At 48.1% G+C, this 71,020-nt stretch overlaps 1 protein-coding gene across 2 annotated transcripts; it reads left to right on the top strand.

Moving 5' to 3' along the window:
• The first annotated feature begins 19,585 nt into the window (after nt 1-19,585).
• Nucleotides 19,586-68,394, top strand: CDCP1 (CUB domain containing protein 1). 2 transcript variants are annotated; one of them, XM_045530454.1, is made up of 9 exons: nt 19,586-19,812; nt 43,625-43,834; nt 46,985-47,347; nt 48,225-48,593; nt 59,566-59,787; nt 60,780-61,160; nt 62,569-62,934; nt 64,633-64,720; nt 67,393-68,394. In XM_045530454.1, exons 1-9 carry the CDS (start codon nt 19,731-19,733, stop codon nt 67,820-67,822), a joined length of 2,511 nt encoding a protein of 836 aa, XP_045386410.1. In that variant the 5' UTR covers nt 19,586-19,730; the 3' UTR covers nt 67,823-68,394. The 2 variants fall into 2 exon arrangements, with proteins under 2 accessions (XP_045386410.1, XP_045386411.1); XM_045530455.1 differs by lacking the exons at nt 19,586-19,812; nt 43,625-43,834 and adding an exon at nt 44,278-44,372.
• Nucleotides 68,395-71,020: the final 2,626 nt, after the last annotated feature.

The raw sequence follows: 71,020 nt of genomic DNA, 5'->3' as shown, positions 1-71,020 counted from the left end.
AAATTCAAGGGCGCTCAGATCTCTTCCAACCCTTGTAACAGCTCCGTGCATCCTTGCCCTGCTTCTGTGAGCTCCGTTCCTCAGGGCTGACCCCTGCCACGCTCAGACGGCTGGAGATTGCCCCCACCCCCAGGCACTGCAGCCACCTGCCCTTATGCAAAGCCTGGGAGTTTTACAGCCTCTGCCCACCCCCAGCAGGCTGTGGCCAATAACTCACTGATGATATCCGGACAAAGCCAGCTCCTTTGCTTCAGGTGAGACAAACCCAGAGGTCCCCAGGGATCAGGCTGCGGCTGTCCCTGCACCTGAAATCCCCCCCTTGCTGGGCTTCTTCTCCTCACCCAGCCTGCTTTGCCCCCTCCCTTACTGGGCTCTCCTGGGAACGCTCCCTTCATAAATTGCTGGCACCCAAACCCTTGGCCCCGGTTCTGGGAGAATCTGACCTGAGACTGGGGGAACACACTGGCTAGCACTGCCAGGGTGTCACGCCAAGACTACCATCATTGGACACACGATCATGAGTAGCGCTGTGCCCTCTGTCCTTAGAGCCAACTGTCTGCAGTATTTTTTGTATCAAGTCACAGCTGGAGAAATTGAGTATTCAACAGGAAGTTAACAGACCAGCCCAAGCCCACAACAAGGTGGTGGAGCTGGGATTCTGTCTCAGATCTGTCACCTTACAGCCACATTCCTGGTGGCATAGTGCACCTCACTGCTTCCCAGCTCCAGGCTAGCTGGGAGCTGTTTCTACTTGTTTGGTTTTTTAAGCCTAGAAACACAACACACTTAGCCGGTTACACTGCAATCACACACACTCCAAAGGAGAGGCAGCCCTGCAACCAGAGCACGCGGGCAGAGGGCCGGAGGCCGTGCCTCTGCCTGCTCCCTTGGCAGCACAGCCTGGCGGCGGGATGTGGCTGCTGGTGCTGCTGGTGGTGGAGACCTGAACGCTGTGCCCCAAAGGCCCTGGCAGGGCCAAGAGGCGCACTTTCAAATAAAGGCGCAAGTTCCAGCCTGCGCACCCCCCGCAAAGATGTTCTCACTACAGGTGGTACCTCCGCTCTCACCCCTGTGACCTCTCTCACGCTTCGTGCTCCAGGACCCGGAACACGCAGAGCAGCTTCACCCCTCTGGTCCTTCCCTCAGCTGTTCCCCGTGCCTGCAACGTCCTCTCCATGCTCCAATCTGCAAACACTTCCTGGACCCTGTTTCATGTGGATGGCAGTGTGCTACAGTGCTTAAGGGCTTGGGGTCAGGCTCTGAAGTCCCGTGTCCAGGGCTCTGCTATACGTGTGAACACGGGCAACTTAACTTTTCCTTGGTGTTCTTGTCTGTGAAATGGTGCCAGAGACACCTCAGAAGGCTGTTATGAGGATTAAATAAGATAAAGTGTATGTCAAGCACTCAGCAGAGGGCCTGGGACAAAAAGAATGATGATATCTGTCTATATGTCTACCTGTCTGTCTATCGGCTCTCATAAAATTGTAGGGGCCAGGCACTGTCCTGGGGTCTGCAGAGACTGGGGTTGATATGATGTAGACAGGGAACTTGAGACACGGAGGAGGATCTTAATGTTTATTTTTCACTGATGAGGATTAACTCGCTTGTACCACATCTAGAGTGGTAGAACGTGGTTTGCAAGACAACATAGTAAGTAGTGTCTGGAGTTAAGAACTCAGTCTGCCTCTAGCTGAGAACGTCAGAGGGAATGTTGGGTTCAAATTCCAGCTCCTCCCTTTCCAGCTAAATGACTTGGGGGCAAATCTCCAATTTACTCTCCAAGGTTATTGGAAAGACCAAAAGGTAACTTGGACAGTATTATGCAAGTGCCATACAAACGGGAAATGTTTGTGACAAACAATGCCGTACAAACAGGAGACGTTAGTAACAGATAGGGGGTTCCTGGAGATGAAAAAGACGCAGACAACTGGCTTTCCAATGGTGGGATTTCAAGCACATGCAGGCCAGAGGACGAGGTGCATTTCGAGGTAAGGGGCCTTCCCAGTGAGCTGGAAAATCATGTCCTGGAGGACCCAACTTTGACAGTCTCCCATAGAGCTGACTCTGGGCTTGGCCAAAGCCCCATCAGTCCTAAAGCCAAGGGACCCTACAGAGGAACAGAGCGAAGAGTTCTTGATAGAGTAAGTTGTGTCTGGAACTATGCCAGGCACTTAGATATTTTATAGCAGCTCATTTACAATTACAACAGCTCTACAAAGCAAGGGTCATTATATCTGTCTCATAGATGAAGAGACTGGAGCTCAGAGGCACGGTGACCTGCCCAAGGATACACACAGTCCCGCCAGGATTCCCCCAACCCAGAGGAGTTGGTTCCAAGTCTGGGACCTCCCCCTAGAGTGCACTCCCGCCCCCTGGCAGAGCTTCCAGGTAGTTTTTGGGCAACAGTCATTTTTCTCCACCACAGTCTAGAGCAGCAGGAATCATCACAGGCCTCAGGCTTCTCATGTGCCAGGTTTTCCTTGCAAGCTTGTCGCAATTGTGCAGTGTTTACTGTCTGTTAAGCATCAATGCAGAGCTGCTCATCCCAGCTCATGGGCATAACGTTTTCACCTATAGGACTCATGGAAATTTGTGTGAACACCTCAACATCCGGCACAGTACCCAGCAGAGAGTGGTGCTTAATCAATGGCTGTCGAATGAATAAGTGAAAAATAACAACTGTCACTTACTGTGTGTTACAAATCTTCCTCTCCTGTATCATCTTATTTGACCTTAACCACAGCCTCTGAGTTAGATGGATCCCTGGCCCATGTAACAGAGAGTCCTCACGGCCTGTCCTTGGAGAGGTTGGGTGGTCATTTCTCTAATGCCCAAATGGGTAAAGCTAATGGGTGCATTTGGGAGCAAAATCCCAAGTTGGTTCCTTGGCCTTCAGGGAGTAGCTACCATAGTAGAAGGGGCCAAATGGAAGCCCCTGAAGCTGCCCCTCCCCCACCCATGTCACATCCCTGGGCACAGATCAGTGCCACCCTTAAACATCCCAACGGACACAAGGATAGTGGTCACTTACAAAAAGCCAGATCCTGGAGGATGGCAGTGAACTACTGCAAACTTAACCAAGTAGTAACCTCAGTTGCTGACACCAAATGTGGTATGTTTGCTAGAACAGATCAGCAAGGCCTCGTGTACATGGCATGTAGCCATAGTCTGGCACATGCATTTTCCTTTTTGTCCATCCTTATCAAAAAAGGGGATCAGAAACAATTCACTTTCCCTTGGGATAGTGTGCATTGTTGACCCTGCCCAAGGGCTATGTTAACTCTCTGGCCCTCTGTCATAATATGGGAACCTATCTCACCTGAACAGCCCTTGGAACACCCTTGGTCCACAACATTGAGGAGATCGTGTCGTTGGAACAGAAGATCAAGAAGTGACAAGCCTGTTAGAGATGCCAATAAGACGCGTGCATTCCAGGGGGTGGGAGACAACCACTGTGAGGACTCAGGCATCCACCAGATCGGGCAAGTGTTGGGAGCCCAGTGGGCTGAGTCATGCCAGAATATCCCCTTCCAAGTAACAGACACATTATGGCTTCTTGTACCTCCCACCAAGAAAGACATGCGATGCCTTGTAGGCCTCTTCAGGCCTGGAGATGGCATATTTCAACCTGGGAACACTGCTTGGAACCACGTACTGAGAGGCGTGTACACGGCCAGGTTGAGTCCGGCCCTGAGCAGCAGAGGGCCCTGCAGCAGGTCCAGGCTGCAGCGCAAGGGGCCCAGCCACTCGGGCGTTACGGACCTGCAGACCCTGTGGTATTGGAGGTCTCTGTGCTAGGAAAAGATGTTGTCTCGACAGGAGAATCACCATGTAGATGCCCAGGGTTCTGGAGAAAGCCCACGCTGTCTCCAGGGGAGAATTATGTACTTTCTGAAAAACAAGTCCTGGCAAGTTCCTGGGCCCCGATGAAGACGGAGTACCTGGCCCTGGGACTTAAAGTGACCACGCAGCGAAAGGCGGTCAGAATGTGCCACCCCAAAATATGACACTCTGGCATGTGAACTATTTTGATTATAAAGGCACTTGGAAAACAGCAGGTGCAAAAAGATCACTTCAACTTTCATATTGTTTCTTTCTTTCTTTTTTTTTCTTTTGTTTTTTTCTTAAGAGACAGGGTCTCACTGTCATCCAGGCTGGACTACCAGCTCACTGCAGCCTCGAACTCCTGGGCTCAAGTGATCCTCCTGCCTTAGCCTCCTGGGTAGCTGGGACTACAGGCGCGACTCACCGCGCCCAGCTCATACTGATTCTTAAAAGCAGGAGATACCGCTTCTCGGCCTTTGGGCTAAGATCAGGTGTAAAAGCAGGAGACAAAGTTCTCATATGAGGGAGGCCCTCCCTGTACTAGAAGGAAAGTAACATCCTTATCATCCAGGATGGGAAGTTGAGACCAAGAGAATTCCGTCCAGACCTGGTTAAAATAATTCTTATCTTCTTTTAGCCTCCCCACATAACTCAGTTACTTTTTCATAACTTACTATGTTCAATTCAATATGTAAGTATGCTACACTAGCTGCGTCTTTGGGTCTTTGCTCCTTTTCGAAGGCTTCCATGCCATGTAAAACTTGTATTAAACAAATATGTGTGCTTTTCTCCCTTTGATGCATCTCATATCAATTTAATTCTCAGGCCCAGGGAAAACACCCTGAAGGTGGAGGTGAATTCCCCTCCCCTACACGTGAGCTGCCGTCACGCGCTGGGCTCTGTCACACCCAGCAAGGGTAAGGTCAGGCCCAGCAGCAGCTGCCATGAGACGGAAGCTGCACCTCCAAGACCAGGTCCAGGCAGGGCCAAAAGGCACGAGTCACCTGCACAAGCAGATGGCCCAGACCTCATGTCATCTGCCCACTCCGGCCACACAAACGGCCACAATGGCAGGGGAAAGTCTGCATTTGGTTCTCAGATGGCTCAGCCCAGCTTGTGTCTGAGAGCCAAAAATTGACCACAGCTTGGTTTAGGGGTGGCCCCGAAAGGCAGCAGCACAATAAACCTTCCCTGTGGAAAGAGCAGTGGTCCTAAATTAGGCATTATTTCTCTTTCTCTCTTTCTCCCTCCCTCCCTCCCTCTGCCCTTCTCCACTCTTCTTTGGAACCCATCATGCTGTGAGAAGCCCAGGCCATAGAGCGAGGAGCACTCGTGGGTGTTTCCAGCCAACAGTCTCAGCCAAAGTCCCAGCTGACCGCCAGCATCCACCCCCAGCTGTGTCAGTGAGCAAACTTTAGAAGATTCCTGCCCCAGCCTCTGGCTGCCGCAGCTGATGCCACAGCGGTGAGCAAAATAAAGGTGGTGTTTGCTTCAAGCTCCTCCACTGTGGAATGTCTGTTATGCAGCAGTGGGTAACTGGAGCACAAACACACAGACCCAGTCTCAGAGGACAGACTCTAACCCAGCTGTGCACAGCCTGTACCCAGCACAGTATCTGGGACATCTTCCTTACCTGTCAGATGCTTGTTCTGTTGCTTTTGGGTGGAACAAAATCAGTTTGGAACGGTGGCCCTGAGCTCCAGACGCAGAGATCAATGGAAGTGCCATCCAGGCAGGGGAAATGAAGGAAGGCCTCACATGATGGCATTCTGACCACACCCTGGAGGGTGAGGAAGAGAATTTCAAGAGCAAAGGGCAGCACAAGTCACAGAGACTGTGGGCTGGATACGGTGCCCTCAGGGCCCTCTGGCCAATGCCAGCATCCTCAGCTAAGGATTGGCAGTACTGACCCCAGAACTCAGGCCTCCCGGGCGCTACTCTGGGGTCCATCCCATTTTCATGCTGTCTGGAGGCCGCCCTGTGCTCTCCTGTCCCTGACCTTGCTGCTGGGAGGGGTCTGACGCTGCCATTCGTCCCGGAGCTGTTCTGTTCATTGCGAGTGATCGCCACTGAACTGAGTGCTTTGCGTTCCTTCTCGCTCCATCCCCACCTTGAGCCCTGTAAGGCCCAGGATTTTCTTGTCACCCACTCAGTGCTTAATCAGCGCTGGAGTTAGTCAGACCTCTTGTTCTACTGCCAATGTCAGGGCTTCACGGTTGGACTATGGTTTAGGGACAGGTGGCTTGGAAACAACTTTCCAGCTGAACAATTAGCTATTATGCTTTACAATTATAAATACAAGATAAGTACATTAGTGAACATGTTAGACAACCAAGAAAAAAATTACCCACAATTCCACCATGCCCTGCCCTGCCAGCGACACCCATTCATCTCATCTTCTTTGGGTATTTTTTCCAGAAACTGTACATTTTTTAAAACCCGTTATAGTCACACTTTACATTTAATTGTGAATGCTGAGGTTTCCATTTGATGTTCCAGTGCCTGCTTTTTGCCATAGTTTCTTTCTTAATGCATACACAGTGACATTGAATAGCTGAACCATATTTTATTTCACCGTTATTTCACTGTTGGGCCTTTAGGTTGTTTCCAGTTTCTCCCTGCAGTAAACATCTTCCTGTCTAGGGCTTTTTCTACAAATGGAATTATTTCTTTAGGACAGATCCCTACGAGAACCCCCTGGGCCAGAGTTGTGGGTGTGTTAGTGGCTCTGGATATGCACCAGCGTGCAAATTGTCACAGTGACTTCTTTTGGCTTTGAACTGTGATTGTTGTAGTTGACGATGATGTTGTTGTTGTGGAAGTTTTTAATATTAGATGGCCAGTGTAGAAAATCTGGAGACATTGAAAGAAGTGAACAAAAATTTCCCACATTTCACACACCTAAAGGCAATCATTATCAGTAATACGGTGTATTCCTTTCCAGTCTTCATCTTTATGGAAGTTTTAGGGCTTTTTCTTTGTCTCAGCACATGTGTGAATTCACATAATTATGATGATACTCTAAATGCATTAGAGATCAGCATTTTCCTTGAACATAAAAGCTATGCATTTTCCACTTTATTGCAAACTCTTCAGAAATATTGAGTTTCAGAAAAGCATAATTTCCCACTGAGCAGACGGATTCTCATTTATTCGCCCATTATCCTATTTGGGGACACTTACGCTGATTCCAAATGTTTGGTTTTGAAAACATTTGCCGTGAATAAATGTGCAACTTATGACTTAAAAAGCAATTCATAAGTTGGGTAAATAGAAAAATTATGAAAACTCGTAACAGCAGAGTTGAGTAATTGGCCTTGATTGTGGAAAAGACTGATGTATAAACTCTTCCCTAGATTCACGAGTGGAATTTAAATAACCAAGTGTGTTTTTGTTTTGTTTCATTTTTTGACCATCAAAGCAAGCCCAGTGAAGATGACTGGTTGGGAGCCCCGGTCCCTGGTTCCCAGGTGGCTCTGCTTCTCTGGAGACGTGCCCTCGGCCACGTGGCCTACCAGAGACTAGTGAAATGAGCAGTCAGACTAGGCGGTGCTGGGCTGGTGCTGCTGGGTCCCCGGCTGCTTCCTTTCACGGCCCACACGGCGGTCAACAGTGCCTGCACTAAGCAGTCCTCAGTCACCACAGTGGAGTTGCCATCTGCTTCCTGCCCGCCCTGACTCACTCGGCAGCCCGGGGCGCAAGTTCTCCAGTCTGCAGGCCCGGGCCGGCTGGCTGCGTGCAATGGAGCAGAGACGTGTTTTGATGCACAAGCCATTAAAAGCGAGTGATGTCGCTTCCTTTGTGCAGACATGGAAAGATAAGTAAGAAGCTTATTATGCTGGAAAACAAAACAACAACAAAAAACAAACCTAGGAGCAACACAAGATGACAGTATGCTATCATTTGTATAAAAATAAAATAGAGAGGCAGACAAGCATGTAACCAAAAAAATAAAATAAAATGAAGAGCTCAGAAGAGCTCAGGACTCAGGACAGCGAAGGGCTACATAGTCACCACTGGCAACCACAGAGAGGAGACTTACTGTCGCCCAGAAAGTTACCTTATTTCACACATGGGTGAGAATTTCACTCACTGCAGAGGTCTGCTGGTAAATGACACAGGCTTGGGTGGAAGAGGTGAAGCCAGTGTCCCCAAATGCTTCCTCTGTCCCCAAACTGACCTATGGTGGAGACGTCCCCTCCCACCCATGCCCAGTGGCACTGACAGGCTGGCAGACACCCTGAGAAACCCGACTAAAGTGAGAGAAGGAAGGACAGGGAGAGAGGGAGAGGCAAGGGATATGGATAGAGAGGGGATGGAGTGAGAAAAAAGAAACTCTGGCTGTCTTTTGAACAAACAGAAAGATCTTGGGGAGTTTTGACAATGCTTCATTTAGGATGAGCTTTTAATGGTTATATTCTCCAAGGGCATCTGCCTCTCCAGATGCCTCTACCCATAGCAGCTCAGAAGGGCCAGAGCTATGGCAGCCTGGCAGCCACTGTGGGTGACTGGTCCTCCCTGGGATGGGTCCTGAGACCCCAGGTTGGACTGGCCTCCGCTCCTGGCACTGTCCTTCCAGTGCAGAAACAAGTGACCTTGGCCCATGACCAAGGCTGGCCACTGTCCAGCCTCAGGGAGGGCCTCAGCAAAGGAGCCCCCATTAGCTCGCCACTGACATGGGCCTCTCCAGTTCCTCGAGGGGCTGTTGGAGCGGAGCCACCGAACATCCTGAGGCCCTAAGAGAGAAGATAAGAAGTAGCAGAGTCGACATTTTCCAGATGTCTCTTTCTTCGCTATTGGGATTAATCTGTGATGACAGACCCATCAGCCTGGGCAGAACACGTGGAGAAAATGAACACAAAGCAGACGTTCCGAACAATGAGGAAAGCAGGTAGAACTGCGGGGAGAGCGTGGAGCGCACAGAAAGCCCCGCCCGAGGGCAACACACGGACAGGAGGCAGTGAGGACCCTGTGGGACAGCCAGTCTCCTGGGACCTCGGCTCCACTGCTTTGGCACCTCCCGACTCACGAGGCAGAGGTGGCTACAGGGGAGTCCCTTTCTTGCTTCCTCTTTCCCATCTTGCAGCTGGGGTCAGTAAAACTAAGTGGCAAGCCAAGGCCAGCACAACCGTGGGCCCTGATTTGCTGTAGAAAATTTCTCTCCTGACCACCTAGCTACTGCCTCTTGCCACCATGAGGGGCTGAGCTAGTCAGTGTCTGCACATCTTTTTTATTCCTGAAAAATGACTCAGGACACAGGAAACAGAGATACAAATGTCATCTTTATGAAAGTGGCTGCTGTTTTCAAGTGCTCACTGACTACCAGGCAGTATGCTCTGGGCTTTGACCCTCATAACAGCCCCATCAGGTAGATGCAATTATTTATCCCCAGTTTGTAGATGAGGAAACTGAGGCACAGAGAGGGTCCCAGGCAGTCTTGGAGTGTGTACCCTCACTTAGGACAACAACACATCTCATTACTAATAAAGCTGATTGGAGACTCAGCTCAGATCTGTGGCCAGTGGGGCTTGTTAGTGCATCACTCTAGAATGAAACTGGCTTAGCCACTCGCTCATGGCCAGGCCAGAAGCCGGTGCGGAACGGAGCCCTGGACCACATGTCACAGAGGAGCAGAGGACACCTGCACCCCAAAGAGAGGTCACACACCTCTTAGCAGAGCACGCTGCGGCACCCAAGTGAGTGGGGGTCCAAGATGTGACCCTGTGGGGGTCTCACGCTTGTGCCTGCATGTGGAAATCACCAGAGGAAGTTTTTAAATACTTCCAAGGCCCAGCCTCCCCAACAGTCCTCCCCTCCCTCAGTGAAATCAGAGTCTCTGGGAATGGGACCAAGCATCCATGTTTTTGAAACTTGACAGGTGATTCCAGTGGGTGGCCAAGATTGAGAACCACTTCTGGGCAGGAATTTTCTTGTGGGACAGTAAGTCCAAAGGAATGGCTGTTCCTCTTTTATATTCATTTCAGGGTGTGGGAGTGGAGCAAATAACAGCTGTATGGCCCTGTCAGTCCCTCACACTTCAGTGTGAATTAGTTTTGGTCTCTATTTCCCCTGTGATGGCTGAGACCCAGGAAGCAAAGGAATGGGAGTGTTTATGGCAGAGAAGGGGACTTCGAGGGCTAGCTCATGGACAAGGGCCAGCTCTGGTGAGTGATCCTGTGGGCCAAGGGAAGGGAGGCCCCAGATAGAGAACCCGGAGTTGAACAAACATCATGCACTTTCCAGCTTGCTCAGAGTTGGCCCCACCTGGGTGTGTTATTACTGAGTTTCTGCAGCCCAGAGTGAGACAGTATCTTAGGATGTGTCTGGTATAGCCTCAGGTGACAGTTGCCCAGTGTCTGTGGCAGACTTTTCACAGCCTCAGGGGATGGCCCTCCCATCTGATTCTCTCTCTGACGAACAGCTGGTTCTTCTAAGCCAAAAGTCCTCTTCTCGTAACATCCAAACCGTGCCCAGAGCTCTGCTCTTTAGAGATGCAAACCAGAATTCTAGTCCTGCCTCATGAGAACAACACTCCAGACACTGATACTAATCCCCGCTTCCTCTAGAAGCTGCTCTTACTTGGGCTGAAGCCATTGGTTTCCCTAGTCCTGCCCAAAACTCCTGTTCCAGCTTTGGATCTCCCTTCCTGGGTTCCTCCATGGATGGTCATTATGCCGCCACGTACCAGCGACGCTGTGTGTCTACAGGCCCCGAATTCCGTCTGCACCCTCCAGTTATCCTCTGAATCCTCAGTACAGTGCTGCAAAACAGACACTGTGATCAGCATTTTATGATAAGGAAGCTGGTGCTCCAAGATGCAAAGCAACCTGGGCAAAGTCACATAGCCGCTGGTCGGCAGAACTGGGATTCAGAACCAGAGCTGCCCGGTGCCGGGACTCACACTCATCTCACTACACCTCCCCTGTCAGTCCCTCCTGGGGACTTCTCAGAGCAGCATGCCACAGCAAATGCTCCGAGCGTCACAGGAGCAGCACGGGGGCAGCGAAAGCTCCCCTGGCCTGGAGACCCTCCTTGTCTTCCAGGTGAATGTGCGATTGATTTGATCATTTCTATAAAGGCCTACCCCATCAGATGCCAGGAGTCCCAGTCAGACAAACACTCCCAGAAGAAACTAACCAGCCACTGAGCAAGGTCAGCACATCTCCCTCTTTCCACTTGGGGGTTGCTGATGATGGTGAGTTTTCCTCGCAAACACTTTCTTGTTTATGCTACTTCTATTTCTCTACAGTTTTCTTAGAACTATATTACATGAAAAATTCGAACAACAGCTCTAAAAAGAAAAACTAAAGCAGCCCAGAAAGCGCTGAAAATATTCTGGAATTAGATTGAGCACAATTTTGTGAAAATACTAAAAACCACTGAGTTGTACACTTTAGAAAAGTAAACTTTATGGTATGTGAATTCTATCTCAAAAAAGACATACCAGCCAACTGCAATATATGAATCTTATTTGGATCCTGATTAAAGCAACTAAACAATTTTTTAAACGACATTGATGAGACAATTAGCAATTTAACACTGATGATATTTATGCTATTAAGTAGTTATCATTCATTTATTTGTAGGTGTGATGACGGCATTGTAGAAATGCTTTTAAAAAAAGAGTATCTATGGGGTTTTCTAAAAAATTAAACCTGGAATTTTTATATGATTTAGCAATTCCACTGTGGGTATACACACAAAAGAATTGAAAACAGGATCTCAAAAAGCTATCTGTGCACCATGTTCACAGAGGCAGCGTCCACAATAGGCAAAAGGTGGAAACAATCCAACTCTCCATTGACAGATTAATGGATAGACAAACTGTGGTTTTACATGTGTACACAGTAAAATATCATTCAGCTTTTGGAATGAAGGGAATTCTGATGTGTGCTAGAACACGGGTGAAGCTGTAGCTAAGCGAAATAAGCCAGTCACAAAAGGACAAATATTATATGAGTCCACCAATCTGTGTTACCTAGAATGGGCAGATTCACAGAGACAGAAAGTAGATGGGTGGTCGCCAGGGGCTGAGGGGCAGCAGGGGTTTCGTGGGGGCAGAGTTTCAGTTTGGGAAGGTGAAAAAGTTCTGGAGACGGACGGTGGTAATGGCCACACAACAATGTGAGTGTACTCAACGCCACTGAACTGTGCGCTTAAAATGGTTGAAATGCTAGATATTATGTTATGTTAGTATAATAGATATAATTTATCCCAATAAAAGAAAGAGTGCTAATCTCTTAGCGATACGTACTGAAATGCGGTAGAGATGAAAGCCCTGAGATTTGTTTCAGAAAACCCAGGAAGTGGGAGAAGTGGACAGGGGTCAGCACAGGCCAGGATGGGCCATAAGGAGATAACTGTTGAAGCTGAATGATGGGGACATGCACGGGGTTTGGAATCCTGTTTTCTCTATTTTTGTGTATGTTTAAGGTTTTATGTTAGAAAAAAATCACAGCAACAAAGGAGATGAGGCCAGTCTCAGTTTCCCCACTGTCCTTGACTCAAGCAGCTCACGCATTGGCTGGGCTGGCCGGAGAAACATGCCCAGCACCTGCTGAGAGCACACAAAAGGTCAAGGAGGGACAGAGCCCAGGAGTGCATGGGACAGAGCAGGGTGATCGTCCCAGAGCAGTGCATTTGGGCTGCCTGAGGATGTGGGCTGGACTCTTTGCCAGTTAAGTGAATGCGGGGTGGGAGGTGACTCCAGGGACCAGTGGCTTCAGCACTGCCTGGTTAACCCTGTGGCTGCCCATTCCAGCTGCCCCCAATGCCATCTGATGGGCTGCAGGAAGTCTCACAGCTTCAGCCCCCAGTCTTTCCCCACTCCCATTCTGAAGCCACCGTCCTGTCACCAGCCTCTACACCTGGTGTGGCCAAGCAGAGGCTCTGGGTATTCCGGGAGAAAAGTGTCCACAGAGTGTGGGGGTGGAAGCCATGCTGCCCAGCGCTGAGTGTCAGGGGCAGGTGGCAGCAAGGGCACGAGGATGCTGGCCAGCCCCACGCACTGGCAGAGTCGGGACCAGGATCTTCAGGAAGGAGAGCTCAAGGACTACGGGATGGACACCTGGCTTCTGCTCTGAAGGTCACCAGCTATGTGACCCAACTGTGTCACTTAGCCTTTCCAGGCCTGTGTCCATCACGAAGGTGACAACTAGATGAGCTCTAAGGCCTCTGGCTCAACAGTTATATGACTCGATTCCCTCTCTAGGGGGAAGAAAATCCCTGAAAGCACTTCAAAAGCTATTTTCCTCCTCAAATCCAAGGAAAAACAGAAAGGAAAGAAGTGAGGCTGGCAGGCAGGGGCCTGATGTGGGTATGGATCATATCCGAGGGTGGTGCTGTCTCCAGGGATGGGCAGGGTTCGGCTCTTTCTACCCTGCGGGCAAGTGACTTGCAGAAAGCGAGTTGCACAAGCTTAAGAAAGGAGTGGAGACAGCTCTGTCTCTAGCTCTTTTCCTCTCTTTGCCCCCTGGCATTTTACCTTGACCTCTCGGATGGTGCAACTTGGGTAGATGACAGAGCATGGATCCTGGACTTTGGGTCACTTTGGGGTGACCTCAGATGGTGCTAAGCTGCCTGCTCCTGAATTCCTGAGTCAGGCAGAACTCAGTTCACTCAGCCCCAGGTCCATGGCAGCATGACTAGCTGCTCCGTGAGGGTTTTCCTTGTGTCTTACTCACCCTAAGACTGAAATTGTACCATGTGTTTACCCCTCAGGCAAATTACTCAGCTGGCCCAGTTAGCAGGGCAACCCACACTAGTGCTTGGCAAAGTAAGTCCTTCCCAAGGAACATCTATCTCATCCTGAGACCATGGCAGACTCCTCTGTTTTGAGGCTTCCAAGGGGGCATCTGCCCCAACTGTGACTGGTTGGTTTTCTTCCTCAAACAGTAGTTGACATTTGCAGTGACACCAAGAGCTATTTGTGCACTGAAAGAATCTCAGCTTTGTTAACTTGCTTAATCACCTGGAAAGCAAAGCTGCAGAGAGCTGCCTGATTCAGACAGATGTTCCTTCCACCCTTTGTTCAAATTGGATAAAATTCTGGCCCGCCAGACTCTGGCCAATCCCACAAGCCCAGGGTCACTGCTGGACACCCAGCGTGGGCCACAGTGGCCTCGTTCTGGAAGCCAGGGGCCCTACCCCTTTTTAAAATGAACTGTGTGTTCATCCTTTCAGGGTCACAGTTTCAAAGAGCTCCCCAAGCTCAGCAGGCCCAGTGAGCAGGGCCATCCATGCTGGCCCTGGCTAATGAGTTCGTTCATTCCCCACTATTTCTTGGGCATTGACTATGTCCCAAGTCCTGCTTTTAGCTCCAGGAATATCAAGATGAGGAAAACAGAGACAACTTCCTACCTTGGAGAGCTGACACTTTCAGATTTGAATAAGTTTATGAAAAAGTTTGTCTCCAGACTTCTCTTTCCAGAACTCTCCCTCCACTTCCACGGCTTTCATCCCCACCATGTTGGTACCCACTCCTTTCATCCTCTGCCCATGGCAAAGGCAGTCTCAGCTAATTTACTGTGCATTTACTCCGTGCCAAGCACTATGCTAAATGTGTTACATGTATTATCTCATTAATCTTTACAACACCCTACAAAGGCCACCCTCTCATAGTCCCAGTTCATGGGTGAGGAAACTGAGGCATCTATAGGTGAAAGGAGTTGCGTAAGTAAGTTGCAGAGCCTGTAGTTGGATCTGGGACATCTGACTGCTGATGTCATTCATAGTCACCGAGCCATTCCACCTCACCCATTTAGGTCAAGTGCTTTTTTTGCAGTGAATCACTTGGGTCTGCTCTCCCTGATATTTTCCATGGCACCAGAAACATTTCCTATGCTTGCCTTAGGGTGAGGTTCAGTTACAAGTGACTGGAGGCTTTAAATATCAGTTTATGCCTCTTGCATGTAAACATCAAGGGAGGTATGCAGGGATGGTGCAGGCTCCTTCTCTGCAGTTGCCCAGCTGTATGTGGCTCAGTGGAAAGCACAGCTATGCTGCAGTGTGTGGGGGCTGCATTTCTCCAGCAAACACCATTATTATTTGAGAATCTCATCACTAAAACCAATGAATCCATTTGATTTTACTCCACCCATCTGTTCGCTTGGGAGGGAGGAGTGGCTATAGAATTCAGGGGCCCCAGCGTGGTTGGCCATATGTTTTACCCCTTGACTCAGTCTGGATGCTGAGCTAAGTCTGGTGCACATCACCCTGGGAGTTCCTTGCCTCTCCCTTGGGCAGTATCTGTACTTCCTACATCCAGAGGGAGGTGCATCATGAAGCTAAGAAAGCTCACATGTGCTCCCCTGGTCATAGGTCTTTGGGAAATTTGCAAAGACAAGTATTTTAACTGCAAAAGACTTCTCCCTCTGCCTCCTCTACGTCACACTCCCCCTTGTACAATGTAGCACTGAGTGGCTGTGGGCATTTTGGGATCTGGCTAAGGGGATGTTGAATCAGAGGTACATTTAATTGGAGTTTGGTGGGACATATTCATTAATACTTAATTCACAGGCGCATTCATGTATAGTTAAGTTGCTGCTTGTCCTTACATTGTAGTAATGGCTTCCAGGAATATTCCTCCCACCCAGTGGGCTGACTCAACAGATGAGTTGACCAGAGGAGCAAGGCCAGAGGTGGTATTACATTATGAACCTGTCCTACAGTGTCCAACACCAGAAGTATGTGCTTAGTGGAACAGGAGGACGAAAAGGAGGAAGAGAAGGAGGAGAAACAAAGTTTGAAATGTACAGGTCCAGAAGAAGCTAGTCTGTGGAAAATTCTTCCAGTTATCAAAACTGCAACATTTTGAGCACGATATTCATTTCTCATCATGCCTTATCAAAAAACAAAGGTTTACTCTGTCAGAAATGAATTGGAAATGCATTATATATAATTATGAATGTCATACTATTTTGATCTTCATATTTAACAGAAAATCATGGAAATAGAATTTGTAAGAATTTCTGTATTTGTAGGGTACAAAATTGTAATGGTTCTATGGACAGTAAGTATTTCTGTGTGTGAATTCACATGCTTTGTGCACTTCAACAATTCAATTGTATCTTAACTTATCTGATGTATTTTGAAAAATGACCTGAAGAAATGAATGATTTAGAGCTCCAGCAGGCAATTAACAGTAAAAATATTATGTTGTTTTTCCGGATTTTGTGACATTTGTGATATTTTTCCATTTTCTCAAGTTTGTAACTGGTGATTTCGTCATTCTAAATACAGTAATCACTTTTCACACCTGATTTTCTATTTGTAACTTTGTATTCTTTTTCTTAAGGTGATTGTGTTTAGCCCCCCATTAACCTGTATCTACTTTTCCCTGTGCTGCATGCATTTTTTTAATGGAACATATCTTCCTGTATTTTCTTGAGAAAAGGTCTGTAAGAGTTTTAGAAGTTTCTTGAGATCTTGACTGTCTAAAATTGTCACTTTCCTACTTTAATCACTTCAGTGGTAGTTTGGCTGGGTATAGAATTCTAAGTTGGAAGTTATTTTCCTTCATACTTTTGAAGGTATTGTTTTATAATTTTCCAGATTCCAGTGATGCTCTTGAAAAATCCAAAACCATTTGATTTTTTTTCTTTTGTGTGAGACCCATTTCTTGCTCTGGAAGCTATAGAATCTTCTCTTTGTTCACAGGTTTCTGAAATTTCACCACAATATGCCTTGATGTGAACATATATTATCCATTGTATGGGACACTCCATGAGTCTTTAAATCTGGAAACTCATGTCTTTCAGGCCTTGGGAATTTCTGAATTATATCATTGATAATGTCTTCTCCTCTGTTTCATCTGCTGTCTCTAGGAAACCCATTATTCAGATATTAGATTTCTGAACTGGACCTGCAATTTTCTTAACTTTTCTCTTCTACTTTTTATCTTTCTTTGTCTTTTTGCTTTACTTTCTGAGAGTTCTTCCAACCCTTCTATTTATTTTTTTTATATCTATGATCTTTTTTTTAATTTCCAAGCATTCTTTTGTGGTTCCCTGAATATTTTTTTATAACATCCTGCTCCTGCTTCATAGATAGAATGTTGTCTGCTATCTTTCTTAGAAAGTTAGTAATTGTTTTATTTTGCTTTGTTTGTTTGTTTTCTTCTCCTTGTATAGTCTTTCTTTCAGATTGCTTTTTTCAGTTTGGTTAGTTGATTGGCTTTGACTCTACCACACTAGAAGCTTTCCTCAGATGTCTTGAAATCCTGATTGGTCATAGGCAAAAGTGAGAGATTAAAAAGCTGAGAGTTGGTGGGGCTTATCAACTGGCAGTCTCGTGGTAGGGAGCTGGTTAGCCTGACAGTGGGGATCAATGTCCCTATCTTTAGGTTTTTCCTCTTGGGCTGGTCAGATTCCCCAGAAGAAGACTCTTTCCATCTGCAGTGTAAATACTAAAGCCCCTTTGCTGCATTCTGGGAGGTAACTTGGGGCCAGGCAGCTAGAAAGCTCAGCATTCAGAATGCATATCTTCCCTTTATCTACCTATTTTCACAACATTTCCTAGGCCTTCAGCTATGCCTAGCATCCCTCAGCCAAGATCCTTAGGTTTTAACCTCTCCAGAAAATAGCACTTCAGACTCCTGCTGGGATGAAGGAGGGGCAGCTGCCCAGCCAGGGGAAAAGGAAGATGGGTTTCAGGATCTAACTACAGTACTTCTCAAGCAGCTTTCTCCCAGTCTTCCTTGTTTTAATCGCTCCTTCATCCTCTAGTCCAGAAAATCCTGTGCTGCCATTTCCCAACGGCTGTTTTTGTTTTTGTTTTTAGGATTTCACAGTGTAAATTGTGTTATTTCTCAGTTTTCCCCACTAGTGTCTTAGGGTTCTGCCGTCTACAGTCTTCTAAGGCAGTCCCTACTTGTCCCTCTGCTTTCTGGCTTCCAAGCTTGTAGCTTTCACTGTTTTCTTCTCTCTGTTCTCCCCACCTTTGTGGGCTTATGTATTTTTTTAAAAAAATCCCCGTATTGTACCCTTTGTAGGGTTTCAGAAGAGGTCAAAATTAGACGGGACAGTCTATCTTAAAACTCACCTTTCGATCTGCCATTTTTCTCTGGCAATGGATTATAGTTGCCTCCATTTCTTTCCAGTTCCAAAATAACCCTTCAGCCATGTTTGTAAAGACAAAACACGTCCATACCTTGGCTATGCTTTGCTCACAGTACGCTCTGAAAATCAGGACAGCAACTCATGGCATCTTTATTTCAACCATATAACTGAGTTGTCATGCAAAGGATGCTGAAATGCTTCTCTGCTTTTCTCTTTGCCAGGACCATCACTGATCCTTCACATCCAGGAATTAGTGACAATCATTCCATTTTCAGAAAGTTGGGGTGTCAACTATCCCAGTGAAGCCAGTTAAGCAAACTTTGGGGTGTGGATCATGCCTCCGGGATCTGTCTCCCTTGATGCTGTGTGGGCTCCCAGGAGCAGAGTTTGCTTTGTTCTCGTCATTGAGGATACAGAGAAGGAAGGGGTGAGAGATGATTTCTCTCCCCTGCTCACAAAAAGAGCTGGGGCAGCCTGGAGAGGCTCGGTTCCCGCAAGGATTAAGCCCAAGTGGAGGCTGGACTGAACACTGACGCTGTGGCAGCGCTTTGGCTCCTGTCCCAAGCCTCCCAGGTTGTTCTGGGTGACCCTGGCCCATGGGCACAGGTAGCCCCAGGGAGATATTTTGCTAGAATCTCGGTCTGCCAGTGAAGAGCTCCTGAACATTCCACCACCTCTCCCTGTGGTCCTGGGATCCCAGACTTGGTGTGTGGCCTGCAGGGTGGAAGGAGAACCCACAGGACCTCTGAAGCCAGAGACAGGTGACATACCTGCAGCTGGGAGGGGGCAATGGAGCCCAGCAGCATTGATTTCACAGCCTTGCATTTGACTTGAATGCCTCACACCCACGTTGCACATACTACTTCACTCCCAGCTCACCAAGGGGCACACACTACTCCAATTGCAACTCACAAAGGAGCACATACTACTGCAATTACAACTCACAAAGGGGCACATACTACTCCATTTAAAACTCACAAAGGGGCACACACTAGTCCAATTACAACTCACAAAGGAGCACACACTACTCCATTTAAAACTCACAAAGGGGCACACACTACTCCATTTAAAACTCACAAAGGGGCACATACTACTTCATTCACAGCTCAGCGAAAGGGAACATACTACTCCATTCCCAGCTCAACACAGGGGCACATCCTGCTTCTAATTTACTAACTGGCCCGGGACGTCGGGCAGCTTGCGCAACTCAGCAGGTCTGTTTGGTCTGTACCTTGTAAGGGTTGCTGTGAGCATTGTAAATACTGCGGGGGATGAGCGGGAGTAGGGGGCAGGCTCACAGTCCCGCAAAGATTAGCCGTAGCTCCGGCTTTAAAGCCCAGGGAGCCTCAGGCCCAAATCAGGTAAGAGAGCAAGCCAGGGCTTCAGTGACCCACAAATATGATTCCCCTCCAAAACGGGGCGCACAATGGCCTTCTTACTCTCCTGCACAGCGAAGGGAAAGCAGAGTGGCCTCCCTGAGGGCGACCTTCACGGACAAAGAGACCCGATCATTCTGAGCCTTAGGGACTCAGGCCGGGAAGGTGGGGACAAGTCCTCCCCAACGCCGCAGTGGGCTGTGGAGGGGGACCCAGCAACCTGGTCCCGGGAGCCCCGCACCCTGCGCTAGAGGCGGTCGCTGAGGCAGGAAGGGGAGGAGGAGCGAGAGGAGGGACCGGCCGGGTCCTCGGTGCCCCGGCTGCGCAGGGCGGAGCCCGGCCCGTCCGCCCGCGCAGGTGAGCTGGCCCGGGCGGAGCGCAGCGCAGCCGCCGCCAGGCTTGGGCGCCCGCGGCCCCTGCTCGGAGCCACGGGCCACAGTCGCGCTCCCCAAGGCCGAGGCGTCCCGGAGCCATGGCCGGCCTGAACTGCGGGGTCACAGTCGCCCTGCTAGGGGTCCTGCTGCTGGGTGTGGAGCGCCTGCCGCGCGGGGCAGGTGAGTGTGGTGCTAGGGGCGCGGGTGGCGCCGAGTCGTGGAGGTGGCCCGCCAGCCGGCGCCAGGCGGAGAGGGGACGGAGGGACGCAGGGTATGGAGAGTGCAGAGTGCGGGGTGGCGCGGTCGTGATGCACGGGTGGCTCGGGGTCTCCGGGACTGCCCGGCTCCGGGGCGCGCGGCGTCGGGTGCGGTGGCCTTGCCCCCCTGGATTCGAGGCCGCGGCACGTGGGAGTCCCCGAGCGGGGAGCCTCACGGTCTGGGAGGATGAGCCTGGTGCTGGCCAGCAGGGAGGAGGGAAAAGGAGCGCGCCGAAGCCGAGCCCAGGAGACGTGCCCAAGAGGGCTTTGCTGGGGTTCTTGGGGACACCCAGGCAGAGCGTGGGAAGGCGCTCTCCTCTCTAGGGTCTCCCTCTACCTCCTCGTCCGGGCCAGGGAGAAAGTGCAAGAAAACTGACTTGATGTCGCGCTTTCCCACTAGATCACTGCTTCCCCCGTCTGCACGCTCCGTGTCCCCTCTCCTGAAGTTCAGGAACGTGAATTCAAAACTGAAATCGCCGAGTAGGAGAAAGCCTCGGGCATCCGCGCCGCGGGGCTGGACACTCCCCGGCCCCTCGCACCTCTTAGTGGCGGACTTGGGCGGCGGGAGGGGGTTGTTCCGGGGATGCGTGTGAGTTTCGGGTTGTTCCGCTTGGGGGAGGGACCGCCGTGTCCCGGCGACCGGTGCCAGCAAGGAGGGGCCCTCTGGGCCATGGAGGTTTTGGAACATAGTAAATAACCTGATTTCTTCATGGAAGACCTTGATACGAGGCGTTTCCTGAGACTAGCACAGGTTTTTTGTTTTTTAAGTAGAGCTACACAGGCACCGATTTGGGTCTTCGATTCCCTTTGCTCCTAAAGGGACGCTTGTGTTTGGCAGGTAGGTAAATTAGGGTAAATTAAATTAGGGAATAGAACTAAACGGGTGAGGTTGAACTTGGGCGTCCCAGTGACTGCCATCATTACAAACACAAGCTGGGAAAGTTTCCTGGTTCCTTTCTCCAACATCAGGTGACCTGTCGCTGCCTAGCAGATAGAAGTTTTAAGACCTCGTTTAAAACACTGTATACGTATTTGTTAGGATTGAATTTTCAAGATTCTCTTTGAAGAAAAAAAAATTGGCTTAAGAATAAAAAGTGATTTAGGGAGTGAAAATGTGTACCCACCAATCTTGGAGCCGTATTGAAAGTTGGAATTGTTTGAGATGTTTTCAGCTTTCTGTGATGACAGCTGCAGAAGCTCCTCCAGTAAGATGTGGTGTAAATAAAGCCATCACTAGTGACAGGAATGACAGCCTGCCCTGAACGGGCTTCTGTTACTTGTCTCATTTCTCCCTGTGACCTGGGAGGTGGCCATTTTGGTCTTGAGTAGCTTCATGGAGTCCCTTCCTTCCAGGAAGCTCCTGACTGGCTGAGTCCTGTCTCATGGTTCAGGGTATAAACACCAGGAAACCTAGGTCTCCTTCCACTTTCTTAAGCTCCTCCCTTTAGTCTCGGGAGCTGGCCCTGGGAGGCGCATTGTTGGGCTGAACTGAAGGCTTTTGTGGTGGGAGCAGTTGCTGAGTGCACCTGCTTTGCTGGAGTCTTGAGATCTCTCTGGGGAAGGCCTTCGAGAAGTTACTGGAGTCTGTCTTAAAAGGCTGGAGAAGGCCAGAGCCCTGGCACGGTGGATTTGTTCTATGAATCCCTGAGGTCTCTTAGCACAGACTTAGCAGAGTGAGAATGAACTTGGTCTCACTGTAGAGCTGAAGAGGAAAGGAAAGTCTGTGTCCTGGTGTGTTGTGTTTGTGTGACTTTGGTATTCCCCCCCTCTGCCCCATTTCCAGGAGTGAAGCACTGGTTAAGTTGGAATTATAGCCTTGGTAAAACCTCAACTTGGTTGCTTTCCAAGAACTCAGATACCAGAGTCTGGGTCAGTGACCCCATTCTTGCCACCATTGTTTCTTGCCAGAAATGTGAACAGACAGATCAAATGATGTGCTTGCTCACCCTTAATGAGTGCGTGTGTTCATCATCCTTTAGATGCAAATGAGCTGCTGGCTGTTGTCTGGAATATGTAACTGGCAGAACCGATGAGTCCCTTCCACCCCTCCCCCGTCCCCCACAGATTTGCATGACTTGGAGTCAGAAGAGACTGCTGCTCTGCCAGTCTTAGAGGTGCACCCAGCACCTACCTGTCAGCCTCAGGGCTTTCCTCAGATGCTGCTATTTTGTTTGATGGTTGTACCCCACCTACACACGTGCTCTTCTGGGGCATTCTTCCTGGCTGTTAGTGTGATGGAAAGAAGTTAAAAATAATAGTCAAGATATTTTAACTAGCATATAGTTACTATAGAAAAATTGGCAATAAATGTAACCAAAATGGAAAAAAATCATCTATGAACAAAGCACCTTGTTCATTTTGGTGCAAACCATCATCTCATCATGTTTGCGTGTGCATGCGTGCATACCCAGACTGAAAATGGGATCATCCCATTGTATGGCTTTAAGCTGTCTCCTGTTGTTGGACATTTAGGTTGCTTTGAATTTTTCGTATTAAAAATAGAACAGACCAGGCATGGTGGCTCATGCCTGTAATCCCAGAACTTTGAGATGCTGAGGCAGGGGAGGATCACTTGAGGCCAGGAGTTGAAAACCAGCCTGGGACTCCATCTCCACAAAAAATAAAAATAATTAGCTGATCACAGTGGCATGTGCCTGCAGTCCCAGCTACTCGGGAGAGAGGCTGAGGCGGGAGGATCGTTTGAGCTCAGAAGTTCAAGCCCATAGTGATGAGCTATGATCGTACCACTGCACTTCAGCCTGGGCAAAGAGCAAGACTTTGTCTTAAAAAAAAAAAAAAAAAACAGAACATGTCCCACACTAGTGGGCTGCTTACATCAATTTTGATAGGTCTATTCAGTGAAAAGGCACTAAAAATTTTGTAGCACAGATTATGTAATGACATAAAAGGATGTTATCATCATGTTGCTCAGGTTATAAAATAGTATAAGCTGGATTATCCCATTTTGATATTTCTGAGAATGTGTTCTTGTGGCTATGTTGTTCTGTGCATTCTTGACTATTTTGTCCAGCTACGATTCTGGGATGAAGAGTAGAGAGAATCTTAGGGCTTTGGATGCATGTTTCATGTTGCCTGTGGAGAGCTGGCCTGGTGTCCTGGTGTGCATTCCGGCCATCAGTGTGTGAGTGCCTGTTCCTCACACTGCCCCAGGCTCTCCTCATTGTGGTCTCACCATAATCTATGGAAGAATCATTTTCCTCCCTCTAGTTCAGCAAACAGGCTCTGAACAGTGTTAGCAGATACTCAAGAGTCCTAGAAGCATGATGCTAGCTGGATGGTGTTAATGGCACAATAGTGCTTTTCTGGCCAAAATAAAGTTGAACTGAGTTCCTCAGCTTATAACACAAGCCTCACCTGTGTTTTTGCCCAGCAGTGTTTACTTGGGTTTGGACAGTGTGGGGTGGAATGGCGTTTGCTGGAATGGAGTTTGCTGGACCTCTGATTGAGGTCAGAGTGGGCGGGGCAGTGGTGGAAGACAGGACCGCTGATATGGGGACCTGTGGCTAAGGCTCTTTGCCATGATGATTAAGAAAAGTTCCCACCCCTTAATTATCATTCTAAATTATAAAAATTATCCCACAATCAAATTATTTCACACCATTTCCCACAACCTTGTAATTAGCCCATCACCTTCTCCTGGGCAGCTGGGAACAATTCTAGACAACCAGGCAAGGAGAGCCAAGTTCCCTCCCTCACCTCTTTGTAGCCTTGGGTTTGTATCTGGTCTGTCAGTTTGTAAAATCACTAGCTCTAATACTACTGCTGCTAGCACACATTGAGCATTTGCTGTGCCAGCCATTCTTCTGAGTATTTTACACGTAATCATCTCCCACTTAACATCAGTAATCCATTCCCGACAACCAGACATTCTACATGAAAACACAACGCCCTACGTCTCATTATTTTGTGTGGGAAAAATTATTATTAATACAACCCATTGCACAGCAATGCAAAACCTCCAACAGTTACAGAAAGCATGATGAAACATAGGGAGGTACCTGTATATAATTAACAACCAATCCTGTGGAATGGAAGCCATCACTGGAGGACTGCTGCCATGTCCATGGTTGTCCACAAACAGTTGTTTGGCGCATCGTAACTTGCTGCACCTCCCTCCTCGACGCCTTGGGTATCTCCACTTGATCTTGCCATTCTTGATCCTATTGTATTTGGAACATCAGTCAAGACTTTCTGCACATCATTTTGTTTAAAATGTTGTATTGAATTTAGAGATGTAAACAGACATGTTTCTGAAATTGACTTTGGCAAAAAATAACTTTGATAGATGAAACATAAGTTCTACAGTGTTCTATGATAAAAATGAAACTGTTCCTCCTGGGGGAATGTAAGTGGAGGAGGTGAGGCCTGCGTGTCATTGAGCTCTCCATCCTCAAGCAGGTGCTCCTACTAATCTGCCCTTAGTAGGCACCAAGAGGTGACGTGACTTGCCCAGGGCTACCCAGCTGGTATGTAGTGATGCTGAGACTGCAGAACCCAGCTCCCGGCACCAGCGTGCTGTGCCCCTGTGCACTGTGAGACTCCAAAAAGCATTTGCTCGTCACCCTAGAGACAGTATCTGCACTCCAAAAATTGTTTCCTTTCATTTAAAAAGAATCAACCACACTTACTGAGTGCTGTGTACATATTAATATTAGTATTTGTTCTAGGAATGTGTATGTATTTTTAATATTCAATTTAAAAACTGTGTTTAGAAAAAGAATTAAATGTAAATGATAACAGAAGTTTATGAATAGTACAAAATGGTATGTGGGGGAAAAGCATGTCCACTTCTACCTCTAACCCCAGGCCTCCTCCCAGAGGCCTCCGTGGTTTCTCGTGCATTGCTCCAGAGCTATTTTTATGCATGTACAAGTTTATAAGTATATGTACTTCCCTTTTGTCCACAAATGAGGACGTACTATAGTAAGTAGTATAGGATGTGTCCCTTATGCATCTTGGTTTTTTTACTGAGCAATTCATCTTGGTGTTCTTTCCATGTCAGAACATATGGAACTGCCGTGTGCTTTTTGGCAGCCGGCATAACGTTCCTTGATGTGGGAACACCATGTTGTATTTTAACCAGCCCCTTATTAACAGGTTATGTCCAATCTTTTGCTACTATAAATAGAGCCTCAGTGACCATCTTTGCAGTTAACTTTGTTGAGTATATGGACAAGTTCACCTGCAGGTGAAATTCCTGGAGGAAGAATTCCTGGGTCAAAGGGTTTGTACAGAAAGTCTCAAGGAACAAATGGAGGAAAATGAGTAACAAAGAGGTGAAGCAACTTGGCCAACGTCACGGCTAACAAGTGGTTGTGCTGTCTGTGAATTCCAGAGTACAGGCTCTTCACTGTCCCTCTCTACAGTTCATTACTTCCTTTATTCTTTCCAGTTGAAGCCAATCACAGGCCTGAAGTAAGGGAAATGTTTTGAATTTCCTTTGAAATACAGACTTTTGGTTAAGTGATAAGGATGCCACGAACACTGTGTGTCGAGAAGACTGGAGACAGGCCTGGACTCTGGTGGCTCTTCACGTTTACATCGATGATTGATTAGTTCTTACCAACTTTTTACATTGAGTCTAGTAGTTAAGGTGTAATATGTCTTGTCTTTTCCTCATCCCAGGGTCCAAAGGCAAGTTGAAGTGTGACACACCTCACACAGCTACAGTGCGTAAACTCAGATGTGTGCAATGGCTCACACACAATACATGTCTATTTCTCGCTCGTATAAGATTCAAAATGCGATCTCCTCCAAGCAGTGATCTGGGGACCCAGGCTCCTTCCACTTTCTGGCTCTCCCATATTCGACACGTGACTTCTGTGTTCATTTGTAAAAAACCAGTAGAAGAAAAAGGAGCATGAGGAATTTAACATGGGAGGTTTTTATGGGCCAGGAGTGGAAGTTGGTCCCGTCACCTCGGCTGCCATTCCGTCTGCTAGAACTCAGTGGCACGGCCCCACCCAGCTGGAACGGCAGCTGGCATGTGTAGTCTAGTTGGGAGCCCAGGAAGACGCTGGCAATGTCTGATTCTCAAAAAGCAGGCAGAGTGTCACAGCACCTGACCTAAGAGTCAGGACACTGGGTTCTAACCTGACCTCTTGTTAACAGTTTTATGACTTGGGCAAAGTTGCTTCTCTGGGCCTCACTTTTCCAATCTTTAATTTAGGGGCTTGAACCACACAGAGTAAACTGCAGCCCTAATGTTTTATGAGCTGATTTAAATCAAAGCCAATTTGTGGCAGTGCATCATGCCTGTAATCCCAGCACTTTGGGAAGATCACTTGAGGTCAGGAATTCAAGGCCAGCTTGGGCAACATAGCAAGACCCTGTCTCTATGAAAAATAAAATAAAGTAAATTAGCTGGACGTGGTGACAGACACCTGTAGTCCCAGCTACTCAGGAGACTGAGATAGGAGGATCACTTGAGCCCAGGAGTTTGAGGTTGCAGTGAGCTATAGCTGTGCCATGCTCTTGAGCCTAGATGACAAAGTGAGATCCTGTCTCCAAAAGTAAAAAAAAAAAAAAAAAAAGCCAATTTGTGGACCTCCCAGGATCTCTGATCTGGTGGACTCTCTCTGGCAGTTTCATATCCAACTACCATGACTTAAGTGGCTAGAACTATGCCTGGCACATAGCAGCACTTAAATAACCATGAAATAAACAAATGGATAACCCAGGTCTACCGTCATACCAAGTCTTTCTAGGAGAAGGAGTGAGTTCCTCCTACTTGCCCTTTCTAGCTACTGTTAGAAGGTGGCAACGGCAGGACGTTCTAAAGCCCAGGTCTCTGGCCCCAAATCTGTTGCATAGCAGACAGCAGAGGCAAGGAGGGACAACAGTCCCAGTGGCTGCATGTGCGGACTCAAATACTAGGAAAACTGCAAAGTAGAAAAGAGAAAATGTGGCTTGTCAGATGGGACCACAGCTCACTGCATCCTTGCAGACAGGGAGAGAGACCACCTGGTGGTCCCTATTCTCTGCTTCACACCAGGCTTGGCACCTTCACTGTGTAGAACACGCCCATGATCTCCGCTGATCCCTTTAAATGTGTGTCCAGGCAGGAGGGGATGGGGGTAGGGGTGGATTTGCAGGAATATGATGTCACTGCTGGAAACCTTCAAGGGGAATAACCCAAGGGAATGGAGAACTGCTTATGGTATGGTGACGGGACCAGGGTATAGCAGAGTGTGTGTGTACAGTGTGGCTCTAGCTATGTTATTTTGCTGTCTTTCTGCCTATATCTCACTTGAGCTTGGGATAAAAGACTGGGAGGAAGTAGCCGAACCAAAAGTTTCTGGCCTCACAATGTGGCTCAGAGTCTCCTTGTGTGTGAAGGACAGTTTATGGGTAGCAGTGACAACAACAGCAAGAGTTTTGTGTCACCCTGCATGTTCTCCCCATGTTAACTGCATTGCTCCACAACATCCCAGCTGGGATGGTTTGCTTTTCTCTATATAGCAATGCTGAATCGGTGGTAGGATACAGTAGAAAATCAGACTTTGCTTTTAGACATTCACTTCTCAAACCTTTATGAAATTAAAAGTTCTTTCTGTAATTATTGTACTTAAAAAATAGTCTGAACTTCTCAATTCTCTCCAGAGTGGAGCCCGAGCCAAGGGAACCACTGAAAGCCTTGTTTGACTGCGCAGGAGACGGGCTGTCCTCTTGCTAACAGCCACCCTTTCTGCCCGATGGAAACATAGCTTGGTAATATCAGCTATAAGCAAGGCCAATAAACACCTCCCCTCAGGGTATAGTTATCCTTAAATAATAAATCTGGGAATGTCTTGGAAAAGAAAATTAAAACTGTCCATGAACACAGATGGTGTAACTTTCTTTAAGTTTTAAATGAAGTGCAAATACTCCTATTCCCCGATGACAGAAGATCAAAGAGTTCTGGGTGAAATGTGCCATTTCTGCAAAAATGTACAAGGTGACTATCTGCTGCCTTTGCCTGCGACGATAAATACAGTCTCTAGAAATAAGAGTTCCATCAACTTTCTGAGTTTAAAGATTACATGGAGTTGAAGCTGGGCTTTTGTCTTTGTTTTGGGGTCTGCCCACTTGATTGGCCATCTGCCATGTCGCAAAATCCTTGCAGCCATCAAAAGGATTCTGCAATTCTTGCCAATGTGTGGTCCAGCTGAGAGCTGAGCAAGGATGCTGTATGTCCAGGCACATGCCGTATTCATCCAAACAGATGCCTTATCTTCTGTTACTGACCTGGAGGCAGGAACATTAGGCCATTTCAAACAAGGGTGTTTGGCTAAAACAACATTTAACCTGACAACTTGTAAACATTCGGTGAGCAGGGACCAGTACATCACAGAAGGTGCAAAGGTGGTGAGATGAAGCCCCCGAGTTTGACGGGCTCAGGGCATCTCCCGGACTCGGGCAGACACTTGGCTCCTATGCAGAGTGGCCATCGGCTACAGTGGAAAATTGGACACCAAGAGCTGAGCAACACGGAGGGAGAAGTTCTTACACGCTGCTGCGTGCTGGAGGCCCGTGCTCTGCTGGAGTCCCAGAGCAGCGGGGACACTGTCGGGAGGGTTCAGCCTGTGGCTTCTACACAACCAAATTCTTGCAGGAAGCAACTTTAAGTTTTTTGAAGACAGAGTCTTTTCTTGAGAAATTTGTTTTAAGGCAACAAAACTATTGAGGGCTATACTCATATGTGCCTTTGAATTATTTTTAATTTATAAATATTTAAAAGGCAAAACTATGGTGGTAGAAGGCAAATAAGTAGTTGCCAGGGGCTAAGGGGCAGGGATTGACTGCAAACGGGTCTGGCAGAACTTTGCAGGGTGACGGCAATGTTATATCATGCACTTGACAAGATGCATCAAGTGGTACAACTGATATTGGTGAGTTTTATGGTATGTACATTACACCTCAATAGAGCTGAAAAATATTTTTTATATTCAGATAAATAATACGGGAAGCACAAAATAAAATTCAATAAAAGACTTGAACAGCAAAAAGTCTTTCTCTTACCCTTGAATTTGGTTCTCATGGGCAACAATTATAACCAGTTTTTTGTGTGTTCTTCCAGAGGGAATCTATGAATACTTAAGTGTATATCTATATACCACCCCTACTTTATTTCATTTTATTTTGCCAAAAGGTTGCATGCCACACCTACTGTTCTGAACCTTGTGTTTTTCTCTCCATAATATATCCTGGGGTTATTCTATATCAGTTTACAAAGAGCTACCTCATTCTTTTAAAAGCTTGCCTAGTATTCCATTGTTTGGATGGAGCATAATTTATTTAACCAGAATCTAGTGATGGACATTTGGATTGTTTCTAGTCTCCAGCTACCAGGGCAAGGAGGAGAAGATGCTCACCTAGAGTTTTAAGGTGCCAGTGGAATACACCTTCCCTCTCTTTTGATGAGATCAGAACTTGCCAATAACAGGTTTAGCCTAAGGCTGAAGTGTCTGATAAGATTGTCAGCAACTTCCAGGTCAGTTCTGGAGTTAAGTCCCCGTCTCTCAGCAGGGATTAAAGGCCAGGGCCCTGCCTGGCTCCAGTGCACAGAGATTTAGCTCTGGCTTTCTGGCATGCTCCAGTCCAGTCTCGGCCTATGACACCTGGTCACAAGGACAGCTACAATCCTCAGAAGTCCACTGCAGTGTTCTCATCCGTGTCTCAAGCGTAAGTGCGCATGACATCTTAAGTTGTATAAAACTGGTCTGGTCAGTTCCTCGGCTAACAGGAAATACGTGAGTGTAGGTGCTCACTCACAAACAGTGTTTAAAACCTTGTTCTAGTGTCTTTGAGAACAATTTCATACAGCTTTTAACCCAGCAGCTCCACTTGTAGGAATTCCCCCCACAGATATCCTCGCCTGTGCCTCTCTCCCTGTCACCTTCCAGCATCTGGATACTAAAGTTTTGCTGGAAATACAGTGCTTTAGACATCCTCATTGATGTGCCATTTCCACAAAGGCTGGCCTCGTTTACATAGCACCTTCTGTGATGGTAACTCCGCTCCGATGGGGAGCTTAGCGGACCAGACCATAGGTCAGACTTGTCCAAACTTCTTTCAGTGAGCAGCTCAGCAGGTGCTACAAAACCCACCCCATCTTTCCATGAGTCCTGCATTGGTTTTCCATTGCTGCATAACAAATTGCCACAAACTTGGTGGCTTAAAACAACACCTGTTTATTAGCTCACAGTTCTGTAGGTCAGAAGTCCCACACGGCATGGATAAGTTCTCTGCTCAGGGTCTCAAAAGGCTAAAATCAAGATGCTGGCCAGGCTGCATTCTCATGAGCTTGTGGTCTTCTAAGTGCAACGGTTGTGGCAGGATTCAGTTCCTGTGGCTGTAGGTCCAAGCTCCCCCTTTCCTTGCTGGCTGTCAACCGCGGCTGCTCTCAGCTTAGAGACCACTCGCACACTTTTCCACGTGGCCCCCATCTTCAACACCAGCTACAGAGAATCTCCCTCATGTGGAATCCCTTTCACACGTCAGCTCACTTTTTTCCAGGAAAAGCCCAGTCTCTTTTAAGGGTTCACTAATGAGGCCAGACCCCGGCAGGACAATCTCCGTTACTTCAAGTCAGCTGTGCCATCCATTACAACCCAGTCTGGCCAATGATGCCCCGTCGTATTCAGAGTCCCTCCCACACTCCAGGGGAAGAGATTGTGCCAGGATGTGGGTCATGGAGGTCCTCCTAAAATTGTGTGCACCTCAGGTGCAGCGGCTCAGGGGCTCTGTCCCCTCTGTGGGAGTGGTGACGATCGTGGCCATCACTGCTTGAGGGCCCGCCATGTGCCCAGCTGTGCACAGATGGTCTCATTCCAATACTTGTAAAAGCCCCACCAAGGAGACCTTTTTAGCTGAATGTTGCCAACGAGAAACCTGTGGTCAGAGAGGTAAGGTGGTTTGTCCACAGTGGCCCAGCCAAGTGACTGAAGTGACGGGCACTAGGAGTGGGAGTGTTACTCGCAGCGGGTGGAGTGATGGGGTCCAGAACAAGTCTCCATGTTAGCAGATCCTCCTCTCCCGCCGCCTCCTCTCCTCCCCCGGGAGCGGGTTTGCACAGCTGCAGGCGGAGTGAGGCGGAGCTGGGCTGTGGGACGGAGCACTCCCTGCCACCACTCCTCTCTCTAGTGTTAGCCTTTCAGGGGCAAAGAATAATAAGGTAGAAATAGGCTGATAAGACCTTCTGGAAGGGCCCATTTTAAACTAAACTTATTTTTAGTTTAACCGGCTCTTGGCTTATGTTCAGGCCAGTAAGAAAGTTTTCTTTTACATTGCTCCTACCGCCCAGGAATGCAGCGCTGTCAGCACATCTCTCGGAGGCCTGTCCCCGGCGACATCCCTGCCTCAGCCTGCAGCCCAGAGAGAGAGCGAGGTCTCCGAGGGCAAAGTGCAATGGCCAACAGGCTGCGCAACGTGCCAGCCAGGTTCTCACTAATCAGGGAAATGCTCCTTCTTATGTTTCATAACCTTCTGCCATCGAAAAGAGTATTCTAGTCATTGACATCATTTTTGTTTAAAGAACAGTTTCTCTCCCCACCAACCTCCACCCATGGGATTATTGTGCACATGTATGAATTTGAGTCTGTGTAGTTTTGGTCAATTTGGGGTTGTTATTCAAATGAATAATTAGCAATTAATTCTCACCTACGTTATGCTAAATGAAACAAGCCAGACACAAAAGGACAAATACTGTTTGATTCCCCTTACGTGAGTAGTCGGAGTCATAGAGACAAACTAGAATGGAGGTTGCCGGGGCTGCGGGGACCGGTGGGTACAGAGTTTCTGCTTCAGATCATGAAAACGTTCTGGAGACGGATGACAGTAATGGTGACAGAGCGATGTGAATGTTCTTGATGCTGCTGAACTATACACTTGAAAATGGTTAAAATGATAAAGTTTACATATGCATATTTTACCATAATAAAAAAGTGAAAAAATGTCTGTAGGGCTTATTTGTGTGCGTACTTTTCCCTTTTCCTTTTTTTATTGATTTGGGTTTTTTTACCACAGTAAAAAATTAGTTTTTTTAAAAAAAAGAGTGAAACATGCCTTACAGTTCTGAGGCTTGCTTTGTGAATGTATTATTCTATTGGATCCTACACTTGATCGCAGCCAAAAGGCAGAGAAGGACTATTGTATTGGATTCTGCTGCTAGAGTCTGCCCCTGCTACAAAAGAGGCTTCGGCACACGGAGGCTTCTTCTCTCACGAGGCCCAAGGACAACATCCACGAGGCGCCTCCCCATAGCCCCCCAGCGTAGCTCACAGCACCTAGGGTTCAGATCACAAGGAAGGACCATTTCTTCAGAAGCCAACAGGTTTTTCTCCTCCATCTTCAGCCTTGTGCAAAAAGCAATTCATTGTAGCAAGAACTGTGAAGCTTTGCAAGAACCTAGTACCTTGAGGGCAGAGACTTTGAGTAATTTATGGATGAGACCTCATCCCCACACGGTGTAGCACAAAGAGCGACTTAGAAAGTGTTTGGTGCATGTCCAGAGGGCCAGAGGGCCAGCTGAGCTTCTCAGTCGTCAGTGAAAGTTTCAAATAATGGCTTTTCTAAGTTTTAAAAATTGTTTCATTGAGATATACAATAAAGTACACAAATCTTAAGTGTACATCTTGACAAATTTTATATATGTGTATACATGTGTGTGTGTGTGTGTGTGTGTGTGTGTGTGTCTGGTAACATTTGGAACATTCCAGCACCATCCCAGATCCCAGTCCATACCTGCCCTCCCTCCAGGTTCACTATTCTGACTTATACAAGGATAGATTGGTTGGTTTTGTCTTCTTGACCTTGATGTAACTGGAATTATACAACACGTAGTCTTTTGTGTGTGGATTCCTGTTTAACCATCTCCCTGCTGACTTTTTATCAGAAGAATTCAAACAATTGTTTAATCTCTGATAGCAAAGTTGGGCCATTGGAATGAAGTCCTCTAGGGTGGGAAACTAAAGAAACTGGATATTCAGTGACTTGTAAGCATTTAGCAGGTGGGGGAGGGGAGCCATGGGCCTCGTCTGTGTGTGTCTCTGAGCGTATGGACAAATGGGCTTTCTAATCTGCTCTTTTGGCTCTTCCCCATCCATCCTTGGGATCCTCAGTGACTTTCACGGTCAGCGTGACTCACACTTCAAGGTCTAACTAAACGAATCTTTTTAACATTTCATAAAATGTTAATGTGATTTAAAGTAGCCCTGTGACATTTTAGCATAGCGCCATGAATTATTTACAGTGGTCATAAACTGAGTTATAGTTGTTGTTTGATTCTGCAATTCCCATGTTCAAAGTCTGTTATTATGCAGCTTTCTTACCTCTGTGGCCCTGTTTGAAATCATTTCTCCACCTAGCGCACTTTGATTCAATCTGGAGTTAAAGTCCAAGTTTTGAGCTAGGAAGAAGACTTAAAATGGCCTGAGTCCCAGAGGAGTTTGTACACAGATGTGTCTGTTTGCTGCAGACTGTGGCCCAGACAGGACCCACAGCTAGTCATAGGTCTAACATGCAGCTCTAATATGGCGTTTGTCTTTGATCATAAAAGGGAAAAGTATTAATACAACAGGAGGATTTGGATGGTTGCATGCAAACCCGTCACCACTTTTGTAAAATGATTCAAAGCATAAGCCCTGCAGACAGTTGATCACTAACATTGCTTTTGGAGAATGGATCAGTTAGTTACTTCAGACAATAAATAACTTGCAAATTACATATCATTTTCTTTCCTAAGAAGTTAGGGAATGAAGAAAAGAGTAGGGAGTGGATGTATGTCCACACCAGTTCCCTGTTTTGATAAACCGTTCCAACAAGTTGGATTGACTACGCATGCACACAGGTGGTTTTTAACATCGCTATTGGAACTTTATTTTACCGTCCTCTGTAATCATTCTAAGTGCTATGTGAACTACTTTAAAGGGAACTGTGCATCCCTTTTACTGAGGAGGTGGGGACCTGGTGTCCCTTGAGCCCTGAAGTTTGGATTTAACTCCAGAAGTTGGGGCCCAGCCTTGTTCATCATGGTATGCCGACACCTGGCCTGGATGGCAGCTCCTGGCAAAATTACCTGGAGTGATGTGGCCAGAGTCGGCCTTCATCAGCATCTTCACACCAGGTTGTCTTTGCTTCCCACTCGACTGTGCATGCTCTTGTCCGACTCCCCGGGGCCTTCTGCCCTGCCCTGACCTCCCAGTGCAGTCCTGTGTCCCAGCTCCACCCCAGGTGGGAGTGTGCACTTGATCATTGCCCTTTATTTATAGCTGTGGTCTATGTCCAGTCCTTCCTGGGTGTTAACTGACCATTGCAGTGTTTAGTGTATAGGCTTAAACTGTGGCCCTTCCCTGTGGAGAGCCTGTGAGGCTATAACGGTGGAATGGCCTCCCATGACACGGGATCTTCATTTGGGAGGTGCACCTGCTACTGGGGCCTGGGGAATGGGATGGTCACTTGCCCCGACACCCACCCCTTCCTCCAGACCACCAACAGAAGCCCGAAGCATTCCCCCAGCTTGCCCCGACTGCCCAACCGCCCCACCTTCTGTCTGGGGTGCCTGGTAGGCAGTCGTCATTCCTCATCCCTTTACTTCTAAGGAAGAGAATGAGAGATTTGCCCTGCTGCCGCGACAGGCCTGGACAGCTGCTTTCCCCCCAGCCTGCCCTGGGAATACGGTGGGAGGAGAGGTGGGGGGAGGTCCCCCTTGACTTCCAAACCAATGAACGAGTGGCTTCCCAGCACAGATACCCAGAAGGACAGGCGGGGATCTCTGTTCCAGGAAGAAGCATTTCCTGCCAAGCCATACCAGAAGCCTGGTTGAAGTTGCCTCAAACTTGGGTCTGATTTCTCCCATGAGTCTTGTTGACAGTGACCTGGAGAAGTGAGCCCTGCAGGCTGGGGCTTCTGTAGGATGCTTTTCTGCCAAGACCTGGCCCTAGGCTTTCATTCCCAGTGCTTTGTTCTAGAATCATAACTGCTTTTTTTTTTTTTTTTACCACCAACTCAGCCACATGAACCTCCCGTGCCCACAGCCCCCCTGCAGACCCCATGAAGCTGTGGCACCATCAGTAGCTGAACCATGCCGACTTCCCTTCCTTGGAACCTCACACCCGGACAACGCCAAAAACAATGTACAAAAGAACAGCCGCACCCTAAACACTTCGAATTCCAGAAAAAGAAATCTTAAGTTTAAATTCAAACTACTTTGAAATGAGAAGGATCCGCAGTAACACAGTGTGCCCATCGGACCATTTCACACCAATACTTTCCCTTTTGCTATCTGGAGATCGATCCCCTGGCAAAGCAGCAGCTTGGAAATGTTTTATACTCCCTTGATCAATTTTGTGGGTGAGAACAAACCACCGCCATCAAAAAGTTCCTGCATGTGTGTGGCATTCTTTGGGCAGGACTAGCTCTGCTCAACAGCCGGTTATTACACCCCGGCTCCAGGGTCAGACTGCGGGGGCACAGAACCTGTCCCTGCCTCTTACTAATCACATGTGCCTGGCAAGTTACTTACCCGTCTGGCCTCAGTTACTTCCTCTGTAAAATGGGATTAATGTTGGAACCGACTCTATGGAGTAGTTGTGGGATTTGTAAATACTTACAAATGTGCACGTGGAGGCTGGCTCATAGGAAGCCGGCATTAAACGTCTGTTGTTACTGAGGCAGGCTGGAATCTGGGTTCCCAAGGCCTCCCGTTCAAGAGAGACCGATCAGCCCCTGGAATGGCAGCTTGCGTTCTAGTTCTTTCTTGTGGAAATCAACTGTTTCCAAGTGGGCAGATGAGTGGTCTTTCTGTCGCTGGTGAGACTTACAGTTCAGTTTACCAGTCTGTAGATGGGCCTGGCCAAGCCAACGACAAATTAATTTAGGACATCTAAACTCGTGTCCCTCCACTGCCTTCAGGCCTCACTGCCTTTCGTCCGCTGGATTAGTAGGACTCAGGCTTGGTGATGTGACAGTCCGGCACCCTTTCCCATTGCAGGCCCCATTAAAATGGGTTATGGTGGTGGTGACCCCAACCCCTTGGTATCAGCCAACACCTCCATTCACTTAATAAGAATGGCGGCCGATCTCCTGCCGCTCGGCGGCTTGACCCACCTTGGCAGCCTCCGTGAGGGCAGCGTGGTGGTACCTGGTAGGTAGAGGGTGCAGGTGACTAAGGTTGAACCAGAATGTCGCGGCTGCCTCCTGAGCTCAGCAGACGTAGAGAAGTGAGGTCACTTCTCTAAGTGGAATGCCAGAGTCACATGAGTCTACACGTTAGGAAAAGCCCTAGTAGCCAGTGAGCAGGTCCAGGGCAGGTGAGCCAGGTCAGGTGTGCAGAGCTGAAGGAAGCGCTCACACTCGCACAGCCCTGACAGTGAGTGCCTCCTGACCGTTTGCCCCTAGTCGCCTGACCTGCCTCACCTGGTCCTCACCTAGCCAGCCATGGCTCGAGGCTTTAGACTCAGGGCCAAGCTGGTGCCGTAGCTGTCTGCTTCACGTCCTTCAGTGGGGCCCTTCACTCGTAGTAGTTGTTGTCATATGCTGTCACTAACAACATCAACAGTAGTAACAGCTAATGCTGACACTGTTGTAGGCGCTTTATAGGTATGAAGTCATTTAGGCCTTACAGGAATTCCATTATTATCCCCATTTTCAGGTGAGGAAAGTGAGGCCCAGAGAAGCTAAGGAGAAGCCCAAAGAGGCACAGCTGGTGAGTGGTAGAGCAGGAATTGACCCTAGGCAATCTGACTGTAGCATCTGCACTCTTACCCACTACGCAGAGCTGCTGAGGTGTGCTACTCCCAGTGAGTGCAGCCCAAACTCCACAGCCAACAACCAAGCCCTCGCCCCCTTCTGAGCCTCCTCTACCCACCCAACCAAGCTCCTTGGAGTCAATGCTTTTCACACCTCAGTGCCTTTGCACCTGCTTTTCCTTCCACTCATCCCAGTATCCCTGTTTGGCAAACTCCTATCCATTTTTCAAGACACTTGTTAAATTGTGCCTCCTCTGTGAAGCCTTCCTTGACTACCACCCCCCAGACGGTTGCCAGCCAACCCTCAGTGTCTTCAGAGTACCTTGAATTTTGTTGTTGCCTTCAGTTTGCTATCCGTTGGGGTCTGGGGAGCAGACAGCAGGGCAAGTGTATATCCTATTTATGTGAATTCAGCAGTGGCTCCCTGCAGGGGGTCAAGGTGGGGAGAAATCATTCAAATGGTGTGAGTGTCCCTTCGGGTGGATGTGAAGTAGGGGGCAAATCACTGTCTCTTCTATTGGTGTCATTGCCTGGGGTTCTCATGGTGTGAGCATCCACCATTTAATGAAATGTATTTTGCAAACCTGCCCCGTAAAAGCAAATCGCTCCTTCATCTGGTGCTCACCTTGAGAAGCAGGCATCTGCTCCGTGGATGGAGGAGGCACCAGATGGTGGACTTGTTGAGAGTGGGATGTTGGTCAGCAATGTGACCTCTTCCCAAGAGAGGACAGGGCCACTTCGGCCATAGTGATTTTCCCTTTGTGAGCTTGCTTTGGAACTTGACTCCCACGGAAGCCGTGAGCAGTCAGCCATGCGGATTCACAATTGCACTTCTTCGTTTCCGTGTCTGTCTCCCTCAGCATCCTGGGTGCGCCTCCAGGGCACCGTGCATCTTAATACGTATCTCCTGGTGCCCAGGCTGAGCCCAGGGCTGGCTGGGAGCTGCTCCGTTCGTATTCCTGGGACAGACAGAGTGAATGAGAGCTGAGCCCCCAGGAAGCCACACCCAGAACTGAGGCAACTGGTTCCAACCCGTCTAAAAATTTTAAATTTGCATTTGTCAGTCTTTTGAACTGTATTTGACAAATGTGGAAGAAAATGACTTCCCTGGTATTTACCTGGGGGAATTCCCTTCCTTGCATTTGTTTCCCCTGCTATACTGGAGCATTGCAAAGAAACAGGATGGTGAGGAGAAGAAATAACAGACATCTGTGATGTGGTGATTAATGAATGCTGAATAATGAATGGTGATTAAAACAATTGGAAATTCCCACTTGAGAAGGCACTAGTGAGGCAGAAAGCGTCCTAATAAGGAGAGGTGGGGAAGCGGCGGGCTGGAGAAGAAAGCCGTGACTCAGGGGCCCACGCCCAGTGCCTGGCGAGCCTTCCTGGAGGCTCTGAGCCCGGGAGCCCACACAGCGCTGCAGCGAAGGTCAGCTTGGATTGCTTCCAGCCTGTAAGCCCTCAAAACCACAAGACCTGGAGGATTGTCTCGGTTTCTCTGAACCTGAATGATAGAGCTTCTGAAATATTGGACCAATAAAATACCAAATTCCTGGGGACAGAAAAGAAAGAGATGTTGAAGCAGAAAACACCTATCCATTTTCTTTAAATCACAGCACATTTATCAAGGGCTCAAATGTGACTGGGGGTGCGCAGGGAGGCTGAGATTTTATTCCACAGTGTTAGTGTTTCCAATTTCAAGGTCTGATTAATGGTGGTGAGTAGGGGTGAGGGAAAAACGTGCAAGCAAAATGTCATTCTCAAACTGCAAGCATTTCTGATCAAATGAGCTTATAAGTTATTCTACTCAAGCATGGAGGTCTTTCTGCTACTTTTATTACAGTGAAGTAAGTGCCTCTAGAGTGGTGGAATTGGTAGGGGGAAGAGTCCGCATTTCAAGGTCGAATCGTTATCTTCTCACTCTTGCTCTCCCCTCTAGCTGACGTTTATCATTTAGGATGGAGGGGGCAGTTAGAAATGACAGTCATGTTGGTGAAGTGTCCTTGGTTGTGACCCTAGGAAACAGCCTGTAATATAAATCATTTCCTCCTCTTGCAAAGGGGATAAGACTCGGCTACGCTGAGCATATTTCTTTAGCTTAGTGTCTCCTCTAAACTATGAGCCGAAAGCCAGGTGGGGATCTCTCAAGCCCAAGCTCTCTGGTCTGGGCTACTGAAGAATAGATACAAACTATGCTGGACAGTAGAACATGCTGGGCTGGTCATCTCAAAGTCAGACCAAAGAACATGGTAAGATGTTAAAGGTACACCACCTTACAAGGCTTCGTCTTCCTTGTTTGCAATCTGTGTTTGCCTAAAAATCTGAGTTATTTAGACCCCAAATACAAAATACAAACAACAGAGGTAGCATTAGTAGTTCACAAAGGAAGGATTGGTATATTCAATAATTAGAGTTGGGACAGTTGGCTTTCCATAAGGAAAAAATAAAATAAAAGTGAATCCCTACCTCTCACCATAGACCATAAAAAGTATTTCCAAGACAGATACTCTGGTCCCGTGTTAGCTCTACTGGGGCTTGGAACTTTTATCATTTTTAAAAGCTCTCCACAAACCATTTGAAAGCCCCCAGTCCAGACTATTAACTCCCTGAGGGCAGGGACACCGGCTGTTTTTGTCATTAAATTGTTTGCCCCAAGTGTGGTCCCTGGAATAGATTTTTTTTTTTTTTTACTTTTTTATTTATTTATTTATTTTAGAGACAGGATCTCACTCTGTCTCCCAGGCTGGAGTGCAGTGGTGCAGTCATAGCTCACTATAACCTCATCAACATCTGGGCTCAAGTGATCCTTCCACCTCAGCCTCCCAAGTAGCTGGGACTACAGGTGCATAAATTAGCTACCATGCCCAGCCAATTTTTCTATTTTTTGTAGAGATGGGGTCTCGCTCTGTTGTCCAGGCTGGTCTAAAATTCCTGGGCTCAAGCGATCCTCCTGCCTGGGCCTCCCAAAGTGCTAGGATCATAGGTCTGAGCCACCGCACCCAGCGAGAATAGATTATAAACCCAGAAATTTGTTGAATGAATACATGATTTCAAAGATTCTAAAATAATGAATTTTTTAAAAAAAAATTATACATTTTTCTTTGGATGTCATTATTAATAATAGAATAGATTGTCACATTCCCAGAATTATTTAGGGCGCTGACCTGGCTGAAAGCAGGAGAGAAGAACCAAGTGGAGAGATTTTGGTGAAATCAGCATTGATCTTCTCTGAATCTAATGTAAAGAGATTTAAAAATATTACACATATCTTGACAGAAACTAGGCCCACCCCAAAATATTATTAAATCATATTTTAACAGTGGTCATGATTATTCTTTTACTCATTATTAACTGCCTACTTTGTGTAGAAACACAATCTTTTGAAGACTTAAGTTTTTTTTCTTTTTATCTTTAAGGTATAACTTATATTTTAAAAAGTCATCGATTTTAAGGATACAATTTGATGAATTTTGGCATTTGTATACAACATGTAGTCACCACTGCAGTCAAGATACAGAACTGGCCAGGTACAGTTGCTTACAACTGTAATCCCAGCACTTTGGGAGGCCAAGGTGGGAGGATCACTTGAGGCCAGGAGTTTAAGATCAGCCTGGGCAACATAACAAGACCCTGCCTCTACAAAAAAAAAAATTAAAAATTTAGCCAGGTGTGGTGACAGGAGCCTGTAGTCCCAGCTACTTGGGAGGCTGAGGCAGGAGGATCACTTGAGTCCAGGAGTTGGAGGCTGCAGTGAACTGTGATTGTGCCACTGCACTCTAACCTGGGTGACAGTGGGAGACCCTGTCTCTCTCACATACACACACAAAAGATACAGAATAGTTCTCTCATCCTACAAAGTCTGCTCGGCCCCTTGGTACTCCATCCCCTCTCTCCACCCCCAGCCTCAGGCACTTGCTGATCTGTTTCTTGTCTAACACTTAATTAAAATAGTGATCACCATCATAGAGTCAGGAATTTTTAAATAATCCTTTGGTCAAAGAATAAAAAAGCAGACAGAAGAGGAAATGAGAAGGAAATTGTTAGCAGAGCTCGCCATCCCGAAACTGGATGCAGCTTCACTTGACAGGGGAATTAGCCTTACTTAGAGACCCAGGCTTGGAGGCCAGGAGAGTACGCCAAGCCTTCAGAGACTCGGTGCACCAAGAATGTTTTACAAATAACCTGGTAAGACATTTTTATGATTACAGAGAAAGAACACATGAGTTGTAATATACAGCTCAGATGGAGACCTGACAACTGGGTTTCTGAACATGAGTCTGGATTCATTTTTAATCTGACGTCAAAAAGAACCCCTAAGCTCAGAAGATTCGAAATGGCCATGCCGCTTAAAGACGAAACATTTGAGTAAATAGAACTCAGAGAATGTATTTTCTCTCTCAAGCTACTAACTGAAAGACTCATAGTCCCTGTTTCCTGCCAAGATGTATTAGCCCAGTTGAAATACGGGAATGTTGATGTGTCTGTGAGAAACTAAATGCCGCAAAGACAAGAACACAGGGTCTGTAGTTTCATAGGGAGCTGTTTTGGGGCTTGAAACTTCTTGCCTCCACGTGGGCACCAGGCGCTGTCTAGGACCGGGGGCTACCACTGACAAAGAAGGCAAGCTCCTGCCCTCCTGTAGGAGATCACATTCTGATCACAGGAGGTGGACTGTCAGCCAGAGACCAGGGAAGGGGTGGATATAAAGCAGGGTACGGGGTAACTGGGGTGCGGTGGAAGGAGCACTTTAGGTGGGCTGGTCAGGGAAGGCCATTCTGAGGACATGACCTTTGAGCAGAGGCTAGAATGATAGACAGGAACCGGCTTCTCCAGAGAAAGAGCACTTTAGGAATCAGGACCAGCATGTGCAAAGGCCCTGAGGTGGAAATGACGTTCAAGAAAGAAGGCAAGGGCAGCCTGAGCACAGTGACCAAGGTGGAGAGCAGTACAAGCAGAGGTCAGAGAGATAAGAAGTTTTGCTCCAAAAATGAAAGCCTAAGCCCCCTCGAAAACAAAGTCACAAAACTGGCCATAATGGTGCCCTGGTGCCCTGGGAGATGTGTCACTGCTGGGCAGTGGCTAGGATGCTTACAGTTACAAAGTTGCTTCCTACTTACTCGGGTACTGATAGTGGACCCAGAGCTGGCAGGGAATAATCCCTTCATCTGTAAGCAGAGGCCCAAAGAGGGTAAGGTTCTTACCTGGAAAAACATCCTAAGTGAGATCAAAAGGCAAATGATAAACTGGGGGAAATATTTGCAGTTTACATCACAGGTTGCGGGATCAGTTTCCATGCTATATAAAGAGTGGCTGGCCAGTGAGGTAGGGCAGAGTGTCTGAGTGGGGGAGAGGCCCAAGAAGAGGGTGACCAAAATCCAAACATTTGATCTCATACAGCTGCAGAGCCGTGGGAATACAGCTGCTCATTCACTGCCCATGGCAGGAGAAATGCATCCAGCCTTGTGTGGGCTAACAGTTCCAGTAAAATTAAAGCGCATGGCTGGTCAAAAACTGAAAAGGACTCGGATGTCATTCAGCAGGTGCATTGATAAGTCATGGTCTATTCAGACAATGGAACAGAATACAGCTCAGCAATGAAACGAAGAATCTACAATCCAGGAAACAGCGTGGGTGAATCTCACAAGCACGCTGAGCAGAAGCAGCCGTGTGCAAAAGAGAATGTGCTGTAGGATTCCGTTAATATGAAGGACTAGATCAGGCAAAACCAACTGATCGTTTTCTGGGACCAGGAGTGGAGGTTGACTGCAAAGGGACGCCAAGGTGACTTTTGAGAGTAATGAAAATGTTTTCACAGTTTGATTGTGGTGGTCACATGGGTGTATACATTTGTCAAAACGTAAAATGACTGGGTCCTTTTAAATGTATGTAAATTATACCTCGATAAAGTTGATTTAAAAAAATAAATTTTTAAAAAGAGGAGAAAAGGCATAGGTGGGAAACAAAGAAAAGCTCTGGTTAGATTGCTGTTCATTAACTTACTGCCTATCAGTCACCTCTCATGTACAGGTGTCGTAACAGGTACTGGCGAGCTTTTCGCACCAGAACACAGGGCAGTGGAGCCTCCAACTCTGGCCCCGTTGAGTCTGTGTGAACCCCTGAGTTTCCTCCACAGCCCTCACCTACCAACAAACATCCTGTCACCCACCACTCCCAGGCCATCAGCTGCCCAGAGAGCCACGATCTGGACCCTAGTTGGGGCAGAGGCATTGGCTACTAAGGAGAAAAGTGGCTGTCCCTTCTTGGTCTGAGAACACTTAAAAATGGATCAAGCGAAACAAACAGGAGGGAGATTAGGCTCGTTTGTGAACCAGGCTCCCCCCCGACATGTGTGCACATTCTGATTAATAACCAGCGCTCATCTCACTTGCTTGGTATCGTTTGCTCAGATGTTTTTGCTGACCCCCAAACCAAGATAGTAGCATTGTTTTGCTCTAACTTGCAAGTTTGGCACAGTGTGTTTATATCCAATTTCTGCAAATGTCTTCCCAGCCCTCCCTGCAGTATGTATGTATGTTCTGGGCATATAAAATGTCCAGGGCAGGAGACAGTGGCTCTTTGCAGATAAATGTGTCTCTCTGCAGGTGGCTGGTTTCTGTGTGCAGGCTTTGTTCTACAGTCGGATTGAGAAAAGGTGTGATGGTTACTATGGCTGTTATTTAATAATGCTCAGATGGGGTATCCAGAAGCACACAGCTCGGGACAGCTAGGATCTGGTACAGTGTTTTCAACTTTTAGCAAAATTATTCATGCAAACAAGAGACGCTTGTTAGTGCCCAGCCACAGCTTCCTGGCTCTTTCCCACTGCTAAAGTCGGCACTGTTGATTTGCGCCATCCCCCTCTCAGACCAGGAGGGAAGAACAGAGGTGACAGAGAGGGCATCCTCTTTTTGAACCATTTGTGGGGGGACCACAGCTGTTTGCAGACCTAGATCATCCTGCTTACTTCATTTTTCTTCCTTGCAGAAGCTTTTGAAATTGCTCTGCCACGAGGAAGCGGCATTACAGTTCTCATAAAGCTGGGGACCTTGGCTGTGCCCATGAAACCCTGTTATATAGTCATTTCTAAAAGACAAGTACCCATGTTGTCCATCAAATCTGGAGAAAGACAAGTCTTTACCTTCAGCTGCCAGAATCCAGAGAATCACTTTGTCATAGAGATCGAGAAGAAGATTGGTAAGTGTGCCCTCATGAGCTGTTTGACAAATGTCTTCTTTTTTTTTATTATTCTTATTTCAGCATATTGTGGGGGTACAAAAGTTTAGGTTACGTATATTGCCCTTGCCCCCCGAGCCCCCTGAGTCAGAGCTTCAAACATGTCCATCCCCTAGACAGTGCGCATCACACTCATTATGTATGCATACAGACAAATGTCTTCTAAATGTCTCTGCACCTCCTTGCCTCTCTTTCCCATGCTAAGCAAATCTCTCATGCCAGAGAGGTAGGATCTGTTCTGAAACTGCACCCTCTTCATTTAGCTCTGGTGTGGCCAGTCGCAGTTCTAAGTGCTTTACATGGGTTAATTTGTTTAATCTTCAGAACAGCCCTATGAGAAGCTCGCAAAGAGAGGAACTTGCCTGAGATGGCTCAGCTAGGAAGTAGCAGACCAGGGGAGGAACCCGGGCACGCTGGCTCTACAGTCTTTGCGCTCAACCATTCTGCCACACGGTCTCTCGTGGAGCACCACAGAGGCCCACGAGCTGCAGATCTTCAGGTCTGTGATGCTCTGTCTCATGTGCTAAAATCATCTGGCTGCCGTGGAGCAAAAGTCCAGGGAGTTGGGAGACGAAAGAATGGGAAAGTTGAGGAGATAAGGGTAGGGCAAGGGGTCCACAAGGCATAATAGAAAAAATAGCAGCTTTGGGGAGTGATGGAACTGGGTTTGGCTTCAAGCTCCTGGGCTACTGGTCTTCCTGTGAGTTATTCAACTGCTTTGAGCCTTAGTTTTCTAGTCTGTAAAATAAGGGTCTCATCACCAAACAATTGAGTTGTTATGAGGATGAAGTAAAATAATGAATTGAAAATGTATGACACATGAGAATTCAACAAACTGTAGATATTTGATATTATTATTATTCATAATTTGAGCTTTGGGTAGGAGACTGACATAGGAAATAATCATAATCAGGCAGGAAAAAATATATTAATAATTTCCCAATCATTTTAAGGTGGGTGTGCCAAAAAGGATTAATAGACTCATTAACAATAATGAGAGCACTATTTGTGACCTAATCAAAGCCACACATTAGGAGGAAGGAATTCATAAGTAAAAGGAGAAATCAAAGTATTTAAAAACTATGTTTGATGACTAAAGCCAAAACCTGGTTCTCTGTAAAGATTAATTAAATAGACAAATCTCTGACTAGTCTCATGGAAAAAAGAAAGAGAAAATTCAAATATACACATATATGTTAACACCATAAAAGTTGATTCAACGATATATACAGAGACTATTTCTAAAATTGTAAGAAACTATATATAACATTATGATAATACATGTGAAAATTTGAAGGAAATGGATTATTTTCAAGAAAAAATTAATGAGCCAGACTGACTCATGGAAAGGTAGGAAACCTGAATAAATAAATAATCAAAGGAGAAGATTGGGAAAAATGCCCAAGATCGGAGAGAGCAGGGTTTGGGTCAGTTAGAGAGGATCTCATAGATGAGTTCTACAAAACTTCAAGGAGCAGATGGTGATAGAGCTGAGCCTGGGAGATGGGGCTTTTTGACTCCAAGTTCTTGGCATGAAAATAAATCAGAATCTTCGGTGGCCCAGGCATGTGTGTTTTTAAGATGGCCTCCAAGCCAGTCTAGTGCAGAAACAGAGCTGAGAGCCGCTGCCTGAATAGGACTGCACGGCCCTGCTGGAGTGTAGAACCCAGCAGGAGCCAGTGCATGCTGCCCTAGGCACACTGGAGGTGTGGGTGGAAAGACACTTGGGGACAGCTTTTGAAGGCATGAGGTGGTTTGATATAAACAATGAAGTTTCCATGAGCTCCTAAAATAGGTACTATCTTCACCAACATGCAAAGTCTAATTTAAGTCACGTTAGTCACCATGTTATCTAACCGTGGCTTATCGGTTAGGCAGCACAGTGCACTGGCAAGAACGAAGGTTGACCAAACACAGCCTGGGCTTTTGTCCTGGGATCGCTGTGCATTACACGCACCAGCTCAAGTCACCTGGACTCCAGGACCGCTTTGCAAAAATGAGAGATTTTGCACGGGTGACCTCAGAGGCCTGAGACTTCCCTGAAATTCCCCCGTAAGTCCATTTCAAGTGGACGGTACTTTCAAATACCCCAACAGAGCAGTAGTAAAGAGTCAAAGATTATCATTACAGAGGCCAGAGTCCGTCACACAGCTCAGATTATCCGTGCTCAAGATAACAAAAACCTTAATGTTACATTGCCTACTTTCTTTTTTTTCTTCCACATGCTTTCCTCTTATTTCTTCCTTGATGGTAATGTTTCTCGCTTTGTTTTAAAAGGTATAGGAAACAAATATGTTAAAGGATGTTGTTAGTCATTAGTCTTTAAAAAGAAATTCAACTGCAGTGGTAATAAAATACCAGCGTTAAAGCCACAGGGCAGGAGGAGAGTGCCCCGCGGGGTTCCGGCCATCCAGGGAGTTGTACATTCAGAGCGTACTCACTATGTTGATGAGTGTGTTGATGGGAAAACCAGTTTTAAAAGGTGGATCTTGGCGCTGTGCCCTAAAAATTGTGCAACGTGACTGTCACAGAATAGGGGAAGTAAGATATCCCAAAGCACAGACTCTGTTGCAAATGGCCTCCCTCTGGCTTCCAGGAAGGCCTGGGCAGAGGCCCGCCACCCGGACTCCAGGAACTTAATCTGGAAAACGCAGTGATCGGGAGGTGTCTTGGGTCTGGTGCCCTAGAAGCAGTGCCTGAGACAGGGATTTTTAAGTCATTTATGAAGAGAGTGCCCTCAGAAGAAGTGAGGAGGGCAGGGTAGAGCAGGGAAAGAAGCTAAGCACAGATGTGGTTTCAGCTGAAGTCTAGCCCCAGCCTGATCCCGCGGGGAGCTCCAGGTCATCAGTGGTGTCCCCACGTTGTGTCACTTGAAGCAAGGAGGCCAGGTGTCTTTACTCCTGCGTGAGGTGGTTACTGGCTGTAGACTGCTCCTCCCCCTTGGCCTGGGAGTGAGGGGCTGCAAAACCTCTCAGCTGGGGCATGGGTGCACCTGCCTGGTAAAAGCCACCTAGGCAGAGCCCCAAGGAGTCAGCCACAGGGGGCTGAGGAGGAGCTGTGTCTGGCCTTGTAGTATCTGTGGTCAAAATTGCTTTTGTGACTGTGTTTCAGACTGCATGTCAGGCCCGTGTCCTTTTGGGGAGGTTCAGCTTCAGCCCTCGACGTCGGTGTTGCCCACCCTCAACAGGACGTTCATCTGGGAAGTGACAGCTCACAAGAGCATTGGTCTAGAGCTGCAGTTCTCCGTTCCTCGCCTGAGGCAGATCGGGCCCGGCGAGAGCTGCCCGGACGGAGTCACTCACTCCATCAGTGGCCGCCTCGATGCCACCGTGGTCAGGATCGGAACCTTCTGCAGCAACGGCACTGTGTCCCGCATCAAGATGCAAGAGGGGGTCAAAATGGCCTTACACCTCCCGTGGTTCCACCCCAGAAATATCTCCGGCTTCAGCATTGCAAACCGCTCGTCTATCAAACGTGAGCACGCCCCTCCCACTGTTTGATTGGGTTCATCATCATCCTAGGCCAGAAACAAATATCGGCAATTCTGTATGATTCAACCTAATAGCTTAAAGGAAGAGTCCTCTCTTCTTTAAGTGATCTGGGTCACTCATTCCTAGCGTGAACCCCCTCCTCTCTATTAAACAAAGTGCTGACTGTGTCTTTTTAGCATGTGATGCTTGTTTTCAAAAACTAACAAGGGATTGGTTCTGCAGACCCACCTTGAGTGCTCCATTTCTAACTATCAGTGATGTGCAGAGCTCTCTCACGCGGCCCATGGGAGCTGACTATTAAATCTTCAGGAATTTTGTGAGCTGGTGTTAAACAGAGCCATTATAAAAAAATAGAATGATATGAACTTAACAGTTAAATAAATTATTTTAGCAATGAGGGTACTAAATACTCAAAACTTATCACTTCTGAAATACTTTACTACATTTTACTCTTAGCTGTGTTCCGGGGGTATTTGTGCCTCCCGTGTCTATGTGGTGGAAATACAGTATAATGTGCTACTGCCCCACTCCACATTCAGTCGTGTTGGGAGCTGGACGTCAGCCGCGGTGACAGTATTCACACCCACCATGGAAGTAGACAGACGCTGCAAATTAGGGCTTTTTTTTTTTTTTCTTTTTTGCCCACTGGGTCTGTTATTAAATGTTTACTTGACTAGCACTGATGTATCTTCCCGCCCAGTCCCTGCCCTGAGTGTAAACGTACCATGTCCAGACCCCAGGGCTCGGGACCTGAGAACCACGATCGTGTTTCCCTATCAGCCCCTCCCCTTGGCCACAGACAACCAGGACAGGGTCTAATCGCCTCCTGTTCTTTCCGGTTTGGGTCCCACACCCGACAGGACTGTGCATCATCGAATCTGTGTTTGAGGGCGAAGGCTCAGCCACGCTGATGTCCGCCAACTACCCGGAGGGCTTCCCTGAGGACGAGCTCATGACGTGGCAGTTTGTGGTGCCCCCACACCTGCGGGCCAGCGTCTCCTTCCTCAACTACAACCTCTCCAACTGCGAGAGGAAGGAGGAGCGGGTGGAGTACTACATCCCGGGCTCCACCACCAACCCGGAGGTGTTCAGGCTGGAGGACAAGCAGCCTGGGAACATGGCTGGGAACTTCAACCTCTCCCTGCAGGGCTGCGACCAAGATGCCCAAAGTCCAGGGATCCTCCGGCTGCGGTTTCAAGTTTTGGTCCAACATCCACAAAATGAAAGCAGTAAGTGAGCCCCACTTTCCTTTCCCCTCCGCCTGCAGCACCTCCTTTGTTTCCTGGGTGACCTGCGTGGGGTGAGGTTCTTTTCCTGTTTCTCATCTGTGGCTTGTGGAGCACTTGGACTCTGGACCCTGTAAAAGTTTCAGGAAGTGGGTTGCTAGGCCGTAGGCAGGCTCCTGGGTGAACACCTGGCATGTAGTTCCATTTTGCCACAATAAGAAGCAAACACTGACTGGGCACAGTGTTCATGCCTGTAATCCTAGCACTCTGGCAGGCCGAGGCGGGAGGATCGCTTGAGCTAAGGAGTTCGATACCAGTCCAAGCAAGAGCAAGACCCTGTCTCTATTAAAAATAGAACAATTAGCCGGGTGATATGGCGTGCGCCTATAGTCCCAGCTAATTGGGAGGCAGAGGCAAGAGGATCACTTGAGCCCAGGAGTTTGAGGTTGCTGTGAGCTATGATGATGCCACTGCACCCTACCCAGGGCGACAGAGCAAGACTCTGTCCCAAAAAAAAAAGAAAGAAGCAAACATGATCTCACATTCAGGGCGCTAAGATGTTTTTAATGAAGCCATTGAAAGGTCACTTTCCAGATCTTATGTCTTGCCCCTGCAATGTCAAGACACCATCAGTAGTGATGACAGTAATTAACGCTGTTTATTGGCTCAGTGCCTTCTACCATGGGCACGCACTCTGCATGCTAAGTCCTGCACGAAGCAAATCACCTACACAATCTCAGCTAATCCTTTTTGCAACTTGCAGAGGAGGTGGGAATTATCTTCCTTTACTAATGAGAAACCAGAAGGTTCAGAGAGGCTGTGGAACTAGCCTAACATCACACAGCTTGTCAGGAGCAGAGCAAGCTCAGAACCCAGAGCCTGTGCTCTGGACCATACTGAACCACAGGTAGGTTGGTGAGAATGAGGCTGGACATGATTCCATAAATGTTCCTGAGATGCCATGACTCTAGCTAGAGGAGGAGAATCAGGGCCAGGACAGGGGTGAGGTGAAGTGCCCAGGGTGCAAAATTTATGGAGGCTCCACTCTCGGTGGCAGGCAAGTGCAAGGCCAGCCTCTGAGAGTGGGCATCTCCCTACGTTTTGCTCCCTGAGTGCCTAGCTTGCCCCGTTCTAATCCTGCCCCTGAGGGGAGCAATGTGGGTTTTGAGATAAAAGGTCCAAAATGAGTTCAGAGTGGCTGTTGCTGCAGCTCATCTGTGAACTGGAGCCCGAGCCAGAGTGAGTTGTGACAAGGGGTCTCAGACCAGGACGTTGCTGACGGCATGCTGAAGACAGGCTCTGTCCAGAGAGCTGCTTCTTATTCTAGTTCTTACTATCATGTACTTCTGGAAAGTAGGCAGAGCCAGGCAGAAAAATTAAGTGGGAGTGTGGAATGGCATGCTGTTTATTTTTGTAGGGCTGATAAACATCTCAAAAGTGGGATTTCCCCACGGGTGCTGCCCTGCCCATGCCTGTGGATGTACATACGTGTGTATGTGTGTGTTTATATTTACATATGCATGTGTGTTTGTGTACGTGTGGCCCACTGGGACAGTTTTATCATTGCCCTGTCACAACTGTATAATCAGAATGTTGGAAACAGCCACGACAGGATTGGGAAATGGAGTGGGCTTAGGTTTTAGAGGACAGGGGATTTGTTTATCGTCTCAGTCACAGTGACGTGCTGCAGAGAACCTCTGGTGGATTCTGTTTCCTGTAACATCAGCTGGCTTGATTTTTAAAACTAATCAAATTGTTAAGCATGCTATAACCAGCATCAAGAAGGGTATGGGTTTAGTTTTGAGATAAGTAAAGAGTGATTAACTGCAGTTGAGAGGTGTTTAGCAGTGTCACGGCCTGTAAGTGAGGCGTGGTTTGCACTTCTTCTAGAGTGAGTGGACGTGGCTGGCAGAAATATCTTTGGGGGTAAAATTAAGTTGCACTGGACTGCCTGAGGGCTCTGATTTCGGGGCAGCTGAGCCTTAATCCTTGGAACCCCCATGTGGACCCTAAATTTCAAGGGCTATCCCAAGAAGGCCAGTCCTGTGCACCCACACATTTGTCTGACCCATTCCTGATTCTCTTTCCTTTGCTAAATTTCTGTGGGCAGCTTGCTCTGCAGGTGGTTCAGCTGAGTGGTTAAGGGCAGCCAGCCTACGTGGATTTGAATCCCAGTTCCCCTTTTGACTGTGCCGACACGGGCAAGTCACTTAACCTCTGTGTGACTCGGTTCCTCATCTGTAAAAAGGAGGTGACAGGACTGCCATCCTAGGGGTGTTGTGAGGACAACCTGAGGGGGCACAGTGCCTGGCAGGTGGTAAGCACTCTGTGAATGTCATCCTGCAGGGTCTAGGTCAAGGAAGGGATACAGGGTTGAAAGAGACACGGGGCTTGTCCCCAGAGACAGTGGTGTGCGCTGGGGTTAGAGGCAGAGGAGTGGACCTCAGGCTGGAGGGATGCCAAGGGGAGACTTGCCCTCCGCGGCTGCCCGGGGCCCCATCTGAGCTGATGGTGTGTGCCCCTCAGTGCCACAGGAAGGGGCTGTACGTGCTGGTTCTACTTGCCTAGGCCTGGAGGTGAGAAGGAAGCTGGGGGAGAGGGGCTTCAAGGTGACAGAGTCCCTCGATCAGAGCCTCTGCCCTTAGTTCTCCTGCGAGAGCAGGAGGAACACCTCCTGGGGCTGGTCCCCCACTGAGCCCAACCCAGGCCTTGCCCTGACTTGGTCTTCCCTTGTCCCCAGCAGCGGGGAACACCTGCCCAGACCAAAGCCACCATCCTGAGAGCACACGTGAGGGTGGTTTGCATTCCTCACACACCGTGCTGTGTTCATCCATCAGCATGTCTGTGTCTCACTAAACTCCTCCTGGTCAGGAAACTTGTCTTATTTCTCTTCCCATGCCTACCACTGCTTCTGGCACATTCCCGGCCCTGCGTAACTCCTTGTTGCACGAATCGCAGAGGGCAGCAACTTGTCCAAAGTGGCTCGAGAGCCAGGAGCACCCCATGGACTCAGCCCATCTGGAGGGACAAAGCGGGCAGGCTGGAGTGGGGCACTCAGGGGGGCGGCTGCTCGGGAGGTCAGACAAGGGGAAGGACATCAGAAACAAGAGCAGATCAGAGCCAGGAGACCCTCTCAAGCCAAAGGGGTGGCTGTCATGCAACCAGAGAAAGCCAGGGCCTTGGCAAGGGCGGAGGGAGCCATCGGAGGCACCAGCAGCCAGCACAGACCCCTTGTCTTCCACAGCAGGACCTGAGCACTGGGGGCCCAGGCTGCAAAACAATTTCTGAATATGGGCAGCAGGCAGATGTTACCTGAATCTAACTGTCTGCCAAAAAGTCTTCAAAACCAGTGGGTTTCTAGGTGATCATGCTTCAAATAAGGTAGATGGGTGTGAGTTGCCAGGGTGTTACACAGGGGTTCTGTAAACCACTGGGTAAATGCTGGTTGCCCAGCATTTACAGAAAGCAGTTACATTGATTCTTTTTCAACTTTTATAACCTCCAGAAGCCACCTGGAACCCTTAACAAATTGTTGGGTTTGGGATTTTGTTTTGTTTTTGTTTTTTGTTGGGTAACTTGTGCTCTGTGAGTCTTAAGTTTGTTCTTCCAGAGTTGATCTGTATTTCGGCTTTGGTTTATTCCCTGGAGCCTGTTTTCATTTTAAAGTAAGAAATCTCTATAGATACCACAAAAATGACTAGAGGCCTCTATGAAATGTCAGTCAGTAACCTAATCTCTTCAAAGGTCCCCAGAGTAGCTTTTAAAATGATGTCAATAACTATCAAATAATGAGGAGTTTTCTTATTAGGGAGGGAGAAAAGCTCTTTTTTTTTTTTTTTTTTTTTTGAGGCAGGGTCTCACTCTGTTGCACAGGCTAGAGTGCAGTGGTGTCGTCATAGCTCACTGGAACCTCAAACTCCTGGTCTCAAGTGATCCTCCTGCCTCAGCCTCCTGAAAAACTGGGACTATAGGCAAGTGCCACCATGCCCGGCTAATTTTTTATTTTTTGTAGAGGTGGGGTCTCGCTCTTGCTCAGGCTGGTCTCAAACTCCAGACCTCAAGCGATCCTCCTGCCTTGCCTCCCAGACTACTAGGATTATAGGTGTGAGCCACTGCACCCGGCCAAGATGAGGGCTCTTTTTAAACTTCAGGCGCCAATGCCTTTTGCATGAAGGCGTCTGCAGTTTTGGAGAAAGAATATGGATTCTTTCAAGGCAGGAAACTGTGTCCAAATCACACATCTAGCCCTTTATTAGCAGAGCAACCTTGCGTGGTTAGTTTACAGCTCCTTGTGGTCTCCCCCTCTCAGCTGTATAATGGTGATGGCCACCCCTGCTCTCCTCCCTGTTGTGACAGTAGGAGACAGCAGCTGGTCAAAGCACATAGAAGACACTGAGTAAAAATCTGTCTTGTCTTTCCATAGATTTATGAATATTAATAGGTGATATTTACATTTAAAACACCCCATCTGTGAGAGGTGAGGACTGCACATTTCCACCCTGCTTTGCCTGTGGAAGCCACATATGAAAACACTCCTCGGGCAGCAGGTAGATGTACTGCGTCTCCCCCTCAAGTTATTTTGAGATCCAACCAAAAGAAGTGTGAAAAGAAGGCACATAAAATGACTAATGAGTGGAATGCAAATGCAAGACAGAAAGTGGCATGAAGTATGCCATTACGGAGAGCCAGGGGCCTCTTGACAGTCCCTGTAATGGGAGGTCTATCTTAAGCCCAGAATCAGGGCTGGTTTTCCCAGTAACACCCACAGTCCACCTGATTATTGTACAGTAACTTTCAAAAGAAATATAAACTGTAAAACCACAATACCATTTCACACCTACCGGAATGGATAAAATAAGAATGGCTGGCAGCATCAGATGATGGGGAGAACACAGAACAACGGAGCTCTTACACACTGCTGCTGTGGGTGTGAAACCACTCGGGAGAATTGTCTGGCAGTTTCTTATAAAGTTAAACTTACACTTATTATCTTAGTCCATTCAGTGTTGCCCTAATACAATACTTGAGACGGGGTAACTTACAAAGAAAAGAAGTTTATTTGGCTTACGATTTCGGTGGCCGCAGAGTCCAAGCAGCACGGTGCCGGCGTCTGGTGGAGCCTCATGATGCACCACAGCGTGGCAGAGAAGCAGGAGGGGAAGCCTGCGTGTGCAAAAACGACCAAGCACGAGCGGCAGCCTCACATCACAGCAACCTGCTCTTGCGGGAACTCTTCCATTCACATGAGATCTAACCCAGTCTCGCAAGAAAGTGATTAACCCATCGTAGCAACCTAATCGCCCCTTACAGGCACCACCTGCCGGCACTGCCACATCAAGGACCAAGTCTCAGCGTCAGTTTGGGGGGGATAAACCATCAAACTGTAGCCCCTACCTGTGACCCACCTGGGATTTACCCAAGAGAAAGGAAACTCTATATCCACTCAAAGACTTATGAAAGGATATTAAAAAGCAGTTTTATTCATAAAAGTAACAAGACTGAAAACAACCTAAATCACCAACAGAAGAATGGATAAATGTGGTGTGTTCATTCCTGGAATGCTGCTCTGCGGTGACAGGGAAGAACTGACTGGTACCCACAACAACATGGATGAGTCCTAAAAAACATTTTGCTGAGAGCAAAGAGCCAGAGACAGAAGACGACCTACTGTGTGGGCCCATGATACAAAGTTCCAGAATGGCCAAAATCTGCAGTGACAGAAATCAGAAAGTGGTTGCTTTTGGGGATGATGGGAAGTCAGGGGCATTGAGTGGAAAAGGGCACAAAGAAACTTCTGGTATACTAGGAATGTTCTAGATCTTGCTTTGGGTAATAGATACAATGGATATATAAAGTTGCCAAAACTCATCACACTGAACACTGAAGAGCTGTGCGTTTTATTATGTGTAAATTATGTGTCCAAACAATCGAGAGCTCTGTCAAAAGGTTAAGAGCCTGTGTTCAGATGTTGGACTGCTTCGGGTCCCGCCTACCAGCTAGCCCTGTGGCCTTGGGCAAGTTATTTAACTTTTCTAAGCTTCAAATTTGTATTTCATAAAATGAAGATCAAAAAAAAAATATTACCTTAAACAAATTTGAATTGTGAACTTCTCAAAGGTAAGGTTGATTTATTGTTGTATGCCAATGCTGGAGTGTGGTCACAGTGTTGGACATAAAAACAGGCCCTCCATAAGTGTTTGATGAATTGTTGTTGAACTAAAACCAAACATGACCAGATTTGGTCCACTTCTAAAGCACATCCAAGGACAACTTCACTGTCATCTTGAAACCGAATGGCAGTTGGTAGGTTTTTTCCGTGGGTCTGTCATCCGTAAGTGAGCTATGTGAAGCCAGTCCCAGGGCTCACACAATTTTTTGTCTCCTCTGTGCAGCCACCAGGCTAGGGAAGAGGCAGCAGGTACAAGGAGGCAGTGAGCATCGTGGAACAAGCACAGGCTTTGTAATCAGGATGACGAGGACTTCAGTCCCAGTCTCACCACTTCCTAGCCTTAGTTTCTCTGTCTGTAAAATGGGGGATAATGCCTCCTTTGCTAGATTGCATTTTGATCCTACAATATTCACCACTCCTCCTGAGGGAGCATCAGACTTGCTACCCTGCTGGCTGCAGCACTGGCCATGTGACTTTGCTTTGGCCAATGACACGTGAGCAGAGGGGGCGGGCCACTTCTGAGCAGAGCTTCAGCGCTCATCATGTGGCTCGCCTTTTCAAACTGTCACAAGGCTGGTGTGTCACAGACAGAGCCTTCTCCTTCAGCCTGGATCTGGAATTAAGAAGACATGGGCCAGAGCTGGGGCCAGCTCACAACGGATATGTGATGTGAACAGGAAATAAAACTTTGTCATCTAACTTCTCAGATTTGGGGATCATTTGTTACCCCTATCAGGGACATCATGAGGCTTAACAACCTGTAGCCATTGACGGTCTGCCGTGAACCAGTCACGCAGGTCCCTGAAGCTCACATTCTGGTGGGAATGATGAACAGGAAAATCATGACTTCGCAGTAAAGATAGCTTTGCTCCCTTCTTAGACCCCACTGTAATGGGTTTTTTAGAACATTTTTAAAGTATAACTTTTTAATAATTTTATTAGCATAAAACTTGGCAAAAGAGAAGTAGAAAGGAAACAATGTAACGTTTCATAAAGTAGGGTGCTGACTGCTTCAGCAGACCTCAAAGTGCAGAATCCTTAGCGGACAGTGGGAAAAAAAACAAGAAGAAACCTGGTTTATCCTGAAAAGGCTCAAGAATTGGTAGCAAGTCACCTCCAGAACTGGGGGCAAATGTGGGGCTAAGAGTGGGAGAAGCCACTAGAGCCCCAGATCCCCCCTCGACACCAAGCCACAAAGTGACTGCTCTCCCTGCAGCCAAATGAAGAGAGAAGTTTCTTCTCTGGAGAAGATAAGACAGTCCCTGAACCGAAGATCTCAGTCACACTGAAGGTGAAGGCTGAACACGGGGGGTTGAGTAAAAGTGGCCGTGCGGACCCTGAGACCCCCTCCTTCTTCCTCCGCTGATAGCCTCGTGCATGGTCTCTCCATTTGGTGGATGGAGGGTTCTTCCCTGAGGGAGTCCAGCCAAGCCAAGATAAAAGACCCAGAGATACTGATGTTCTGGCTTCCCCAGGACGCAGTCTGGCCAGATCACCCTACAGAGAAGCCCAGTTAACAAGCAGAGCTGTTCCAAATAGCTTTTCGTGCCTCACTTTCAATAAAAGCAGTATATATTAATAGATCCCCAGACATCTGAAGTAGGCTAATAAAAAAGACAAAGACTAAAACCAATGAACAAAAGGAAACAGAAACTATGGAGGTATCAAAAACTAAAACAAAACCCGCGATCATTAAGACCCTCAAGTAAATGATTAAAGATGCTACATCCACGTGAAAAGAGCAGGTTGTAATTTCTTTTTTCTTTTCTTTCTTTCTTTTTTTTGTAAATGTAAGTAGAGAGTCTATTTGAGCCAAGTTTGAGGACCACAGCCTGGGAGCACAGATTCAAGTTGCCCGGAATCTACACTCCCAACAGGTTGTAATTCCTGAAAGGAGCCCTCAGAGAACCAAAAGGAGCTCTAGAGATTAACAATATGATAGCGAAGTGAAAAACTCAACAGGGCTGAAAGGTAAAGAGGAAATCTCCCAGAAAATGGAGTGAAGAAAAAGCTAGAGAGATGGAAAGTAAGAGGAAAGATAAAATTTGAGGACCAGTCAGGAAAGCCCAAAATCCAAATAAAAGGAGTTCCAGAAAGAGAGAACAGAAAAAAATAGAGCGGAAGGAATCATCAAAGAATATTTCAGGAACATTTGCCAGGACTGACGGGCGTGAGTTGCCGATTGAAAGGGACCACACCAGACACAGTGGGCATAAACAGGCCCACGCCAGGCACGCCAATGTGAGCTTTCAGAACATTGGGGACACGGAGATCCTAAAGCTTCCAGAGAGGAGGGGAAAAAGCTTCATACAGAGGAATAAAAAAACAAATGGCAGTAAAAAAATTTTCAGCAACACTGGATGTTGTAAAACAATGGAGCAAGACTTTAAAAATTATGAAGGAATGTTCATTCCAACCTAGAATTCTATACCAAGCCAAACTACTAATTAAGTGTGAAGGTAGGATAAAGGCATTTTTAGGCCTTCAAGTTCTCAAAAAATTGGCCTCCATACATCCTTCCCCAAGAAGCTCCTGAGGGCTGTAATCCACCTGAAAAGAAATTAAAAATCAGTAAAGAGAAAGATGTGGGATCCAGGAAGCCCAGAGTCTCATCCAAGAGCGAGGCAAAGGGAATCCCAGGATGACAGTACAGGAGACCCAAGACCATGCCAGGCATCAAGAGCAACCCTCTAAGTGCAGTTAACAAGGCTCCAGAGAGATCTCTTCAGAAAGATGAAGTTGAAATACCTAATGTTCTCAAACATATTGAAAGGAGATTTATACGAGTGGGAGAGAGTTTGAGTCTCACATTACTGGTAAGTACATAGAAACTAAGGAAATGATAAAAATGGTAATAATTAATTCCAGGGAACACAAAATGTACAGGAAAGGAAAAGTAATTATAACATGCAATATAGTATGCCTGTATAAACACCATGTTAGGATTGTGTTTACGCAGTCGTGTTAATGCAAACACAGAGTAACGATCTAGCTGAAAATGCGACGCTGACTACTGGGAAGACGGGGGAATGGGAAGAGGCGTGTGTGTGGAGTGGGTGTTGGGTGGGCGTGTGCCGTGTGGTGCGAGGGAGAGGGAGATCCACATCCTCCCTGGTGGGAAGCCCGTGGGTGGTGCCTGGAACTGAAAGATCAAGGAACAGCAACAGGAGCGTGTGACTGAGTGACCTGGAGGTAAATTTTAAAAGAACCTGCTGAAAGAGTTGAAAGTTGTTGTTCTGGGGAGTGGTGGAAAGGTGGACAGGGAGCTTCATTTTCATAATAAACCTTCTAAAACCATTTGATTCTTTAAAACAGTGGTTCTCAACCAGGAGCAACTTTGCCTCCCACTCCCGGGGAACATTTGACAATGCCTGGAGGCATTTTTGGTTGTCACAATCAAATCAAGGGGGGAGGTTGCTGCTGGCATCTAGTGGGCAGAGGCCCGGGTTGCTGCTGAGCATCCTACAGGGCACAGGACAGCCCCACAGCCGAGAATTATCCCACCCAGGACGGCAGCCGTGCCGAGGCTGGGAACCCCTACTTTGAAGGATGTGCGTGTGTGGCTTTGGTAACACACAGGTGACGGCAGAGCGAGGGGAGGCCACGGCAGCGCGTGGCTGGGCCTGGGTGAAGGGGAGCAGGGCCTGCAGAGGCAGAGGGCTCCTGGCGCAGCCGGGGTGGGTGGGGAAGGGGCCTGGAGGAAACAATGCAGGTGAGCTCTGATGTGGGGCTATCAGTCAGGTAGTTTTTCCAAATGATACAAGAAATAGGTACATACTTTGTTAAATTCAAATATTACAAACAAAGCTAATATCCTCCTTGCCCGCCTGCACTGTCTCTACCTGCAGGCCCTTCTCCTGGGGTAACCACAATCGTGCATTTGTTGTATTTCTCTCCAAATCTTTTTGCTCTTCATCTGCATACATAAATACGTACATATAAATAGCTGTTGTGTTTCGCAGAGATTCTACCATCTGTATGATATCATGCTGTACATACTGTCTGCAGTTTGCCGTCTTGCTCAGTACCACATCCAGGAGGTTTTCAGATCAGTATATTTAGATCTCCCTCATTCTTTTTAACAGCTGCATGTGATTCCATTCACGAATGTCCCACAGTTTGTCTATTCCAGTGTCAGGTGGTTTCTAGTTTCCCAGGGCCACAGTACTGCAGTGACATGTGGGCACCCGTGGCCACCTCACACTGCCAGGTCCCCAGGGGGCAGAGCTTCATTCTGATACTAATTCCCGCTTCCTGTGACCCGTGACAGGTGCCGGCTCCCGCCAGCCATGTGGGGGGGGCCTGTTTCCCGCAGCCTCCCCCGCACCTAGTATCACCTGCTGTTTACGTTTCCCGCCACCTGAGTAGGGGAAACAGTAACATTTTGTTTTAATTTGCTTTTCCCTGATTACAGGTGATGTCAGGACCTTCTCTTATTTTGAATATTTGGACATTGATACCTCCTTTTCTGTGAACTGCTCGATCATTCTCCCAATGTGTGCCTTGTCCTTTAATGTTATTTATGGTGCCTATTGCCGGACAGATATTTTAATCTTATTTTTTTTTTGCTCTTATAATTTATGTTTATTCCACACTTATAATGGTATTCTCTTTGTTTTTGTGGTAGTGAAGTCCATTATTTTTCTTTTTAACTTCCTTTTGAAGGTATTATAATGTTGCCTTAATAATAAAACACGTGTCCAACATTCCCCAGCCCTGATAACATAATGTGCCATTTGCTTCCTCAGGAGAGATTTTCTACTGATTGTTGCCATTTCACCTGGTTGCTGCCGTTTGTGGTTTCAGATAAGGTCTACGTGGTTGACTTGAGTAACGAGCGAGCCTTGTCGCTCACCATCGAGCCACGGCCTGTCAAGCACGGCCGCAGGTTTGTCCCCGGCTGCTTCGTGTGTCTAGAGTCTCGAACCTGCAGCACCAACCTCACCCTGACGCCTGGCTCCAAACACAGGATTTCCTTCCTTTGTGACGATCTGACACGCCTGTGGATGAATGCGGAAAACACCATAAGTATGCCCCTTGATTAGTGCGTTCGTCCCGGGCCGTGGGCAGCTCTTCCCTCCCTGCCTTGTCTTGGCACAGGGTGGGTCATAAATGCTGTGACCCAAAGTGCCCACCACCCAGTGCCTGTGAGCAAGGCAGACAGTGGCAAACAGCCCAAGTGCGGGTCCTCCCCCTTTAGGACCAGCCTCAGGTGGAACGTGTGTCCCTCAGAAGTGCATCGTGCCGCCCGATGGCCTTTGCTCAGCCTTCTCCACCCCCTCCCACGCCGACACCCCCCTTCCACACTCACTGCCCTCCGCTCTTCCCTTACACGAGGCTGGGAGCCTTGAGATCAAGAACTTTGGTTTATTCGGGTTTTTTATCCACTTAGCCCCTGGCAGTGCTGGACGGGTGTTAATCTCTTTAAAAGTGTTTGATGAATGGAAGGCAGCAAAGCCAACAGTCACCTCCTCGCTGGGCCACTGTGGTCTCTGACATGGTGCTCTTAGAGGCTCCGCAAACGCAGGAGCTGAGGCCACCAGAGGCAAAGCAGCCTACCTGAGGTCACCTGTTAGGAAGTGGCAGAGCCAGAAGGAGGGTTGGTATCACCCAACACCATTCGCAGCTCTGACCACTGCACAGAACTGCCTCCCCACACATGGGGACACTGAGCAACACGTCTGGGCAGAGTGAAACCTGTGCCCTGCACCCTGTGACACTTAGTATCCAAGACACAGACTCACAGAGGAAGGAACCTGAGCCAAAAAGGAGAGAAACCTTCAACCCTAAGCACTCCCCAGAGTTCATCTGCTTAGTAGCTCTTAGCAGACAGTAAGAATGTGAGTGGTGAGCAGGAGGGAAGGCTAGACAAGGCTCAGAGGAGCAGAAGTGGATGGGAGGGTGGGAGGGGAGACCAGAGGAGAGGCAGGGCAGCTTGCAGATGCCCAGCTCGGGTGCGCTGGGTGGGGCACACTGCTGGCCTCCTGCACGTGTGGCTACCACGAGCCCCTCTCTTACAGGCTGCAGGGACCACTGGTACTGCCACAGGAAGTCCTACCCACTCCAGGTGCCTGGCGACATCCTCCAGCTGCCCGTGCAGCTGCACGACTTCTCCTGGAAGCTGCTGGTGCCCAAGGACAGGCTCAGTCTGGTGCTGGTGCCAGCGCAGAAGCTGCAGCAGCACACGCACGAGAGGCCCTGCAACACCAGCTTCAGCTACCTCGTGGCCAGCGCCGTCCCCAGCCAGGACCTGTACTTCGGCTCCTTCTGCCCTGGAGGCTCTATCGAGCAGCTCCAGGTGAAGCAGAACATCTCGGTGACCCTTCGCACCTTTGCCCCCAACTTCCGACAGGAGGTCTCCAGGCGGGGCCTGACCGTGTCCTTTATACCATATTTCAAAGGTAAGGGGGTCTTTCACTCTCTCTCCCCACCTCCCTGCCCCCTTAGCCTTTTCCGCTTGGGCGTTCATTTTGTTTTGGTTTTGTGATCACTGTACTTAAGTTGTCAATCTGGAGAGAAGGGATAGCTCAGTGGGCTGGTCTCGCACAAGACATTTGAAAGATGTCGAGTCTTTTAATCCTGACTTTACCATCAACCTAGCATGGAAAATTCCAGAGGTTAGCAGTAAGAAAAATGTTTCTGACAGTGGGAGGTGATGGTTGGTAGGCAACAGAACAAATAATCAGGTTTGAGTCTTTTTTGGAAGCCGACAGGGCAGAAATGAGAAATAACCAAATATTCCCCAGTCCTGGGTTTTTAAGGTTGTAACATAAAAAGTCCTCAGGCAGACGTTTTTATGAGTCTGCGTTTACATTCAGAATGCAGTGCAGAAAGCCAGAGCGGGGACAGTGGGAGGGAGCTGGGGGTCCTGTTCCCCACAGCCTGGCGGAGCCGGCCCTTCTAGAAGGCCACTGTGTGTCTCCGTGTTCTGAGGCACCAACAAGGCCTAAATGGCTCACAATGGTGAACTCTACATGGTTGATTTTAAAAGTCATTGCCACCATTAGAAGTTGCCCAGAGAACATCTCCATTAAAGTAGAGGCCGTTTTAAAATTGAACAAGACCTTTGTTTGATGTTTACTTCATACCTTTGTTCTCAGAAGTGTGAGTGGGAGGGAGTCAGTCCAGGCCCTGCTATCTCCAAGGTTACCAGAGAAACTCCTGAGGAGTCTTGGTAGATGAGACATTCTCATCAGCGTGGAATGTTAGTGTTTTCTCTCCCCCGACGGGCAGGAATAGATTAGTTGACATGTCAGGGGCTCTCTTAGCTTTGCAATTGTAGAATTTTTTCTCAGAATCTGAAGTTTTCTTAAACCTGTAAAACAGAAATCAGTGTGTGCCATTCCCACCACGGAGCAGGGCAGTAGGTGAACGTTAGCTATGTTGACAGCATTTCTGAAAGGGGGCTGAGATAACCACTGGTTTGGCAAACTGGCCTGGTTTTTGTTTGCTTGTTTGTTTTGTTCTTTGCAAAAGACCTGAGCACCTAATCTGGCTGAGACTAAGCCTTCACTGACAATAAAGTAGCACTGGCCACTTGTAGCTATTTAAATTGTAAGCAATATGAAACAAATTTGAAATGCAGGTCCTCAGTTATACTGGGCACATTTCAAGTGCCCAGCAGACTCCTGTGGCTAGTGGCTACCCTATCGGACAGTACAGATCTAGAACATTTCCATCGTGGCAGAAAGTCTATTGGGCAGCAACTGGTCCAGACAGTTCAGTGTGGTCTCCTACCCCACTCCTTTTTCCCTCCATTGCAACTGAGTGAAACAACGTCTGTCTGGATCCCCTTCCCGTTTCTTGCAGAGGAAGGCATTTTCACAGTGACCCCAGACACAAAAAGCAAGGTCTACCTGAGGACCCCTAACTGGGACCGGGGCCTGCCATCCCTCACCTCGGTGTCCTGGAACATCAGCGTGCCCCCAGACCAGGTGGCCTGCCTGACCTTCTCCAAGGAGCGGACCAGCGTGGTGTGCCAGACGGGGCGTGCGTTCATGATCATCCAGGAGCAGCGCACCCGGGCGGAGGAGATCTTCAGCCTGGAGGAGGAGGTGCTCCCCAAGCCAAGCTTCCACCATCACAGCTTCTGGGTCAACATCTCCAACTGTAGCCCCGCAAGCGGCAAGCAGCTAGACCTGCTCTTCTGGGTGACGCTTACCCCAAAGACTGTGGGTAAGGACCTTCAGGGGAGAAAATTGTCAGTGGGGGGATAAGGAGCAAGTCTGGGAGGCAAGTCAGAAGACACAGATTGAGTCCTGGCTGTCCACGTTATCAGTCAGCTATTGCATCGATAATGCTACATAACAAACCACCCCCAGAACATAGTGGCTTAAAAGCAGCCATCTGTCATCTCTCTCATGTTGGCTGGACAATTCTGGGCTGAACTGGGCTTATCAGGGCTCACTCACTTACGTACCTGCAGGTTGGCTAGAGGATTTTGCTGATCCTGGCTGGGGGCTCTCACATGTCTGGGGCCCAGCCAAGATCATCTGAGACACCTGGGCTGACTGGGCTCTCCTCCACGTGGTCTTTACTCCTCCAGCCTCAGCCTGTCTTGGTGGCAGAGGCCCACGGAGATACTGGAGGAAGCATGTAAGGTCCCTTGATGCTTAGGTTAGGAACTCACACACCATTCCTTCCACTGCATCCCTTGGGCCAGTCTAGACTTTTTTAGTCAATCTGCCATCATCCTCTACCATTAATCTCTGTCTTCCATAGAGGAAGTCTCTCCACTCCTATGTGCTTCCTCATCTGTAGAGAGTAGATGATAATACCTACCTCATGAATGTATCACAGGGGTTCAGTATTGGGGATTAAAATGTGACAACCTGGAAGGTGTGACAGAGATACATGGTGCTGGTATTTTTTTATTTAGTCCCAATGAAATATTGGAATCCGTGAAATGCCCTCAGTGGCAGGCCTCGGAGCCGGGGCGAGGAGTTTGGCTTTATTCCTCCAAGTTGCAGGATCGCAGAAGAGTTTCCAGCAAGGAAAGGCATGTGTGGCAGAGCCAAGTCTGCCCTTTATTTGGCGATGGCCACAGAGCACGACAGAGTGTCAGAGCCCAGGGGGACCGTGGAAGCTGTCCCTTTCCCTTTCCCTTTCTGGCCACACAGCTGGTTAGCAGCAAGAGAGTTGGTAGGAGCCAAAAGCTCTCCACACTCTCAGGTTACCTCCTGGGTTTTCTTCCTCTCTTACACTCATTTTCTGTCATTTATTTCTATTCCTATTTTTTTTGGACCTCACCTTTTGTTTTCTTGGTGAACCAGCCAAAAATTCTAAATCCATTTTGGTGCAAGGTTGCCTCTCCAATTTATTTCTTTGTTTCCTTTGTGCAACTGTAGGAAAAGGACAGCACAAGTGGAACAACCCTCTCCTTCACTCCTTCACTCCTGACTTTTGACTCCCCGCTTTCACCTGCACTCCTCTGCTCTGCCCTTCTCTAAGACAGGCTGTGGTGATCGGGGGAGCGCACCCCGTGTAGGCCAGCAGTGGCCTTGGGAGTAGACCTGGTAGGTCCCCCAGTCCGTTTCAGTGTGTCAGGGGCCTTGGTTCTCACTGCGACTGGGTTGGGTTTTTCCCCATGGAGTCTCCACATGGAGACTTGGGCTTCCTCACAGCATGGTGGTCTCGGCAAAGTTAGGCTTCTTAGTAATCCGTGGTAGCTGGCTTTCTCTCAGAGAAAAAGAGCAAGCTGACATCCTCCGAAAGGTTAGGCCCGGAACTGGCAGCCCAGATCCGAGGGGGAGGGAAACGGAGACCTCGTGATGTGAGGAGCCACGTGCACGCACGAGGGGCGCAGGCATCGACGTGTTCATCGTTGGACTAACCCCCGTCTTCTCGTCTGTCTCCTTGTGTCTCCGCTCACAGACCTGACTGTTACTGTCATCGCAGTGGTGGGAGGGGGCGCCTTCCTGCTGTTTGCCCTCGGACTCATCATTTGCTGTGTGAGAAAGAAGTAGGTGGAATCTCTTAAACTGTCTTTGGCTGCTTTGATGCGTCCTCAGACCACACAGGCCAGATATATTGTGAATTACTGACCTTGTTTTCTTGCTTGCCGTTTCCCCCCAAGGACTGATGTTAAATAACACTGCCGGCTGCAAGTTATGCTTCCAGGCGAAGCCCATACCTGGGGTGGGGGAGGGGAGGCATAAAAGGCACTTGTGACACTTTCCTCCCAGTCTGGTGCAGCTGCCTCCGCACAGGTCCCCTGTGAACCACTGCTGTCGCTTATCAGCTCGATCATCGCAGGGGTGATCTTGGCAAGAACATGCTCCCGTAGGCTCCGCCAGACTGCGCCTCTGAAGCCACCCCCTCTGTCACTTTAAGGAGAACGAATGCACGTTGCCCTGGCTTGTTCTGCAGTTTTCTAAACAAACTGTTTGCTTTATGCTTGTTCATTAGACTCCAGATAAGCACTCAAGCCCAGCCCTGTGGCTGAGAGGAAGGAAGACCAAGTTAACTCTCGTTCTGACCTGCCACCCCTTCGGGATGACAGCTCTATGAAAGGAAAACATTGGCCTTTTTAGACAGAATCCATGCTGCCACCGAATTTTATAAATTCTGTTCATATTTCTGATTAAAGACATAGGGAAGAGGGGAATCTATTTTCCTTAGCGTGATTTGACCTTCTAAAAGACCAAGAAAAATATTTCTTTTTTTCTTTTTAATTAACTGTGGCCCTAAGCAAACAACGGAAATTCTTTTTTTTTAAGACAGTCTCGCTCTGTTGCCCGGGCTAGAGTGTCGTGGCATCAGCCTAGCTCACAGCAACCTCAAACTCCCGGGCTCAAGGGATCTTCCTGCCTTGGCCTCCTGAGTAGCTGGGACTACAGGCGTGTGCCATCATGACTGGCTGATTTTTTCTGTTTTTAGTTGTCCAGCTAATTTATTTCTAATTTTAGTAGAAATGGGATCTTGCTCTTGCTCAGGCTGGTCTTGAACTCCTGACCTCAAGCGATCCTCCCGTCTTGGCCTCCCTGAGTGCTAGGATTATAGGCGTGAGCCACTGCTCCCAGCCTGGAATTCTTGATCTGCAATGAGACTGTCTAAAAATGCTGAGGAAGGACTGGCTTGCAGCAGGTCCAGGAACAGGCCTTTACTCTATGAGACATGGCTATCCATATATCACCTGTGGGAAAAGACTTCTTTTAGTAAAACATCTTGTTACTGTTTGTCTCAGGGAACTTTCTTGTCTGGGGTGCACAGAATGCCCCCCTCCCCACCCCCAGTTGGGAAAGTGTGGCATTAACACTGGGCTCCAGCTTCCTCATCAGGAGGGAAGAGGTCTGACACTCCCCTCATTTTTAAACCGCTCCAGTTCTGGCCTGAGAATCACCAGCCCTGGCCCTGCTCAGGGCCTTGCTTGTGCGAGGCCACCAGCCAGTGGGTTTGCATAAGGCCTGTCTGTCCCCAGGCTGATGCAGGAGGGTGGGTGGGTTCTGCAGTGAGGAGGAGGAGAGACGAAGCCATGGAGCTTGCTTACTAAACAGGTATTTCCTGAGGGTTTCCTGGGCACTAGCACCCATGAGAGGTGCTGGGGACAAGAGTGAGCAAGACACAGCATCTTCTGCCACCTACGGGGGCAGAGGGACAAAAGACAGTTCAGATAAATAGGCAGTTTGAGGATAGCATGAGAAGAGCTTTGGGGGGGACGAGCATTGCAAGGTGCAGGCAGGAGCCTTAGAAACCCATCATCCTGGCCAGAGACTCAGCGTTACAAGCTAAAGGTACTCGATTTATTTTTATCTCAGAAAAGTACAGAGAGCCTGTCCACAATTAGTGGACAGCCAGCCCATGCATTATGTGGTCCATTACACTAATTGAGCTAATGTCCCCCATTTGCATTGCTGGTGAGATAAAAAGTCAGCATTCCCTGCTGTTTGGCTTGTGGAGATGGAGGCCAAGCTCTGTTTTCTGGGAGTGCTAATGCCCGTCCATGTCCAAGTACTAAAGGACATTACCAACCAAACGTTAATGCTTATATTGAGGAACTCTGGCACCGTAGCCTGAATTTGGTCTTCCTTTTAGCACTTTCCTCTGTTCAAGATTGCTGCTGAGACAATGGGTCTCCCAGCTAATGCTGAGTTCTCCTCTCAAGCTGAAAACTAAGATACAAGCTTCCCTCCTGAGTCTTGTAGGTTGTCATTTGGAATCTAGATGGTCAGAGCTTTTACCCTTGCAAAAGAGGGGTGAAGCATTAGCTACAGAGAAGTTCTGAGAGTCCTAGAAGGTTGGCCTGGCCATGCCTGAGCCTGCTGTGGTTTACAAGAGCTGGGACACCACACAGCTTCTAGTAGAAAAGAGGGGAAAGGGATTGTCAGATGTCCCCATTGTTGGATACTACCTGTCCATCAAAGATGAATCAAGCACAGATAGCGTTAAAGGTGCCCTCTCTAAACCACTCTCTGCCACCTGTGATCCCTGAGTTTCTACCTTGAGACCAAAGCTGGTCCCTTTGAAATGTTCACTGAGGACAACAGTTTCAGTTTCAAATGCTAAGCAATTTGAGGGACTTGGCAGAGACCCGTCAGAACCCAGAAGGATTCAAGCTTTGGCAGGGCTGTAAAAATGGTGTGCATCGAGAGTTGTTTCCTTCTCACTTCTCTCTTGCTCCCTTTCTCCAAACAGGAAAAAGAAGACAAACAAGGGCCCTGCCGTGGGTATCTACAATGGCAACATCAATACCCAGATGCCAAGGCAACTCAAAACATTTCAGAAAGGACGGAAGGACGATGACTCCCATGTGTACGCAGTCATCGACGACACCATGGTGTATGGGCATCTGCTGCAGGATTCCGGCGGGTCCTTCCTCCAGCCAGAGGTGGATGCCTACCGGCCCTTCCAGGGTGCCATGGGGGACTGCCCCCCCTCCCCACCCCCCGTATGCTCCAGGGCCCCAACTCTAAAGCTGACCACAGATGAGCCACCCCCTTGCCTTGCTCCCGAGTCTGAGAGCGAACCGTACACCTTCTCCCACCCCAGCAATGGGGACGTAAGCAACAGGAACACAGACGTTCCTTTGCTGGACACTCAGGAGCCAGTGGAGCCAGCAGAATAACTTGGACCCGTTGCAAAGACATCACTGACATGCATAAAGGAGGGCACTGAGACACGCTTTTGTGTTCCCAACCAGAAATCCTAAAGAGAAATTGTGTGGAAGGAACAGCAGAAGGTTTTCCAGGACACCACCAACGTCACATTTCTTGGTGGACTCATTCCAGTGATGAGACATTGAAAATGATGAATTCTGATCTGGATACAGTCATCACAGTTCATGTCCTTCCAACCTCAGGTTGTGTCGTTAACCAGCCCATAATGGAGGAGACCTGAGTCACCCAGCACAGGGTTGCAGCAAGCCCTGGATTCGGAGTGATAGACAGACAGAAGCTCGCCCTCTTTGGGGCAATAATTCCAATTCCAGGGGGCCTACCCAAGGTCCCTGCTCTCGTTGGGGTCCCTGGATGAAAATGACACTGTGCCTTTTTATTATTATTATTTGTTTGGTGGTCCTATGTATTTAAGAGATCAAATGTGTAACCATGTAGCTCTTTTCATCTGACATGATGCTAACTGGTTTGGATGCCTGGATTTAACTTCTACCTACCACTAGATAAATGCGTGCCTGTCCCCTAGGAAATGGAATAATTTGCAATCCGTCCAGCCAGAAAAGGTTGTGTGTGCTGGAACAGCATTGATACATATCTGCTCTGATGAGAGACTTCCCCATTCTCTAGTTCTGCATGTGGTTAGCCCACTGCAAAATTCATCTTGAATCCCATTGTCCTTTAATCCTAGAAATAAGAGAAATTTCTGCCATGTGTGGTTCTCCCAGCTGCAGCAGTACTTTGACATTTAAACAGAAACTTAGAGAAGATTTGCATCCTCTAAAAATGTTTCAATATGTATCAGAGAGTGGCCACCTGTATTAGTTTCCTGTTGCCACAATCCATGATGTAAATGTATTATCCTACAGTTCTAGAGATCAGAATTCCAAAATGGGTTTCACTGAGCTAAAATCAAGGTGTCAGCAGAGCTGTGCTCATTTTGAATTCTCTAGGGAGAATCTCTTTCCTTGCTTGGAGAGGCTGCCCACACTCCTGGGCTCCAGTGGTTGGTCGAGTCTTTCTCACATGGTGTCACTGTGACGCTGACTCTCCTGCTTTTCTCTTGTACTTATAAAGCCCACCAGGAGGGCTGGGCGCAGTGGCTCATGCCTAATCCCAGCACTTCGGGAAGCCGAGGTGGGAGGATCACTTGAGGTCAGGAGTTCAAGACCATTCTGAGCAATATAGTGAGATCCCGTATCTACAAAATAGTAATAAACAAATAAAGCCCACCAGGGTAATCTCCCTATCTCAAGATCCTTAATTTAATCACACTGGGAAAATCCCTTCTACCGTGTGAGACAATATATCCACAGGTTGGGATTAGGGCCTGGGCATCTTTAGGGTGCCGTTATTCTGCCTACCACATCTTCCTGCCACTGGCCCCCTTGGGAGAGGCTACGAAATGATCCAGCCCACAGGTGTGTTTTGTTTAGCCTACAGGGTCTTTTATTTAGGGATTAGTTACTAACATTTAAAATTATGTAAAGTTTACATAAAAATCCAGATCAGAAGCTCTGGCCATGCTGGGGCTCACATTCTCACCCAGCCACAACTGTGTGGAGCCGAACAGCAGCTCTGCCTTTGGATGGGGCATCCGCTTCGCCAATTCACCGCAATCCCCACCACTCCCTGTCGCCTCCCACACGAGGCTGAGTGTTTGCTGCTGTTGACCAGTGCTCCTGCAGGGTTGCTTTTCTCATAATAAAAAGGAAAGATTAGGACACATATCTCTTATCCAGTGAGAAAGTAGACGGTGGGCCTGGGTGTGTTTGAGGAAGGGTTTCTTACAGCCCACCTCCCTCATGGGTATTAATGACCAGCCCGGCCCTGTGGGTGTTTACCTTTGTGGCCCCTGCTCTAATCTGGAAGGAGAGGGACTGTGCTATAGCTTGTCAGCACAGTCCAAAGTTCAATGTTTCTGTGGCAAAATCCGCCTTTAAAAAATAAATGCACTTCCTGTGTTTCAGTGAATTCACCTTGGAAACGCACCACGTGGCCTCCGTGGAAAGGAGTTTTACAGTCTCCTAAGTGGTGGGTACTCCAAGGTCTCTTGAATGATTCCCAGAAGGGAGAGAATTTTTTAAAATTCTGCCCTGGGTGCTGCCTGTGGCACCTTTCCTTTCTGAAGGGCTGGCTCCTGCCTTCGGCCTCTTGACCTGAGACACTGACAAAGCCCCTTCCCAAAGGGCCAGAGGAGGGCGGTGGCTTCCTTCCCTCCACTGAAGGACCCCTACTTGCAATTGCTGTGTTGAGCCAGGGCCCTCCATTCCCTGCCTTCCCCAGCCTCCTGGCCCCTTCCGAGTGCCACTCAGTGCCTGCCGTCCGCCCAAGGCGTGCCTGGTCATCTCTGGGCTGGCTGCCCATCAGCACGCTGTACTCACAAGGGCTCCTCGTGGCCTTTTCCTTTTAACCGAGGGCTCAAGACTCCTGGCCAAGTTGCTGGCGCCCCGAGACCTCACGTGGATTCAGTGTTTTCTGACGGGGCCCACCGAGTAACCCTGGCTCTTTAAGCCCCAGCCCCACTTGTGTACAATATTTCAGGGTCTTTGGAAACCAGTCAAGCGCCATTTGTCTATGCCTACTGTGTGCCGGCACATGCCCACCCACGCAAGGTCTGGGGAGGCGCAGGCAGCCCTCGTGTGTCCCCTGTGCCCGTGGGGAAGGAGGGCGAGGGCAGGACGGGTCCCCAGTCGGCGGCCACGGCACGGAGGGAAGGGTCTCCAGGAGGAGCCAGCGGGAACAAGCGCAAGTCTATCGGACATAACCTTGGCAAAAAGGCTGGAGGACTGGTTTGTGTGGGTCTGCAGTGCCTAACTAGAAATAATTTATTTGTTGTAGATACTTTTAGGTAACATGTTACTCATTTCCCGTACTTTTTTAAATAAACAAATGTACCAAAACATGAGTATCAGGTTGTTTAAATGCTTTGGCTACTTGTCCCCTGGTTTGGTGGGGACCCCAGTGAACCAGTTGTAGGCTGTGACGGGCCCCGCCTGGGCTCGGCCGTGCTGTCTTCTCCATGTGTGTATGGCACAGCCGGGCCTCGGGCCGCAGCTCTTCCCTCTTCATCTGACGCCCCGCATTGCGTGAAGCTGACAATTTTGTCCTAAAATAAAAACGATGTTCTTGGAGTCTCGCCACCGCTCGTT

Source organism: Lemur catta, chromosome 18 (genome assembly GCF_020740605.2).
Source record: "Lemur catta isolate mLemCat1 chromosome 18, mLemCat1.pri, whole genome shotgun sequence".
Classification (NCBI taxonomy): domain Eukaryota; kingdom Metazoa; phylum Chordata; class Mammalia; order Primates; family Lemuridae; genus Lemur; species Lemur catta.
Note: the sequence above shows the minus strand (reverse complement) of the source record. Positions and strands in the feature narration are given on the sequence as shown.

What these genes read in the sequence shown, in the direction of transcription:
- CDCP1 (XM_045530454.1), top strand. Translation starts at nt 19,731, where the DNA reads ATGGCCGGCCTGAACTGCGGGGTCACAGTCGCCCTGCTAGGGGTCCTG. An exon ending in AAACCGCTCGTCTATCAAAC is followed by an intron (nt 47,348 to 48,224) that starts GTGAGCACGCCC and finishes CACACCCGACAG; the next exon opens with GACTGTGCATCATCGAATCT. An exon ending in ACATCCACAAAATGAAAGCA is followed by an intron (nt 48,594 to 59,565) that starts GTAAGTGAGCCC and finishes TTGTGGTTTCAG; the next exon opens with ATAAGGTCTACGTGGTTGAC.